The sequence below is a fragment of the Cydia pomonella genome, chromosome 4 (genome assembly GCF_033807575.1).
Source record: "Cydia pomonella isolate Wapato2018A chromosome 4, ilCydPomo1, whole genome shotgun sequence".
Classification (NCBI taxonomy): domain Eukaryota; kingdom Metazoa; phylum Arthropoda; class Insecta; order Lepidoptera; family Tortricidae; genus Cydia; species Cydia pomonella.
The window spans coordinates 7,793,446-7,865,534 of NC_084706.1; the positions used below are offsets into that span (position 1 = coordinate 7,793,446).

At 36.6% G+C, this 72,089-nt stretch overlaps 1 protein-coding gene across 6 annotated transcripts; it reads left to right on the forward strand.

Moving 5' to 3' along the window:
* Positions 1 to 8,994: 8,994 nt before the first annotated feature.
* On the forward strand, positions 8,995 to 59,320 carry LOC133516981 (delta-sarcoglycan-like). 6 transcript variants are annotated; one of them, XM_061850076.1, is made up of 7 exons: positions 8,995 to 9,229; positions 11,558 to 11,966; positions 56,136 to 56,358; positions 56,605 to 56,794; positions 57,421 to 57,613; positions 57,872 to 57,995; positions 58,493 to 59,320. In XM_061850076.1, exons 2-7 carry the CDS (start codon positions 11,884 to 11,886, stop codon positions 58,685 to 58,687), a joined length of 1,008 nt encoding a protein of 335 aa, XP_061706060.1. In that variant the 5' UTR covers positions 8,995 to 9,229; positions 11,558 to 11,883; the 3' UTR covers positions 58,688 to 59,320. The 6 variants fall into 6 exon arrangements, with proteins under 6 accessions (XP_061706060.1, XP_061706062.1, XP_061706063.1 ...); XM_061850078.1 differs by having other exon boundaries at positions 11,659 to 11,966; XM_061850079.1 differs by having other exon boundaries at positions 11,726 to 11,966.
* Positions 59,321 to 72,089: the final 12,769 nt, after the last annotated feature.

Sequence of the window (72,089 nt, forward strand, 5' to 3'; positions counted from 1 at the left end):
TTTCGCATAAAAGTACGGACGAAATGATTGTATTGTTTTCGTCTGATTTTGTGAATAGATTTTTCAGAGCGGTTCAGTAGGCGGCGTGTCGTACAACTGCACCGATGACAATAAATATCGGGCGCGGCGAGCCGTGAAATCGAATAGGCTCCGTCTGTGAGCGCTTTACAATCAGCAGCCGCCTGTCGCACGCCTCTGCCCGCGCTGCTATAACTTACTGACTTACTCTACGCATAAAAACATATCGTAAATTCTCCACAAATTAGAAGCTCTTCACAAATTAAACCTACATGAGTCGAAAAATAGATAATACTCAATTTTAAAATACTGTGTTTCGCTCTAAGTATACTTTTGAATAGCGGGCAAATAAAAATATACCTATAAAAATAAGATGTAAGTACAGTATGTATATTAACAAAAACCATTTAGTCAAACCCTAACGGGTGACATTAACATGTTGAGGTCAGGCATATGAGAATGGCACCTTTTTAGGGTTCCGTACCAAAAAGGTTGTTATGGTGCGACTCAGTCCGTCCGTCTGTCTGTCTGTCACATCGCTAAATATCTTGAGAACTACTTATGTAAGCTATCGATTTGAAATTTGGAATAGTTATGAACAACGCTAACCCAGACACATTGAAAGTATTTTTTTTTATTAATTATGGAAAATGCCCAATATGAAGTGTTTTGTTGTTTTTAGAGTAACTATAACAAAAGTTTCGTTTGAAAATTAGTGATAAAGATATTTCGGCGACGCCACCACATATCCGCGAGTTCCGCCAAAAGAGCACGGATGCCCTAATGTTGGTTAGTGAATATATTATCATAGAAAGTTTATACTATGTGTATAGATACAATAGTGTAACTCTACATAATTAGGCATGAAAACATGCGTGTAGTCCTTCGTTCGGTCCTTGATTCGACCTCTATTCTAATATCAGCCTAGATACCTTTTTGTTCGACATGAAATGTGTATAAATTGCATACAATTTTGACAAATCTCGCAATTTACTTTCTATCGAACGATACGGAAATAGGCCCCCGACTCTAGTTTGCCACTGAATAAAAAAAAAACAACGGATGCGTAACATGGCTGAAAAAGGTTTCATTTACCGCTATTTGAGGTACAGTTTATCTTTTAATTAGTTTGAAAGTAATGTGTTTATAAAATTAATGTGTTTTGATCTTTCAGGCTTCTATATTAAGCATACTCTTGTGCGGAGCTTAAACCTGGATGACGTATACAAAAATAGAACGTCGTATAAACTCTTTTTACATGCGTTGCCTTCGTAAGATTTTAGGTATATCATGGCAAGACAGGGTGACAAATGAAAGGGTTCTAGAAATTGCTGCCTAGCTTAACTGCGTTGGAAACCTCTCGACTTCCTCGTCATGTTCTTCTTGGCGTGGTTGCGAATGCAAAACGTGACGTTGGGAGGCCATTGCTTCGCTTTAAAGATTGCGCAAAGAGAGACATGATTGCCTTCCATATCGATCACCAAGACTGGGAGAGGCTCGCAGAACAGCGGACGGAGTGGCGCAAATGCGTTGTGGACAGCGAACGAAAAAGACATAGAAGACTAACGTCAAACAAAATATCAGCGTAAAAGTGGCCCCACTATTAAAACACGCAATACTCATAACGGACCAATTGTAACTCGTCAAAGTTCAGGTCTTGTTTTCTTCGACAAAACCTCATTTGACCATGATTAGTCAAATTAAATCACCCGAACTACGATTGGTCTATTATAAAATGAGGCGCTGTGATTGGCTGTAGCGTTGTCATTTAAAATACATGTCAATGGAAACCAACTCTAGGTAGACGGTTTCATGCAATATGGAACATGTTTTAAATGCAATATTTTTGTAGGATAATTTATTATTTTATTTTAAAGGCTTATTATTTGTTCGTTTATCGCACGTGTCTAAAGGAAATTAAGCCTTCGAATCAATTAATACATTGTGTTGTTCATCTTATAGAGCACCTGCGACGTTTAGTTAGGTGGCACAGAAATATATCAGATGTAAATTAATTTAAACTTGATAGGTCAATATTGGAAAATACAGCTGGCATTTGCGATTTTGGATTTTGCTCTGATCAAGATGAAAACCGATATCTGAGGCCTTTTATTATGAATTTGAGATCAAAATAAATAAAAAAATGCCGCAGGTTTGAATTTTAGAATTTTTCATCCGATCAAGATGAAAATCGATATCTGAGGATCCGAGCGGCCATACATTATGGTTCTGACGTCATATTTGGTGAAAGTCGTCAAATTTTTCTCCATTTTTGCTCTGACCAAGATGAAAATCGATATCTGAAGATCCAAGAGGACGTTTATAATGAATCTGAGGTAAAAAATGCAGAAATCCAAGATGGCGGGCGTTTGTTTCATTTTTAATCTCATATTTATTATAAAGGTCCTCTAGGATCTTCAGATATCGATTTTCATCTTGATCAGAGCAAACATGCAGAAATTCGTATTGAACACGACGTCATAGAAACAGTTTGTATGGGAAAATATCATTATAGTTTTTACAGTACATATGGTGCTACTTTACCGCACTAGTGCAAAAATTAGCATATTACGTTATTGTATCGAACATTTAAAGGGCCATATGTACTGTAAAACGTTGTACGATACATGTGCGAATAGGTAATTCGCAACTCGTGTCGATTTAAAACACTCCCTTCGATCGTGTTTTAATTTATCGCCACTCGTTTCGAATTTCCTATTTTTCGCACTTGTATCGTAATGTACTATTATTATTTTCCTCGCATTCTTTCCATATTTTTTCACCGTTCAAACCGTCCCTGGAATATATAAAATAGAAAAGTGACTGTTTGCGTTGCGGCGGATCGATGGGCGCTTGTCCGTTTCTGTGAGTCTCACACCACGGAGTTGGTTGAATTATTTTTGATTTCTTGAATCTTTAAGCTATTGGGACGATCCGACTGGTGGGCTAAAAGGTTATTAAAATTTAAGTAAGTAATAAACTACCGGCGTATTTTGGCATTTTCAGCAAACGAAAAGATCAAAACATTTCATTCACCGTTTGTGCGGAGCAAGTATATTTGAATAATTAAAATCCATTACACATTATTTTACTCTGTGTACAATAAGAACGTATCTCAATAATACATTTTAAACACGGCACGCGGCGTGGCGGAGTAATTTGCGGTTGTGACGCTTCCCCAGTCCCCGTCCCCCGACGCATGTTCGATTAGAGAACAAGTAATTCCGGAAAGGAAATTGAAATCTTAAAGCAATGCCCCACGGACTTTAGCTTTAATATATTTCTAGCAGTATTCTGATTGAGGAATAAATAACAAACAAGCTTGGACAACTTATATCTCGGCTGAACAACGTATTGTCTATCTTCCGTTGGGAAAGAAATGACAAAGATGGAACTGAATTATGCGCGAGCTATTGTATTCGGACTTCTAATTTCCAATGTTCGAGTGGGCACGCAAGTGAGCAGTGTTTTCAGCAGTGATATTTTAACGCTGCATTCGCAAACATTGCAGTGGCGTAATGAACACAAGCCCGGGGCCCAGCAGTTTAATTTTCCTCTTCCGCGCGCTGTCCCGCCGACCCGCTCATTAATGGAGCGACAATACCTCGCGCCTCCTCATTTGCACAACCGTTGCACCCGCGTAGCGCTCCCCTTACCTTCGAGACGTCATATTCACTACACAAAACAAGTCGTTCAATAGTTTCATATGTAGCGTTTGCAATATATATATATTTTTTTTTCTTAACAGGATAACCAATATATTTTATTGAATACAATACAATAAAATTAGTACAATAAGCGTTAAATACAATACAACAGATGGCAGCTTTCGTGAAAACTAGTACCTACGCAAATTTTTGGGATTAGATTGCCAAGCGGACCCTAGGCTCCCGTTAGCCGTGGCAATAAGCCGAAATAAATGTTAGGAAGAGAAAAGACAATACATTTTTTTTGTGAGTATATCGCGCTCCAATATTTGACGCCCAAACTATTATAGTGGGATGACACTTAGTTTCTCATTCTCATTGGGATTACGACATTAGTCTCATGAATGAATCATCGCGATTGTGCCCCGAGAGCCCGGCCGGGGCATTCGATTATCACGAATAATTCCGAAAGGGAAATTGAAAAGCTAAAGCGATGCCCCGAGGACTTGCTCTTTCTGTTATTTGCGGCTAGCTGCTGCCGGCCGAAGCGCCCGGAGAATACAAAACTAGCTACATTGTGTCCACTGAATTACCTTACTTTTACATGTTTCTACTTTACCTACCAATACTATAAGTATCTTGGTCAGTTTGAAAATTCTAGTTATGTAAGATATAATACTACATCTCTACCTAATAATCTCTGTATCTCTGTAGTTAATACATACATTATTAAGACTTACGAAAGCATGGCATATTATAAATGTTTCTTAGTTTTTCCTATATTGATATATTTTAGTGATATTCTGGATGATAAGAACATACAAACTCGATAACCCCTATGAAACTTAATGATGGTATATTACTGCTAATACCAAGGTGTGCTGCAACTGCTGATCTGCTTTGATCAGGGTCGGGTTTTATAAAACTACAAGTTGAAGTTCGCGGTTTACCTCTCTTTTTAACAGCCATATTGAATTAGAAATATACAGGTAACCAGTGAATTAGTAATTTATTTATAGCGTTATAAAACGCGACTGAGGTCGATAAAGGTGAGTTTAGTTTTAGTTCAGTTGTCATTAATGTAAGTAGTTTTCGTGTTATTGACGTACCGATGTGATGAAAAATAACTTGTAAGTAAATTATTTTTAAAGTTACTAAATCACATAAAACTCAAAATCAGTAAATTAATAGGTAACTTGAATACACGTAGGTATTCAAGTTACCTATTAATTACTCCTCAAACTGACCAACATTTGTTCAACAACTTTGAAAAATAACTTATGTTTTGACTTTTATTACACATTGAAGTTAATTCTAAGATGTAATGTGTTGCAAATTTTGTTATGTTTAAAGCGTGACAAGCAACGTCAAACACACTGATGTCAGGGTACATTGAAAATAATATTAAATTTGTATTTGTATTTTATAAAATAGTTAAAATCTAAAGATTTCATCATTAATAAATTGTTAATCAAAAGTTATATCGTTTTAGGAGTCCAATATATGGTTTAATTATTTGCTTGTGTTACAGGAAACACCCGGTAGATCAAATACAAATACTTATAAAATAATGGAACGTTAACTATAACAAAGTCGCATTTGCAAAAGTTTCATACAAGCTAATTCTAATTTTAACTGTAGGATATGAATTCGATCTGTATTAGATGTGGATCGGATCTGTCAGTGTCAAACAAAAGTGTCATTTCTTCATTTCTTTTAAACACTGACAGATCTGATCCATATCTAATCCAGATTGAATACGCCTGAAAAAAAATTAGAATAATTTGCCCATAATCAAGTTTCACGAAATTATTGTCAACGGATTTTAATGTAACTGATATTTACTGCCTTGACGTATCCATATCATGAAATTACAGTACAAGCAGAATCGAGTAAAACTAGATAGGTACAACTTTAATGAACTCAACTAGCAGCAGTCATCGGTAAGTCCAATTGGAAGACAAATGAAAAGTATAGTTGGCATTATCGGCTTAGTGTTCGGTTCGCGAGGGGCGGCTGCGGGCCGCGGCGGGCCGCGGTAATCCAGCGTTAATTAGCAGTCGGCGGAGCCACCACCGTGACATACGGCGCGCGAGTTGTACTAGCAATAAGCTGCGGATACACACAGACATGATACTGCCACCTACATATATAAAGGTATTTTTAAGACACTTTCGAAATTATAATTACTTACACAAATAAAAGGACGCAGAGGAAAACGTCAGTAAAACATCTTTAGCAGCTACGTCTAAAACGTCTGCAAGTTTTGTCCACATTTTCATTAAAAGTTGTCAACGATTGTACATTTTTAGGGTACCGTAAAAATGAGGTATATATAAGGGTTCCGTTTTTACCCTTATAGGATCATTTTGTTACCCGTCCATCTGTCTGTCTGTCAAGATCATTTATCTCGGTGACGCGTGGAGGTATCGAGTTGAAATTAAAACCATATACTTAGGTCTAAAATCCCATGAAGCTGTGAAAAATATCAAACTTCTATGCAATACATAGATACGGCCATTTATGCCGCAAAAAAAAAACAATATGTCTATATATATGTAGTAATATAATCTGTGTAACATTGTAAATAATGTTGTTAATGTCGAAAATTGTAATTAGTTATTCAAAATTGCTTATACATAGTTGTCATCTTTTCTGTTTTATTTTTCTCACTGCACTCAAATTCGAGAATTTCTGTTTTGCCCTAGCGTTGACTGGTAGAGAATACCTTAAGGCATCAAGTCCGCCATTTGTACTTATTTTCATTGTGCAATAAAGTTTAAATATATAAATAAAAAAACGTATATATATTTTGACACTCTCAAGGGAATCTAAATTCACAGGGTACTATGACTATGACCTATAACTATGAAATTTAGCCAGTAATATCTTCTTACGCTACAAATACAGGGAAAAAACTCAAAACTATAAATTTGTAAAAAAAGTTACAGTAGTACGGAACCCTCGGTGGACGAGTCCGACTCGTACTTGTCTGGTTTTTTCTTAGAAAGCCACTTGTGGACATGTAGAACTGCTGTAAGGCTGCACAAAATGATGGCATACTGTTTATCTGAGGCGACTTCAGGCCTTATTATAATTAGAATCAAATTAGCCACATATAAATAAAAATGAAATGTCCTTTATAAATACTATACACAAACTTTAATTTAAAATGGTAAAATTACTGCTTTGGGTGAGACTTGAACCCATCCAATCTATTCTAAGCTTAATAGCATCGTTCGCAGACGTTTCTGCTTGTTAAAAATTAATTTATACATAAATTTCTTCTTTTTATTTTTTATAGTGCCTACATATTTCAAAAAGTTTTCAAAAAAGGATGTATATTTCAATACACGATCGCTTTTCTAGAATAAGCTAATATCCGATGTTTGTCCTCGATGTGGTATACAATGAGCCGGTAAGTTGCGCGAACTCCTCGTCGGTGGGGCAGACCAGTGCTCGTTGTTGGAACGCTACGGGACGCGCGGCGCATACAACGCGCTTTTATCACGTTGTTACGGGCATGTAGTGCGAATTCATATTTACGCAGCGGGACAAATTTTATGCTTACAATGTTCATTCTCGACGGTTATGTTATTATAATTAATTCCATTCCGCTGCATTATGGTGGGATTTTCTTTGCGGCGCCTTTGTTTGATTAAGTAAGTTTGTAAAGATACTGTCTACTGTTGCCGGTGAAGCTTTGTAGGAATGGAAAGTTATATATTTCTAAACGGGACCAAGTTAATTTTCATTAATTCTTCATGTTAATACATAGGTACATATTTCTTAAAGATCATAATTATCTTTCATAATGTTACTCCCAGAACTGCGTTGCTGAACATGAATAAGCGGGTACGGCGAATACGAGCTTAAAACAATGCATTTTTTAAATCCTGTTACATTGTTTTTTTAACCTTTCTGCACCAATAAATTCTACACATTCTATATTGCTGCCTGCGAGGCTTCATATTAAATGTTAACAAGCAATCCCAAGAGTATATTATACGAGGTGATTCTAGCCCGCTGCTAATCCAACTCTAATTGGTGGTTAGAAGACTATTGGACTTGAAGCGGCAAAGCCAATGCAATTACGCGGAAAAAGGATTTCCCACACATTTATGTAATTTGTTTAGTTTGTTTTAATTCAGCCATTTTAACCTAATACAAACTTTTTAGGGAATGAATGAATTTTATGAAAGGCACCTCATAAAAGCTAAGATTTGTCATCCAAAAGACTACAAAAGAATCATCGATATAGAAACCGAACTCCAAATAATATTTCCCCTTTAGAATATAATCCGAAGTAAAGTCATCTTCGAGATGAAAGAAACACATCGAAATTCTTAAGGGGAAATATTACTTTGCAATCGCGAAATTCTTCGCTGAAACAACTCGCGGGGAGGTAACGTTCATACCGACAAAAGACGAGCAATATTCCGTGCACAAAGGAAGGCGCCCGATATATTCAATGCAGTGACACAAGAAATAGCGGCACAGCGGTAACAAAGCTCATATTGAGAGTTAGAGCGCGCGTCGCCCGCGCCCGCGCCCGCGCCCGCCTTCATGTGGCGGCCACGCTCGCCGCTTGCACGCGCTGCATCCTATTACTAATAATATTATTAACCATCGTCGCCGTCGCTGAGAAAAGTAAAAGCTTCTTACGGAAGGAACTGTAGGGTAAACAGGTTATTTCATGAAATAAAAGGAAGAAAGGAAACTTAAGTAGATGTTTCTGTTTTTCTAAGCGTAATTAGTTTAGATAAGCTTTTTTAAATCGTTTACTGGTGTATACAGTTAAGATATTAAATATAAGAAAATGAATTATAAATGTCAATTTGTATTAGAATTTGAATTACATATTGAAAACTTTTGTTCTTGAAGGAGTCATAAAATGAAATAGAGTATAAGAAATTATTAAAAGGTGCCAAAAGTTTGCTGTCATGGAGTTTGATACAGGTAGGTAGCACTCATGGTGTGTAAATTAAAGACCTGCCAATGGTTTTTGAACTGCCACTTTTGAAATGCATGTTCCTGAAACTAGATGACATAGTTGTGGCGCTAAAATTAAGGTGTCCCGAACAACTTCAGAGTTTCCGAAATGTTAAAAAGATAGACGCATGCGTGTTAACAACGCGCCACCCCTCGAGCCTTACGACCGCCTCTCTCGCTCAACATCTCCCAAAATGAGTCCTTTGCTCCTACACATAGAGCCTCTCGATTCGAAGATCTGCTAGATGAATATCGTGAGCTCCGTGTCATCGTCAGTACTAAAGACATCATTAAGTTCTCGGAGAAAGAATTAGATTTTCTTGGCACATCTTTCAATTTGTTGCTTGCTTGTTGGTGAAGACTTTTATGATACAAGTTTGTTGCCAAATAGAGCGTTATTATTTAGGAGTTAAGGTTGTTATTTGTTTGAGTTCAATGTGAGCCTCAGGATACGATAGCGTGAAGGGTTCGGAGTTCAGTTGGCCGCGAGCCTGGCAGGCAGCCGCACGACTCTTGTCTTGCGTGCTGAGTCTCACTCTTAACTTATTACGTAGGATCCTTTTGCGTAGCTGGTATCGAAATTATTGATGATTGACTGATTATTTGATACTGTGATCAATATATAAATTTGTTTATATAGTTTTAAATAATTAATGCTTGTATTTAATGTTTTCTCTTCTTGGGTTTCTTTCTATTACTGGTGCTGATCACTAAAAAAACACTTTTAAAGTGTATCTTTTACTAAATCATATACATTGAATTAGTTATTGGAGAATCAAATTAAACATAATTTATGATTGTAAGTTATAAGTGTTACCGACTGACGGCAGAATGATTTATTTATTCGTCAAAAACAAAAATAACCTGTAAAAAGTGACCATATCCACGTGAAGCACTTAATCCGGTTTATGTTTGATTTTGTTTTCTTTAACTAGTTTTTAAGTTTTGTTTTTAAAACCTAGGTTTTCGTAAATAATTCAACTAAATATTAAAAAAATTAAAAATCATTAGTGAATGGAAAACGGTCGGTAGGTAATCGCTAAGCGGAGCCGGCGCCGCCGGCGGCGGCGCGCATTCCGCCGCTTCTTCACGTTCTGACCTGCTCACCAATTATACCAGCAGCGGTATCATGGTCGTGTTTTTGTCACTTGTCATATCATGCGTTACGTTCGCACGTACGTATTTGTAAAGGTGGCGACTGACTTGTAACATTTCGGTGTAATGTAACGTGATACAACCCGAGCATTACAACAGTCAGTGCAGCGAGCCGAGCCGCTCGACGCGAGCACCGCGTGCTCCACTCGGCTGTCGGTTTTTACGCGAATCCCTTTGAGTGTTACAAAGGTGGCGACTGACTTGTAACGATCGCCGTGAACGATACATTACAAGCAAATGTTACAAGTCAGTCGCCACCTTTAGAGCGTGACAGGTAGGGTGACAAATGATAGACAGCCGACCATCTTAGCCCTGCTGTATACTCGTTCTTCCGATAAGTATTTGGGAAATGGTAAAACCTTACAACAATTACATAAACGTTTAAATTTGACTAGGAGTGATTTTAATTTATTTGTCAAACTTCGCCATTAATAAACTAAGCAATAACAACTGTCTTATAACAATTATGATTACGAGTAGAAACTTTTTCATAAGCTTATTAATACTAATACATACATGTTAGGAAAAGTGATTAAGATACCAGCGTAAGGTTTCATATAAATTGTGGTATCGATAAACAACGACTTTCACTCCACCTCCTTGTCGATGGCAAATAAGCCCGCCTCAATCTAAGCTCCGCCTACCCGCTGAAGGTAAATATGTTCTTATGTAAACAGTCTTATATACTTCGCGGTACACGGGTCCTTTTCCTGTCCCTACTTCGCTATTTCTTTACCAAATATATGACTCTATGACGTAGTTCAATCGTGCTAACTTGATACGCTACAAAATTACATTTAGATACTTATGCAATTAAATGCTGAGGAAATGTATCTGTGCGTGGCTTAAATTGTTTACAAATTTTCTCGTAAAGCAAGCATACTTGTAAAGACTAAAAATATAACGATAATTGGTTTCCGTAATAAACAATACTACCTAATTATGAAACTACCCACATTTGAAGGCAATAAAAACTGTAAACGAATAAAAATCAGTGAACTTAAATAACCTTTCACTCAGAATAAATAACTTTATTTCAAATTATATACCTGTGTAGTAGCTACAGAAATAAAGTATTGCAAGGAAGCACTTCTGTTATCTATTCTTAAGGTACTTTTAAAAAAGAAACAAGGAAATAAGTACTTAATTAAAAAAAAATATTTCAGTAGGTTCAGTCAGCATCAAAAGTAGCGGATCAAATAATGTTTCATAAGTAACTACCATTCTGTAACAGCTTAACAAAAAGTGATGTCTTTAATATATAACAAGTAAGACTGTAAAAGATATACTTTTGAGCGCGAATTTTAGAAATTTATCTATATTTGGAAAAGTTATCCGGAATATCAGATACTTTTGATGCTGACTGTACAACGAGCTGCAAAATTGCATAGACAATTGTTCAGCTGGGTGTACATTATTTTTACGAGTTATTTCCAGGAATTTTTGATATCCGAGACTTGGCCAAAGCATTATTCATGTACGAAAGATAACAGCATAAATTATCCTGCTGCATGCTTCGCCGCCATGAAGCGGAATAAGTAGGCTATTTTAAACGGATTTTCCGAGCTGAATAGATACCGGTCACTAGATAGCGGGAAGATAAAAATAAAAACAATCATAATAAGTACTTTCTTTTTTATTTACACTAATTTTAGACTTCGTTAAATCAATCTATCATCAAAACTTTTATTTACCTCTTTCTAATATATAATTTCATTGGATACACAATTACGAGTACCAAATAGTTGGCAAAGACCTTAAAATGTACATTTAAATTCTGAAGTCAAGTTAACTAACAGGACAGCATTAACAAACATATTCAACAAAGCGGGTAAAACTTTCGCAGCTAAGAAGTTGGAATTGTGTATACAATGTCTGGTAACAGTGCGCTCTAACAAGCCGGCCATCTGAAGTTGTTAAACGGGCAGGAACAGAACAGGCAGGCGGGCGAATAATTCTAGGCGAGCGGTCAGTAACTGGGGAGCTCTTGCGGACAGTTTGGAAGTGCGGCGGCGGCGACTCGGCCTGGGGCGGCGCAGGAGTCCCGAGATCTATCGCTGACAGCTTCGTCATGGAGGCGCATTCGCTCGGCCGCATTCGCCAAACCCCTACTGTGAGGAATCATATCGTCTACACCGACCAAAAAGGAAGAAAGTAAGTTTTCGTCTTGCATGTTTTAAACCCTATTAAATACTGTACGTTGTACCTAAAATTAAGCAATTATCTATTATTTTAATAAAATTAGGTAAAGGACTAACGGCCCGATTCGAAGAATGAGATACGATAACGATAAGTTCTGGTTTAGATAAGTTCTCATTTAGATATAATTTCTATGTCGTATAATTGACAGAAGCAGCTCGATTCGGGCAACCAATGTCACTTTGACGTTAGAAATATCGTAGATAAATCTTATTGGGATCACAGCGGAATCGAAATAAACGTCAATTTTGACATGTCGTTTAATTATCGATCTTTTAAAGATCTTTCCAAGATCTTAAACGTGTCTTAATTATTCTTCGAATCGGGCCGTAAATAAAGCTAAACGAGTCCAAAAAGTTAAATAGAAATAAGAAGTACGTAATAAAAGTAGTAAAGCATAAATGTCAATGTCTGTGATTAAATTAATATTACTTTTTAAGGCCGAAAATGTTAATACTTTGAGAACAACCTACTGAAACTGGAATCCATTCTAACTGCGGTATTTAGGTAATTCAGGCTACGTATCCAACATGCCAATCGTTAAGAGGCCGTTATCGATTTTAGTCGCAAAAATGTCAAATTGATAGATTTAGCGCAATAAATTGTACACCTTTTGTTAACTATTAAAAATAACAAGTACTGGTTTCTATTAGCACGTCTTGTTATCTTTCATTATAATATATCTTTTTTTTTGAAAACAGACTCACTTAATTAGTAATGATTTTTTTTCTGATAGACGTTTAGGTAAACGCGCGTAAAGCAGTGATTTTGTCGATCTTATTTGTAAATTTCGTAAAGTTTGGACTGCTAAAAATGGTAATTTTATATTACACATATCCTGTACTTCAACTTTAATAAACTACATTTTTGTTATTATAAATTTGAAGTAGGGTAAATGAAAGTTAGACGAAATCAATTTTCTCCAGAAATTACTTCTTGACAATTGACTTAATTTCAACTTAATTTTGATACTTAAACAATCTACAACATTTGCTGAAACTGTTCTTATACATCATTTTGTATAATTTACTACCATAATTTTTTGATGAATTTTTAAAAACTATCCCTTCTCGTCACCTATTACCGGGGACGCATGCTTGCGACCTCATTATTAAAAACACAAGATGAAAAAACGTGCTAATAGATACCAATACCTGTTATTTAGATATTACGTAACAAAAGGTGTACAATTCCAACGACTAAATCTATCAATTTAAATATTTTGCTCTAAAATCGTTACCGGGCTCTTAACACTCCGTATCGAACGAAACGCAATTGTCACTATCGCACTAATATGGAAGAGTGATAAAGAGATATAACTTCTTTAGTTATAAGAAAAATATTAGTATTTTATTGGTGTCTATTATTTTTATTATAACTCGTTCGATTTAATTAAATGGCTAAATAGTTGATTATTAAGAAATATATCCAGAGGGTAAAATTTAAACCTTTAAACCAAACAAATGAGTCCTATTATTTCTCTCAATTTAGTTTAACAAGCGACTTAGAGTCAAAGGTTCCTCGAAGCGCGGAACTCAATGGCCGTGAATTTTGTAATCTTCATTAATTTCGACTGGAACTTAACTGTCGTTCTTCCTATTTCACTTTTGTTTCTGTAAATTTAATATTAGGTTATTGCGTGTGGGATGAGTATACAATTATACGTCACACAGTTTTAAATTTACAGATTCGATAACACTCGTTTTATTCAAATGTGACATTAGTTCATATTTATTTATATTTACATTTGTAAATAATTGATGAAAATTATGTAATACATGCGATGAAAATAATAAGTTGATGCGGTTTTTTGCATTACCTCGGTACCTAACTAAAATACACTTGAATTCATGAGAGATGGAGTCCGGTATTTGTACTGAACTGTCAAATTTCTCATATAAAAGTTGCGCCAGCTTTCGTGAATCGACCTATTAAATTCCACCAATATGACTATTATAAACACAGCTTCTCATATTATCATATGCCAACTTTGGCTTTGACTAAGTATTTATAAGAAAATGTATACTAGTTAATTTCAGAATGCAACTGTATAAACATAATACTTATATTTCCCATTTTAACTGACGTATAATATTATCCAAGCTTGCTAATGAATAATGTGACCAACTTTTCTAAAGAAATTTTCATATAAATTAAAGGCGAAAACTTTGCACTCACAGAAAGGTGAACCTAGCGGGTGTCTGAACCAGTACGAATGTAGACATTAACTTTCACTGCAAGATTTAGTTTGTTTTTGTTTATCTTACTTAATATCTAAGGTGTGGTAGGATAAACTGCCCTAACATCGCAAACTACCTCAACAACTAGACGGAGTATATAAGACTAAGTCTGTGTAGTCTGTGTCTAACAACAACCACCTTACCCGGGTACGTCCTTAAACTACGTCCACAAGAGAGGTATGGGCATTATGAATGTCGTCTAGCTTAGTGTGGTAGGGCACAGCACTGCGGATGTCATTCTAGATCTAGAGCAGAGTCCAACTGTGGAAGTACCTTACAGAAAAACGCAGCCAAATAACACTAGACTCTACTCATAGTGTTGTGTTCCTGTCGGTGAGTAAGGTTGCCAGAGCTCAACGAGGGGAGGGAGGGTTGTTAGGGTCGGCAACGCGCATGTAACTCCTCTGGAGTTGTAGGCGTACAGAGACTGCTTACCATCAAGCGGGCCGTATGATTGTTTGCCACCGACGTAGTATAAAAAAAAAAACGACAGAAGACGCAGGCATAGGCCAATAATGTAATAAAGTAGATTAAGTTCATTTTACAAGATGCTGATTTTATCACCAAATGTTTATACCTAGCATTAACATCCTTTAAAAATACTACAGTTGAATATTGTTGGTTATTTAAAATTCCTAATACATTCTCAGTTATTTAAAAGAAAAATATTTATAGTTTATTTAAATGAATATCCTACAATCTGTCACTTCTCAAGTAATTCAAAGTAGTCATAAAGTTAAGAAGTTCAAAAAAGTTATTCATAAATTGGGCAAATTGCTTTGTTTTCATTTATTTAAGCTTGATAGGTCTCTGTTTAAATATTAAATAATATCTTTATATTATTTGTGACGAGAGTAGTTCTCTACAATAAAGAAATTTGAATAGAAATGGCTCGAGGGTTGGTTGTTCTATGGGTCTGATGTCTTTATTAAAGGCGGTAGCGGAGAAACATATTAAGTATTTGAATTATACATATCATACATTATTATCCTGATATCTGGGGGCACGGTAGTGCCCTAGCCAAGAGAAGCAAAGCGAAGCGCAAGGGCACTACCTACCTTTTCTCGAAGCGCTTCGTCGTTTTTTTTAACCCTCATAACTTGGGTTTCGATTATACCAGATAAACAAAATTCTCGGGATAAAATATCAATAGTGAACTTATTAAGCATAAAAAAAGCAATTGCTCTCATACTTTAGATTTTATTCATATCTAAAAAACCCGATCATCAGAAACCTTAGGGTACTTCCTGAAGTTCTAGGAAGCTGTATTTTGGTATGTAGGATATTAGTATTAGTATACAAACAACAATAAAATTCAAAAATTTGACATTTTTTGCCCTTAAGGGGGTGAAAAGGGGGGTGGAGTTTTGTATGGGAAATCAATAACCGATGAACCAATTTAGTTGAAATCTGGTATATAGATAGTTTTTGTTATGGGAAAGGATGTAGAATAGTTTTCAACCCCAAAATCACCCCGTAAGGGTGAAAAGCGGGAGGAAAAGGGGGTTATGGGGAAAAGGGGTTGAAATTTGTATGAAGAATCAGTACAAAAAGTAGATTGTATAAAATATGCCCCCAGTCAAGCCACATATTTTGACTAAGGTGTAGAGTTTTGTGAAGTTAGGGTTTGTAGAGTTAGAAGCTTGGCTCTACAAGAGATCTGATAACTTTTTTACAGTGCGAGCCTTATGGTCTCATCTTGGCTACATTTTACATGAAAATGTTTTTGATAGGATAACTATGTACCTACTAAATAATAAATGGACCTTACTTAAATTTAAGGGACTTTACTATTATTATATACATATATATATATATATATTATAATATCGATGAAACCAGGATTAGCTCACAACAAACACATCATCAGTCATAAGGCAGACCTATTATTTTGGGTATGCGTAGGTAACAATTGTGCATGCCTTGTAAGCGCAGTTCTGAAGTGGCTTATTATAGTTATTATACCTATGTAAGACTAGATGAAATGAAGTATATTTTTTTGAATCATTTTCATAAGTGGATAACTTCTGCGAGTTGTTAGGGTTCCGTAGCCAAATGGCAAAAAACGGAACCCTTATAGATTCGTCATGTCCGTCTGTCTGTCCGATTCTGTCACAGCCACTTTTTTCCGAAACTATAAGAGCTGTACTGTTCAAACTTGGTAAGTAGATGTATTCTATGAACCGCATTAGGATGTTTACACAAAAATAGAAAAAAAACAATAAATTTTGGGGGTTCCCCATACTTAGAACTGAAACTCAAAAAATCTTTTTTCATCAAACCCATACGTGTGGGGTATCTATGGATAGGTCTTCAAAAATGATATTGAGGTTTCTAATATCATTTTTTTCTAAAATGAATAGTTTGCGCGAGAGACACTTCCAAAGTGGTAAAATGTGTGTCCCCCCCCCCGTAACTTCTAAAATAACAGAATGAAAAATCTAAAAAAAATATATGATATACATTGCCATGTAAACTTCCACCGAAAATTGGTTTGAACGAGATCTAGTAAGTAGTTTTTTTTTAAAACGTCATGAAATTAAAAAAAAAAAATTTTTTTCATCATACCCATACGTGTGGGGTATCTATGGATAGGTCTTCAAAAATGATATTAATGTTTCTAATATCATTTTTTTCTAAACTGAATAGTTTGCGCGAGAGAACCTTCCAAAGTGAAAAAAAGTGTGTCCCCCCCCCCTGTAACTTCTAAAATAACAGAATGAAAAATCTAAAAAAAAATATATGATATACATTATCATGCAAACTTCCACCGAAAATTGTTTTGAACGAGATCTAGTGAGTAGTTTTTTTTTTAATACGTCATAAAATTAAAAAAAATTTTTTTTCATGAAACATATACGTGTAAGGTATGTATGGATAGGTCTTCAAAAATGATAGTTAGGTTCCTAATATCATTTTTTTCTAAACTGAATAGTTTGCGCGAGAGACACTTCCAAAGTGGTAAAATGTGTGTCCAAAGTGGTAAAATGTTGAACAAGATCTAGTAAGAAGATTTTTTTTTAATACGTCTTAAATTGTACGGAACCCTTCATGCGCGAGTCCGACTCGCACTTGGCCGCTTTTTTTTTTCATCTGCCTGCTCCGTCGCTGCCTCCTCCGCCTCAGTCAGCTGGCAATGTGTGTCGCGGAAGGACAGACGAGTTACTTGTACACTTTCCGGTAGTCACATTTTCGCAACACAGTATTCACATTTCGAGGACTGGAAAGTTGGCGTTATCGCGTTTAAAATAGAACGACAAACACATCTAACTTTGTGATGCAAAATGGACACGGCTCGGTTCTGACAAAACGTTATGGATGCGTATTTTTGGTACTCACAGAAATGGCTAACTCTGTTAAGTGATTGTCAAAGAGCTGACATTGTTTTTGTTGTTGGACGTTTACATTCTCAACGAGATACAATCATTTTGCGTTAACGTTAGAATTAAGGTATTACTTTGTCCCCCGTCTAGTTGTTTATGAAGTTACCTTTTTTCTGTTATTGAATTACTATTTATTTTTGGGAAGTACGAAGTTTGTTGTTTCCCAGTGTCTGGTTGAGATGACATCGATGAAATCGAATCGACAATGCAGTAACAGACAAATAGGTAAACAAACCTAGTTACATAGTTTGTTATTGCTACTAATGTTTATTGTTAGCTTGATGTTTATCTAAAGTTTGTCTATCTAAAGCTGTTACAACTGTTTTCTGCCAACAAACTGCTATGCAGTTTGGCAGATAAGTAACCATAACTGATGTAACTTCTCTTTTTATAAATAAAAAAATCAAGGATGGCCGGTACAGTTGACTTTGAGCTATCGTCTTTCAATGAATGCCCTCATTAACTAAGGCTCAAGAGTTCAAAATGTGCTGTCTCAACATGAACGCCCACGTATTTACCGTTCCGGTTCATCCATTATTTTTATACTATGTCGGTGGCAAACAAGCGTACGGCGCGCCTGATGGTAAGAAGTCTCCGTAGCCTATGTACACCTGCAACTCCAGAGGCGCCTTGCCGACCCTAACACTCCGCACCCTCGTTGAGCTTTGGCAACCTTACTCACCGGCAGGAACACGACACTGTGAGTATGGTCTAGTGTTATTTGGCTGCGGTTCGCGGTTTTCTGTAAGGTGGAAGTACTTCTCCAGTTGGGCTCTGCTCTAGATCTGGAATGACATCCGCTGTGCTGTGCTCTATCACACTAAGCGAGATGACATTCTCAATGCCCATACCTCTCTTTTGGACGTAGTTTAAGGACGTACCCGGGTCCAAACATACATACACTCTCGCGGTTATTGGTTTGCAATCATTTGCAATTGCAATCCTTTGGCGTATAGGGATTAGGGAATGTACCTACACATTCCCTATACACAAAATGATTATGGAAATCATGTAAGAGATTTCCTTTGGGCCAGACTTGATTAGATTATGCAGTAACAAAGTAGAAATTTTAACATTCAGAGCCAGAGTTGGCCCCGTCACTTTGCGAACTCGTTTCGGCGAAAACATATAGGTACGAGTAAGTGTACAAATTGATTTATTGAAGTTGAGCGGGTTTCCGAGTTGCGCCGGAGTATTCAGTCCTTTGCCTTACATAGATAAAGCGAAATAAAAAGAACTTCACAAACAAAAATCCCCTTGTCGCAAGATTTACGAGCCGACGCACCTCCGGCGCAAATAAGTTATATGTAAATTTTATGTTCTGTTGCTTAAATTTATAAACTTACAGGAGACACGTAAGTGGGGCGACCCGAAGTAATTGCAGTAAATAAAGTTTTACTGGATCCATTATCGATGGAGACAATTTGTGCATTAGGCGACAAACAAACAATACGGTATGATGATAATATAAAGTTAGAACTACATTAGCGATCAATTTCCAACGAATACGATTGGATTAAAGTTTTCGTAAAACTAATAATTTTCCTTTATGAAATTTAAATGAATAACATCCGAGTAAACGTGAGCTTTCCCGTGATAATTATACAGAGTCACGCGAACGGCATTTTAGGCATGTGAATCTCATAATGAACCACCAACTTTTTTGTAAGATTAACCTTCGCCTAAATTGTGTGAATTAACTCGCACATTAAGCTTCACGTGACCACGTGACACATTTTTGTGCTCCCTTGCAAAGGCGGAACCTCCTTATGTGCATCATATTTACGGGAACATTCTATTTTAAATAGTTTAGAATTTGACGACCGGTTTGGCCTAGTGGGTAGTGACCCTGCCTACGAAGCTGATGGTCCCGGGTTCAAATCCTGGTAAGGGCATTTATTCGTGTGATGAGCTTGGATATGTGTTCCTGAGTCATGGGTGTTTTCTATGTATTTAAGTATTTATAAATATTTATATTATATATATATATCGTTGTCTAAGTACCCTCAACACAAGCCTTATTGAGCTAACTGTGGGATTTTTTTTTTTAATTTGGATAGTAGCAAAAATTAGTTTTAAACCACACTGTGCATAACACTGTGTTTTTGAACTCCGTTAATTTCAAGCGTACATCCCTTATATACAGGCTGATTTTTTAATCGTGAATTGTAACTATGTTTTCCGATACTGCTGCTAAAGATAAACACGAAGCACTAGTGCTTATTGTAATGAATAATATAATAATATATATAATATAATTCAGCCTGTATACGTTCCACTGCTAGGCACAGGCCTCCTCTCATGTGCGAGAGGGCTTGGGCTATAGTCCCCACGCTAGCCCAATGCGGATTGGGGACTTCACATAAACCTTTGAATTTCTTCGCAGATGTATGCAGGTTTCCTCACGATGTTTCCCTTCACCGAAAAGCTAGTGGTAAATATCAAATGATATTTCGTAAATAAGTTCCGAAAAACTCATTGGTACGAGTCAGGATTTGAACCCGCGACCTCCGGATTGAAAGTCGGACGTCATATCCACTCGGCCACCACCGTGGTAATGAATACGCAACTTAATTAACTATCGTTAAAAAAGAACGGTGATCCCCACTTACCATCGTTTATGGACCCTACTTGAACCACTTAACTACAAATGATTTTATTCTTAAGTTCAAAGATTAGGTATCACTTATCAGTATCACGCATGTGCATGCCGTCTAACAAAAATTAAAAAAATAGGCAGCATTCCGGCGATGACGCAAACCGCTTTCTCAGAGACCGTGCGGAAGGCACTGGCTACTCTCAGGGCACTGAACCTATATACTAATGCGATTTTTCTTCTTGTTTCCTGTACTCCGAGGGCGTCCGTTCAAATGGATATTCCATACGTCAGCACTGACGTTACGACTGACGACAACAGTATCCTCCTGGTCTGTTTCGGGCCTCCAACATTTGGCATCAGTCGTGATAAGCTTATTGCCCTCACTACCGACGCTTTAGCACTTACATGCTAGAGCAGCTAGCAGGATGCTAGCAGGTAGACCTGCTGCTTGAAATTATAAATATAAATAAATAATAAATAATAATAAATGTAATTTCGTGTTCTCCAACTTTCAGTCTGATGGTTTCCATCTTTTTTCTACTTGTGATATGCACTGCCTCGGTTTTGTGTTCGGCTCGACGCAGGTTCACCGTTGCCATCTACTGATTTAATTTTTCAAGTGATATAAAATTGGTGATTAATCTCATCGAAATACTTCGCGACGATGACAACGGCCACATAAACGGCATACGACACGAGTTTCAGTATTATTGTTTGCAGAACATATAATTCCCTTACCGAGGGAAGATCACTATTTAGTATGATAAAGCATTCTAATTTTTAAGTACATGATTTTTTTATGATAGCTTTATTTGACATTCATAAGTGCATTGTAATATGCCTACTTGAACAAAAAAACCTTATCTTTATATAAAAAATATATCTTTTTCGTGTTTTTTGTAAATGATAGCAACAATATTGTGTGCACTGTAAGCACAATGCAAGCGGGCAATTAACAGTAATGAGCGTGCGGTGATCTACAAAACTGCATGTTCACAGTCCAGTTGAGCTTTAATCGGACAACCCGTGCAATCATTTCGTAAATACTTAAATCTTGATCATTTTCCTACACCGGTCAATAAGTTTGTTAATTGAGTTTTGTTAAATTAACGATCAATCTTCTAACCTAACCGACGGTCTGATTCATAGGGATTGGAAGGTCAAATGGTGCATCCGTTTTGCAAGAAATACTACTTGCGCCAGTTCTTAGGATTATCTTTAGATCTTGCCTTTTGTGCTGTATGCCTGTGCGGATTTCTTAGTCCCTACATTATGCGTAGGCCGACAAGCTTTTGGTAAGATTACTTACTCATGTCTCCATCATAGTTGCGCATGCTTGTATTTTTTACAATATAAAACTAACAACTTTAGATTAAAACATATTATTATTAAGGTAGGGCACTCAAGGTCTATTAACACATTGCTTATTATTACATTATTTTTTGTGAGGGTTTAAGACTGTTTGTTGCCTAAATAAATAAAAAAAAACTTTCATAAGTTTTTCATGATTATAGTACTAAAAATATTCAAATCTTTCATGAAATAAAACTATTATAAACGTAGTATATCGTAAACGTGGTAGCGGTCCGGTACGCCTATCAGTAACAACTTTTAGAACGACTAAATTAAGTAAGGTTTTGTGAAGTGTTTTACAGAAAAGAAAAAAGTATATCCATCCCTTTTCAGGGGCTGTAATACCAGCACAGCGATAAGACAGTAAGATTCTCTCCGACTGTGCACGAATGAGAAAAGATCTGACCAAACTATATATTCCATATTATCCTAATATCCCACATACATATAACGTATGGTCACCCTAATTAGAAAGAGATGCAACGACCTACTTTGACTTCTCATGTGGATGTTCTCATGTGGGGTTGATAGTACAGTTTTTCTTGGTATAACTTTAGATTCTAAACTCCAGTGAGGTCCCCATATTGCTACTCTTTCGAATAGACTGAGTTCTGCAGCTTTTGCAGTAAGCAAAATCCGTCAGTTAACTGAGGGCAAAACAGCTCGATTAGTATATTTTAGTTACTTCCATAGCATTATGTCATATGGTATTTTACTGTCGGGTGGTGCTTCAGAGATAAATACCATTTTTGTTCTGCAGAAGAGGGCTATTCGAGCAATATATAAAAAGAACCATAGAGACTCACTTAGAGATAAATATAAGGAAATTGACATAATTACAGTGCACTGTCAATACATTTATGAGAATATTCTGTATGTGCATAAAAATATTGCCGATTATAAGAAAAATTGTGACAATCATAATATTAATACTAGAAATAAACATAAGCTCGCAGTGCCCTTCACTCGGCTCCATAAAATTAAAAAATCATTCATGGGTAATTGTGTAAGATTTTATAATAAACTTCCAAACCATATTACTGAGTTATCAATTAATAAATTTAGAATCATGTAAAGCGTAAACTTATTTCTAAAGCTTATTATACCACACAAGACTACATGAATGATAAAATAACGTGGGATTCATTGTGATTCGAAATGATTAATTATTTATTATATTTGAATAATGATAATGAAATGGATAGTCCAATGTATGTACTTCCTTTGTTGTTTTTATTTTATTTGTTTGATATTTAGAATTTATTCTAGAAACATTCTAGACTAGTATGTTTTATACAATTGTTTTTTTTTGTATGACGATATTTTGTGAAATTCTTAGTATTAAATTTGATTTATGAATTATATTCATTAGTATTAAATATGGAATAATATTTACAACATCAATAAATTGCTCTGATAATTAGCGTAACATAATAAAATTAGCTGATGGTCCCGGGTTCAAATCCTGGTAAGGGCATTTATTCGTGTGATGAGCATGGATATTTGTTCCTGAGTCATGGGTGTTTTCTATGTATTTAAGTATTTATAATTATTTATATATTATATATATCGTTGTATAAGTACCCTCAACACAAGCCTTATTGAGCTTACTGTGGGACTTAGTCAATTTGTGTAATAATGTCCTATAATATTTATTTATTTATTTAATACTGTCTTACTATTCATAAGTGCTTGTTGCTAGGCCTACATGAATAAAGAATATTTGGACTGAACTGAACTGGACACACTTTTTGGCCAATATACAATATACTTTGGTCTCACAGTATATATCTTGCTTCTTCCATTATTAGATGGACTACTGGATCCTAAGCTGGTGGTAGAGAAAAGCCATCTTCTCCATTAAAGTTTGGATATTTCTTAATCTCAACGGCGTCACGCAACATTTTGGGAATATATCTCTTCTCCTTTGCGGGAACCTGAGGCTTATCAAACTTTATTGAGTGATTGGCTTTATCCATGGCATGCTTCTAGACTGCAGACTTTGGTCGACGGTGCTTAATATCAGCTATGTGTTCCATTCCTATCTAAGTAGAAATGCTTTGCTTTATCTGCCCCACATACATATGAAAAACTACATTCACAGTTCAGCTTATTGTACACTCCTGCATTCTGTAGAGGGGTATTATAATAATAATAATAAATAGGCCTCAGGAAATGTGACATATCTTCTTCATCGGCTTGAAATAGGTTTTAGTTAATCGAACCACGTTCCAGCGTTTGTACACTGTGGCTGTGATAGGAGTGTGTTGCTGTAAAGGATTCAAAACGTCGGAATGTATTTTAAGTTCAACACACACTATCTATATATTTATAGTATAATAATCCGTTTAAATAATGTTAGCTACTTATAAAGTTTCAAAACTAAAATAGGTACTAAACCGGATTTTTACTTATCTACTGTACTGTATTGTTGATTAAACACACATCGTTGAGTGCCTATTTGAATGCGAAGTTTTGTAAAGAGTAAAATTATTATGGATTTCGTTATTGTTTTGACTTGATGTTTGCTCATTGAATTAACATCCCGCAAATATGCAAGCACGATTTAATCGCTATTTTTGGAGCAAAATTTCTGTTTGTCAATTAAAATATTTGGAATCACTGAAATAATTTCAGTGGCAGTTAATTTGATTATCCGGGGAACCGGAGAAGAATACAAATTGTACAAAACACGGTCATTAGGTATTTTATTGTGCGCCTTTATAACTATTTTGCTTCTCTTTCTGCTACAAATATCAAAGTATGATTTCCTTAAATGCAAAATAAAGCGTTTAAATATAAACTTCTTCCTCTTTCGAAATATGACCTCCATCAAATCTATGGTGATTTTGCCAATTTTAAGTGTCGTTGCTCAGGCGTAGTAGCTTTAAAGTGTGCTTGTAGAGCATGAAGTTGTTCGGTAGTTGCTTTTAGTAAAGAGATAGCTGGACTTTACTAAAAGCCATGACGGATTGCCGGCTGTTGATTAACACATGGATAAACAGGTTTTAAGATTAGTTTTTCATTAGCTGCACACTTCCAAGATAATAATCTATCAATATTATTACACTTTAAACAACATCGACGAGCAAAACACAATAAAATGTAAATACTCAACTAGGAACTGCCTTCTTCCTCTCTTGTCAGTAAAATCTATGATTGTTAATAACTAATAAACATTTTGAAAGTTAAGGTATCTACTACTATTTTCGCATCGTAAAACAAAAAAATCTACAAATGCGGCGCTTGCTTGAAGCTTCCCGAAACCCGCGCTCATTCCGATACTTTTTTTTTTTTTATTCCGAAAAGGTAAGCATTTGACCACAATCTCACCTGATGGAAAGTGTCGATGTAGTACTTTGCGCGTAGTCAACTTCGCTAGCTTATTAATAGGCCGCCTTTAAGTAATTTTGAAATATTTGAAAACATAATGTAATCTTTTCTACTTAAAATATCACTTTCTAGTAAATAACTTATATGCGGCGACTATAATTTAAATATTTGGGAAAATTCAACAATAAGTTGTAGATTGTTGAATCTTTTCAAATCATGGAATCTCAACCACATGTTTATGGAGCCTACTAGAATGACTGCACTAGTGCCACCTGTATAGGCATAATGATAACATAATTATAACTTGATTTTTTTAGGGTTCCGTAGTTAACTAAGTGGGACCGTGCGAAGTGCTTGGTGAGGGTAAGTAAAGCGATCCCAGCGCATAAGGTGGTAAAAATTTGAACTAACTGCGGATAGGGTCTTTAACATTTCGTACAAGTTATATGGCTCGAAATGAAACTTAAATTTACGATTACTTCTGAAATATTCATTTAAATTGTATGGTATAATTTGATATTTATTAATACTGTATCCGTGTAAATAGCTTTGCAAATGCCACATACTATGTAATCTTTTTCTAGAAGTTAAGAATAGGTATAGTAAGTTATCCTTAAAAGATAGACATTCAACATCGCGGGGTTTTTTGTAGACCCATGAAAGACAGACAGCCTCAGCATACATTGTGTTGTGTTGTGTAGCTTAAATGGATTAGGCAGCATTTTCGATTAAAGCTCCTAGCCAGCATTATTTTTTCCGACAACATCGTCATATTTCAATCAATTTACACAAAACCTTAACAAGTTATACACCTAAACCTTCCGCAAGAATCACTCTATTGATAGATGAAAGTCGTATGAGAATCTGTTCAGTTTTTTAGTTTTGGAGCAGTTTTATAAGATGTAGTGTATTGACCTTTTCCCCTAGACTTGCGGACGCTAGGTTGCGTGACAGTCGTGCACATAGCGAATAGTTTCGCCATGTCCATCTGTCTGTCCGAGGCTTTGCTCCGTGGTCGTTAGTGCTAGAAAGCTGCTTTTTGGCATGGATATATAAATCAATAAAGCCGACAAAGTCGTACAATAAAATCTAATATTTTTTAGGGTACCCCCCTACACGTAAAGTGGGGGTGATTTTTTTTATTCAACCCTACAGTGTGGGGTATTGTTGGAAATGTCTTTTAGAACTATTAGGGGTCTTCAACAAACATTTTTTGATAAAGTGAATTTATTCGGAGATAATCGCTCCGAAAGAAAATAAATTGCGTCCCCCCCTCTAACTTTTGAACCATTAGTCCAAAAAATATGAAAAGAAATCGTAGAAGTAGAGCTTAAGAAAGATATAAAATGAAATCTATAGCGGACATTATCACTTTAGCTGTTTTAGAGTTATTGCAAAAAGTCTCCCCTTCATAGTAAAAAGACGTACATCCACAGTTAAACGTTACTACGACATTAAATAGGTTGTTTTAGTTATTTAACATTATGACATTTTGACCAAATTTAAAATAAAAATTGCTCATTTTACTCATTCTATTTTTATTTACTTTTTATTTTCTCTAAAACAGTTTAATTGGCTGTATGAGTACGAACGAAAGAGTAAAAAAAAGTAAGAGGCAATCCCGCTAATTTTATATTCAAATTCATATTCGTTTATTGCACTTATGTACGGTCTAGATCACGCGAGGCTTTTGGCGGTCGGAGCCCGCGGGACATGCCCATCCTTCCCCTAATACTGGTACTTTCTTGGATCCGACCTCCCTAAGACTGGCGACTGGTTTGCGACTCGGGGTTTCGGTATGTACGCCGTACGCCACATATATGTTCTTGTGGCATGGACGTGGACCGTCTGGGAAACGTGGTTGAGGTAACTGGTGACCGAAGAGCTGGCGGCTTCCTCGCACAACGTATCAGTATTGTGATACAACGAGGAAATGCCGCCAGCATCCTTGGTAATGCCTCAAGGGCCTATTTTAGATATAAGCTAGTTATAGTAATCATCTGTATATATCCAGTATGTATATTGTTATTGTAAACAATGCATTATGTCTAGGACTTATTGCTATACTTTACTTTTTCATGCTGAAAATCATTTTAAAATTACTGCAGTTTGCTAAAATATATGTTTTTTCATCTATATAGCAATCTAAATATTTTTCGCTATGGGATATTTATCTTTAGACATGCAAAGTCTCCGATTGCAAGTAAGCCCAAAGGAAAAAATCATGGCCATATACCTACGTCTATTACTTTAATTAGGTACTGATTATGCAAATTTGCCTATTTGCTTAACTCGGGTGAAAGGTACCATTTCATCCCTTGGTTAACAATCTACTGTACTAATAGCACAAGTTTAGCTTATTGTGACGGGAGAGTAGCTACGGAACCCTAGACTGAGCATCTGTTTTCTTAACAACTATTCTGCAAGAACCCTTCCTGTGAAGGTGTGAAGGCGTCCTCCAGTGATGACCAGTGTTCTCTGTCTTTGGCAACGTCCATCCATTTTTTGCCTCCTATTTGGGCGATGTCGTATGCCCACCTTGTGATAGGTCTTTCATGTTTCTTAAGATTTTTTTTCTTTAGATTATAAAGATATTTTTCCCAACGTGACGCCTGAAAATCGCGCTCTCTGAGAATAACCCATCTTTGACACGATTATCTCTGCTATAAAAGTTAACCAATCGTGTAATGGCAACTACAGACATGAAGTCGATGCCATAAATAACCAATTCACTAAACCATACTGTCATGAGTTTTGAATTACAAAACTCATGACAGATCAGATAGATCAAGATACCTGACGTCAAAATATAAAATATCTCGATAATTTTATTAATATCGGTTAGTCTTTGGGCTGCAAGCGCTAGTGGCCTAGCGGTAAGAGCGTGTGACTTTAAATCTGGAAATAGCGTGTTCAAACCGCGGCTCGTATCAATGAGTTTTTCGGAACTTATGTACGAAATATCATTTGATATTTACCAGACGCTTTTCGGTGAAGGAAAATATCATGAGGAAACCGGACTAATCCCAATAAGTTCAAGTTTATCCTCTTGGTTGGAAGGTCAGATGGCATTCACTTTCGTAAATACTGGAGCCTGCGCCAGTTCTAGGGATTTGTTGCCAAGGCTCGCATGAGCTGTGGCAAAAATACCGGGACAACGTGGGGAAGAAGACAGTCTTTGGGCTGCAAAAACTATTTCACTTTTGATTTGCGTCGCATCGCATTGCACGTCACGTATTGCCGGCTTTGCCTTGTTTGTGAACCGCATACTGCGCGCGCCAACCGACTATTGTGCTTTTTCTTTTGTACCTACCATACACGTACACGGTTGCATTAACAAACCAGAGGTTGCTGAAGTATAAAAAGACGACAAGTATGTCTACAGTCGACGTTGAAGATGTGTTTACATTTGCGCATCGGACTTTTTTTTTATTTATTTATAAAAAGAGAAGTTACACCAGTCACGGTTACTTAGTTATCTGCCAAACTGCATAGCAGTTTGTTGGCAAAAAACTTATTCTACCCTCCACCATTGTTAACTAAGTTATTGCTTACTTAATTTATAGCTATATTTATAGTGCGATTTCTTACAAACAGTTGTAATAGCTTTATATAGGCAGATTTTAGATAAACAATTAAGCTAACAATAATCATTACTGCTTTGTAATAAGGCGAAAAAGGTACCAAAATATAATCGTTGACGTCGACTGTGCCAATAACTTCTGTTACATCATTATAATTAATCAACCTTAGGTACCTATAAACAGAGAGTAGGGTATTACTTTGACGTCGGAAATATTTAAACGTAATAGGGATCATAGAGGTAAAAAAGTATGTTAACATTTTTAAATTCAAATATCTGTACAAAAATTGCGGTTTTCACACTTTTGCATTCATAACGTGTTGTTGAACGAGTTAATTGGACAAACATTATAAAATAGTGTTCATACATGTAGCTCTAAAAATATACGCGTAAAAATTGATATCATTCGATTCCTTACATATTTTTGAAAAATGAATTGTATATACCAACTATATACATAAATTTAAAGGTGGAAAAATTACTGCCTTGGGTGAGACTTGAATTCACGGCCTCTGGATGGAGTTCAAGTCTCACCGAAGGCAGTAATTTTTCCGCTTTTATATTTATTCTAAGCTTAATAGCATCGTTCGCAGACGTTTCTGCTTGTTAAAAATTAATTTTATATACATAAACGCAATATTTCATCGTCAAAATAGCAAATTTTTAGTTTTCCATACTTTAACACGGCTTCAACTCAAGCTTAACATAACGTCTAACGGCCTGATTCGAACTTTAAGATACGTCAAACATTTGCTACAAATACGTTAGTTAGTTATGCTGTTGCATTTTCCGCAAATCCACAACCATTGTGCCTATAGCTCCTCCACAAAACCTACGTAGCAGTTTCTTCAGGTTCCTAACTGCCTCTTTTAGTGTGCACGGTGTCCCTAGGTATTTGTCCCTGTATACTTCTACCTGTTTACAGTCTAGAAGAAAATGTTTCGCCGTTTCCTCTTCTTGCATGCACGTTCTGGAATGGGGCAGTCCGTTTTAGCCATATTATGTAGGTGTTTGTTTAATGTGTTAAGTATGTCCCGTAATTAATCCGACTATTTCGTAGTTTGTATTTGCCTGTTTTCAGTAGTATTTTGGTGAGCTTGTAGTTTTGTAGTTTGTGTCAAAAATGACCTTTCTTCAAAACAAAAACGTCACTTTTGACTCACACATATCTCTAGGATATTGTTGACGTATCCTAAAGTTCGAATCGGGACGTAAGTACCAATTTACAAGGGGCGTTACGTGCGTAGACGTAGAGTACGATTTTCACTTTCCTTATCAGTCTGTTGAAAAAAATACAAATACATACTTACGCCTTTTTGGATTTGATAAGTACTTATGTTTCTACCTACTAAATAAAAGAAAATAAAACATAAAGTTAAAAAGAACAGATTTTGATCGTAACAATCACAGATCAGATGTTGTTATTCCGTTGGAGCTGCTCGACTGAATTATTTACACGCGTCCCGGCGCAAGCTATGCGTGCGAGGAAATATAATTCTTATTTCCTTTAACACCACTCTTACGAGGGTCAATACAATTGAAATGTGTTTTCTTCACAAAAAGATGTTTGTTGACTATGTGATTGCACTCGAAAGATAGGAAATCAATTGAAGCTCTTTTTTACTTTTTACTTTTTTTTCAACTCATTTATAAGGCTTTTGTTTTTATAATAACAGTAAAATAGGTTATTAGGTAAATACTTTGTAATCTTATTATATGTATTTATGTATGTTTCGTAAGTTTATACAAGTTGTTTTTTCAAGCCTTAGCCATATTTACTGAGGTGAATAAATAGGTCATACGTAAGACCAACCCCAAAGTCACAAAAAAATGTTTGTTTCATATATTTAAAATAAAAAAAACAATCCGTATATATAATTCTCGCCTCGAGTTCCATACGGTCGGATGTGAAAAAAGTCAACTTTTCAAGAGAGCCAAAACAAAATTGGCTTTTTTTGGCCATTATTTCGAAAGTATATTTTCCGTTTTTGTCTTTTCACTAAACACAGGCAGTGATTTGGTTAAATGACTGAATTTTTTAGGGAAATGATGATATGGATTCGCCATTTTAACATCCTGAGTGATTTGATCATATCCCTTAGAGATTTGTTCAAATCTCTGTTTTCATCATTTCCCTGCCACATATATAAGGCTAAGTGTATTATATGGCATTTGATATGAGCAGGAGATAATTTGATGCCACTTCGGTACTCAACTTTTGATAAAAATCTTGCGATAACCTTGACTTACTTCCTCTAAACCGGAAAATAAAAGCAAACAAGTTGACGCTTTTGCGTTTAAAAACCACTGATTAGATGTGCTATAAAATAGTGCAAAACATGTCATGACATGTTGCGCAGAAGTGGGTCAGGCCAGGTCATTATGGAACAGCCTGGTAGTTACGTGTTTTTATTAAGATTTTCCAATAAGTCTAATACGGCTTAACCGATCATGTTTGCTATAGTTATCATGGAAAAACTTTACTTTTACTTTTTTTTCGGACCCATGGTTCAAAAGTTAGAGCGGGACATGTTTTTTCAGAGCGAATATTCCGAAAAAAATCTTTAATAAAAAAAAGTTATTGAAAACTTGTATTTCTTTCGAAATACCTATCTAACGACAATCCACACTATAGGATTGAAGCGAAAAAATATTCATGCCTATTTCACGTGTAGGGAAGGTGCCCCGAAAAATGTATTTTTCTAGTTTTTATTTTACGACTTTGTCACAATGATTAATTTATATAATATATCCATGCCAAATTGCAGCATTCTAGCACTAACGGTCACGAAGCAAAGCCGCGGATGGACAGACAGACGGACATATAAGGGTTCCTAGTTGACTACGGAACCCTAAAAAGAAAGTTGACAAAAAGCGCAGTACATTTGGTTGGAATATGTATACATACTTCAACACAAATATTGTCCTTTAAATTTGAGGCAAAGTAAAGTGACTAACTTGTCGTTGTAGAATTTATGAGTGGGACAAGCCGGGACAACTTCTTTGAACTCCAACTGCTGCGAGCAAAGTGTTTGCGGGAACTCGCCTTTGCGCGTTACTTCCAAGCCATTTCACGATCTCTGAATGACAAGCTAACTTGGCACATCTGCCATAAAAACTATGGCAGTTTTTAAAGTAATTGTGTGAGTTGAATCTTACGAAATTCCAGAAATGAATGTTTTTTTTTCCATTATATACGGATTTGCTCGGTAAAGAATAGACAATGAATTCTAAATTAAACAATAAACCGGCCAAGAGCATGTTGGACAATGCTTAAATGCTCAATTTAGGGTTCCATAGTTACTTGTCCATGAAAGTAGTCGGATTTAAAGGGTGACTATTTGTCAAGTCTAATATTATTCGTTTAAAAGTACATTTCTAGAAATACAGGTCCATTGCTAAAATTATCAATAACACCACTGACGCTGAATGACTTCATTCGGAATATTGAATGACGTGGACATTTCAGTGGCCATTCATTTATCGCATCTAATCTAAGGAGTATCTATGATGGCGAAACTCTCGTAAAAGAAAGAAAGAAAGCGAGAAAGACATATTTCGTATTCGTATTTTTGTATTAACCAACCTTTTTATTATTTAATATTCAGTGCGGTATTTGTTGCGGTTATTAACAAAGAAGGATCTAGACCTGACTGAATAATCTATGCCCAAAAAGTCTTCATGACATTGCCTCTTGGAAAAATAAAAGAGATAGCAACAATAAACGTTGCCAGCTCGCCCGTAGTGATTATATGCTCTTTGGCTCGCCCTAAGGCACTTTTACACTAGAGAATCAAACGTTATGTATTTATTCTCACGATACTTTTACCTAAATTGTTAATTAAAAGTACCCTCAAGAAACAGTATAAAAGTTTATACTTAGTCATGTTTTATTACTTATTAGATATAAACCTTAAAAAATCGACTTCATAAAGGCTAAAAGTAAAATATTTTCCCTGTTATATACGTTGATATGTTTAAAGTCGGTGCCAAGCCAAATAGTTTCAATACAAACCCATAATACCCAAACAACTAATTGACGATTAATGGTAGTAGTAGTAGTAGTAAACTATTTATTGTACAAAAGTACATATTAAAAGTAACATACAATTAGTAAGAAGTACAAAGGCGAACTTATTCTTTTGAGGGGTTTATTGTTATCGAACCGGACTAGGGTTGATATTGGGTTAGATAGTCTGATGACACTTTTAATACAATATTTGGTTTAACTTTGGCACCGACTTCAAATACATCAGTTTTGTTGCTCGCACATATCAAAAGGATAATATTTAATGTTATAGTTTTTGAAGTCGTTTATTTAAAGGTTTTTTAAAGACTTGAATTGTATATTTACCAAGTAATATCTTCATTCTTTAATAACTGTGACTACTAATTTAGCAACTTGATGCAATTTTTCACATTATATATCCATAATTATTCATATAACGGATATTAGATCTCGCGCACTGTCAACTTGCCTGCCCCGACTCATGTTGAATATTATAATAAAATTTAGCTAAATAGATAGAAAATGAGCCATCCATTATAAATAAGTGAAATTTAAAAATATTTTGAGATCATAAAAAATACAAGGCTCCAAAATCTCAAAAACATTTTTTTTTTACTTACAAAAAGAAAAACAAGTAGTATCATTCGATTCCTTACATTTATTTATAACAATAATTGTATGACAACCATATACATAAACGCATTATTTCAGGGCTAATATTATTTTGTTAGAGGCGTTTCTATTGTCAATTGCGAGCGTCACACTTCGACTCTCATTTCTGACCTTTGTGTAGCTTAAATGCTATGCGTCCTATATAGACATTTATTTTTTGGTAAATCAAGATCGATTGATATTATTTAAATAAAACTGTCAAGTAGCCAATTGTCTAATAATTCGAGTTCCTTTGGATATTCGTCAAGATACTTAGCTTATGTTCTGTTAATTTTATTTTGTATGATTCAGGCGCCACTAATGTAATGAACAGCAACGGACGCAATAAAACACAATTAAAACGGACATCGGCAATCGTTGAAATTTTGATTCATATTCACACTACTGTTTTCACGCGTGCCGCGCATCCGGAAACCTGCGGCATTACATATTTGTCATTTGCTAATTTAAAACTGCTGCTATGAGTTAAAAATGCAATTCTTCACTCACGGTATTGCAGTGTATGCGAGAGAGAGGGGAAGTAAAACATAAGCTAATTTAGAAATCGCAATTTGAAATGTTAGTTTTTATCTAAACACGCATAAGCACTCCACGGCTCTTATCTGTACAAACAGCTGCAGTTGACTCGAAACGAGCAAGCAAATGGACCGACTTGAACAACTTGGAACTTGATGTGAACAAATTAATTGCTCTCAGTATGCATTTGGTTGGATTTTTCGTAATTGAAAGATCGCAGGCGAGACAGCGTCGCGGGTCCCCTCGGAGACGTAAGCGTTGTTTTATGGCCGTCGTGCCGCCAACAAAGTTCGGCAACTGCTTTATGATCCTAATTTATAAGTGAGCGGCGTCGAGACTATTTACGACTCTTTCTGGAGCCTTCCCACGAGTGCGTTACAGCCACACTTCTAATACATTTACACATGCTCTTGCTACGAGTTTCAACTGTTAAGAGCCCTTAATCCTTGGAGCGTTCTCCGATTTCACGAAATAACGCTCGATAGATGGCGTTGGCGCTCGGTACGCGAGCGCCGGCAACGCGACGCGCGTTTCAATGCAGACTAGAATAATCTTGATAGTTTTCAATATAATTTCAAGCAACATTAATTTTAGTGTCATATGATATCATATGGGCACTCTTTATTTTATTGTATATGCACAGTAGTTTTTTTTTTATGTACACTACTACTAAGTGTACAGACTACAGAGTGTACTATAACCCTTGCTCTTTATTCTGTCTCTTTCACACCAATGGAAAATGAAGAAGTTACTAAATGACTGCAGGTATAAATAAAGTATATTAGTGCGATAGAGAGACAGATAGTGTTTCGTTGTCGTATCGTAAACGATTGGCATGTTGGCCACACACTTGCTTAGTGCCTAGCCAAAATACCAATCGTTTGCGTATATTAGTGCGATAGAGAGAGAGTAGTGTTTCGTTGTCGTATCGTAAACGATTGGCATGTTGGCTACGCACCCATGATACCTAGCCAAGAAGCCAATCGATTGCGCATATTAGTGCGATAGAGAGACAAATAGTGTTTCCTTGTCGTATCGTAAACGTTTGGCATGTTGGCTACGCACCCATGCTGCCCAGCCAAGATGCCAATCGTTTGTGCATATTAGTACGAGAGAGAGACAGATAGTGTTTCGTTGTCGTATCGATTGGCATGGTGGCTACGCACCCATGCTGCGTAGTCAAGATGCTAATCGTTTGCGCACATTAGTGCTATAGAGTTTCAGTGTTATTTGAAATCACGTTAGGGTTTGTATTATTATTTTTGACCCGAATGAAGTCCATCCAGGTTCTTATGATGGAGTCAGGAGTTGGTCACCAGAACTCCTAATCTACTCATTATAATTCCATCGTGCTTGGGCTCAAAAGATTTGCCCTGACGAACACCATCGATCTAGATGAGGTCCAGGGTCTCATGACGGAGTCAGGAGTTGGTCACCAGAACTCCTAATCTACTCATTATAATTCCATCGTGTTTGGGCTCAAAAGATTTGCCCTGACGAGTACCATCGATCTAGATGAAGTCCAGGGTCTCATGATGGAGTCAGGAGTTGGTCACCATAATTCCTAATCTACTCATCATAACTCCATCGTGTTTGGGCTCAATAGATTTGCCCTCACGAGCACCGTCAATCTAGATGATGTTCAGGGTCTCATGATGGAGTCAGGAGTTGGTCACTAGAACTCCTAATCTACTCATTATAATTCCATCGTGTTTGGGCTCAAAAGATTTGCCCTGACGAGTACCATCGATCTAGATGAAGTCCAGGGTCTCATGATGGAGTCAGGAGTTGGTCACCAGAACTCCTAATCTACTCATTATAATTCCATCGTGTTTGGGCTCAAAAGATTTGCCCTGACGAGTACCATCGATCTAGATGAAGTCCAGGGTCTCATGATGGAGTCAGGAGTTGGTCACCATAATTCCTAATCTACTCATCATAACTCCATCGTGTTTGGGCTCAATAGATTTGCCCTCACGAGCACCATCAATCTAGATGATGTTCAGGGTCTCATGATGGAGTCAGGAGTTGGTCACTAGAACTCCTCATCTACTCATTATAATTCCATCGTGTTTGGGCTCAAAAGATTTGCCCTGACGAGTACCATCGATCTAGATGAAGTCCAGGGTCTCATGATGGAGTCAGGAGTTGGTCACCAGAACTCGTAATCTATTTATCATAACTCCATCGTGTTTGGGCTCAATAGATTTACTCCGACAAGCACCATCAAATTACCATTATGATGAATAGATTAGGAGTTCTGGTGACCAACTACTGAGTCCATCATGAGACCCTCGACTTAATCTAGATCGATGGTACTCGTCAGGGCAAATCTTTTGAGCCCAAACACGATGGAGTTATGATGAATAGACTAGGAGTTCTGGTGATCAACCCCTGAGTCCATCATGAGACCCTGGACCTGATCTAGATTGATGGTGCTCGTCAGGGCAACTCTATTGAGCCCATACACGATGGAGTTATGATGAGTAGATTAGGAGTTCTGGTGACCAACTCCTGACTCCATCATGAGACCCTGGACCTCATCTAGATCGATGGTGCTCGTCAGGGCAAATCTTTTGAGCCCAAACACGTTGGAATTATAATGAGTAGATTAGGAGTTCTAGTGACCAACTCCTGACTCCATCATGAGACCCTGGACTTTATCTAGATTGATGATGCTCGTCAGGGCAAATCTATTAAGCCCAAACACGACGAGGTTATGATGAGTAGTTTAGGAGTTCTGGTGACCAACTCCTGACTCCATCATGAGACCCTGGACCTCATCTAGATCGATGGTGTTCATCAGGGCAAATCTATTGAGCCCAAACACGATCGAGTTATGATGAGTAGATTAGGAGTTCTGGTGACCAACTCCTGACTCCATCATGAGACCCTGGACTTTATCTAGATTGATGATGCTCGTCAGGGCAAATCTATTAAGCCCAAACACGACGAGGTTATGATGAGTAGTTTATGAGTTCTGGTGACCAACTCCTGACTCCATCATGAGACCCTGGACCTCATCTAGATCGATGGTGCTCGTCAGGGCAAATCTATTGAGCCCAAACACGATGGAGTTATGATGAGTAGATTAGGAGTTCACCATGATCAACTCCTGACTCCATCATGAGACCCTGGACCTCATCTAGATCGATGGTGCTCATCAGGGCAAATCTTTTGAGCCCAAACACGTTGGAATTATAATGAGCAGATTAGGAGTTCTAGTGACCAACTCCTGACTCCATCATGAGACCCTGGACTTTATCTAGATTGATGATGCTCGTCAGGGCAAATCTATTGAGCCCGAACACGATGAGGTTATGATGAGTAGTTTAGGAGTTCTGGTGACCAACTCCTGACTCCATCATGAGACCCTGGGCCTCATCTAGATCGATGGTGTTCATCAGGGCAAATCTATTGAGCCCAAACACGATGGAGTTATGATGAGTAGATTAGGAGTTCTGGTGACCAGCTCCTGACTCCATCATGAGACCCTGGACCTCATCTAGATTGATGGTGCTCGTCAGGGCAACTCTATTGAACCCAAACACGATGGAGTTATGATGAGTAGATTAGGAGTTCTGGTGACCAGCTCCTGACTCCATCATGAGACCCTGGACCTCATCTAGATTGAAGGTGCTCATCAGGGCAACTCTGTTGAGCCCAAACACGATGGAATTATAATGAGTAGATTAGGAGTTCTAGTGACCAACTCCTGACTCCATCATGAGACCCTGGACCTCATCTAGGTCGATGGTGTTCGTCAGGGCAAATCTTTTGAGCCCAAACACGATGGGATTATAATTAGTAGATTAGGAGTTCTGGTGACCAACTCCTGACTCCATCATGAGAACTTGGACTTCATCCGGGTCAAAAATAATAATGCAAACCCTAACGTAATTTCAAGTGAAAATGCGTTTTTCAGAAAATCGCAGCCAAATAACACTAGACCTTACTCATAGTGTTGTGTTCCTGCCGGTGAGTAAGGTTGCCAGAGCTCAACGAGGGGTGGGAGGGGGTTAGGGTCGGCAACGCGCATGTAACTCCTCTGGAGTTGCAGGCGTACATATGCGGGCCGTATGCTTGTTTGCCACCGACTTAGTATTAAAAAAAAGTAACACTGAAAATCCATCAATAAGCGAGTCTGTTAGGCATACTGTAAAAAATGAACTTTTATTAAGATTTTCTAATCGCAGTATATAGCACTTCTCGGAACTCCGTAGCTGATTACGATCGCAACGAATGCCTGACAATCGAGCACAGGTCCGTCCTCTAAGCGCGCTCCGCGCGGACTGAGAGCGGGGCGTCGCTGCTGCGTGATTTATACGTGTTTTAAAAAAATATAAATTTACGGCAATGTAGGTCCCATAGTTACGATTTTTTTTTTATAGGTTAACATAAAGTTACAGTTTGCTATAATATTATTTTTAAAGCAAAATATGCGTACAATTTGCGGAAATAAAATATAATAAAACCCTGTTTTCGCCAAAAAAATGAAGAAAACTCGGAAGGTATTTTATCAGTTTTTTCAAATGAATCTTCGATTGTTAATCATTCCAGCCCCTCGTACGAGATATGTTGAATCAAATTGTAGTCATTCATGTACCAAATGATTCTTGTTTATAGCAAAATTGAGAACCGAAACGCCACATCACACTGCAAAATTTGGAAAAGACTCCCAAAAAACCTCATTAAAAAAGAGGTTTAAAAGAGAAAATGAAAATTTGAACTGTTGGAGCCCCTAGTTTAGGAAACGATTATTTAAGTACGTTATCAGTTTTTGAATAAATACTAATAGTTACGTCGTAATCTTGAATGAAAAAGGAAGCATTTTACAAAATACGCTCGTCTGTAGGAATAAGGACTCTTAAACTTTCAATTCGTTTTATGTCTTTATTATGAAGATTTTTATAAGTTTACAAATCGCAAAATAAAAATCTATTTATTTAAAAATAATTACATCATGAAGCTTTAATTAAATATAATATGTTATATATACCTCATTAAAAGGGGTATTATTAATAAAAAATTGTGGTATCACCATTTTATGAAAAATTGAATTAAAAAATTGAAAAACATTCACACATGTATTTTTATCTTTTTATATGGACCTGTTATAAAGACATATTGCGGGTCTCAACTAAGTGTACCACTCGTGTAGGTACCTAAGCGCGAAAGAATTCGTTCCATTGAAACAGAAATATTAATGAAAAATATTTTTTCTTCATTCATTTTATTATGCAAAAATAAGAAGTAGCGAAAGCTGGAATTGAGTATAGCACTTACTAATGACGTGGCACATCATCAGAAAAAAAAACAGGTCGAAAAGCTAGTAAGGCATAAGACGTCCCTTATTCTGCCACGGCCTTTTAGTATTGTGAGTTTATTATTCACTTTGTTGTCCGGGAAACAATGTGTTCTCAATGTGCGAGAGAAATTTAATCTCTATCTCTAGTGGCTATATGAAATTGCAAAAGCATAAATTAATTTTCAATTTCCCTTTGACATTTTGCTGAGCTGGGCGATCATGTCTCTCAGGCAAGGTATTAATCCGAACATGACACCGCGAGCCTACTGTGCGCCACACACCCGCCCACATCACTGGGTTCCACGTAGTGCTCTATTAATGTAAAAGGATTTCGCATATTACGTGATTCCTTGAGCCCAAATGCCATGTAATGCATATTAGATATATTTATTGCACCTTTCGCCAAGTATCTAACAGTCTAATTAACGCTTTTGCAAAAAGAAAATGTGTAGTTATCTCATTGACAATGGTATTCATATTCTATATCTTTCCCAGCAGCATATGGAGATGTCAGTGTCAAAAGTGACACTGACATATCCGATCCATATCTTATCTAGACCTAATATTTTATTTTATATTCTTTTGTATAACAATAAACCCTATCATTCAAAATTTGTCTTCTGATTTCAACGTCTGGTACTTGGACGATGACACCTTAGAAGGCAACTTGGAAACAGTTCTATCAGATCTTTCCGTCCTCAAGTCCAATTTCGAGTCTATGGGCCTAGATCTGAATTGTAATAAATGTGAACTATTCATTCACAATTCTGACTCGTACGTAACTAGGAAATTCAATACTATAACACCTAACGTAACCACTGTTACGAGAGACTCCTCAGCCTCTTGGGGACTCCAATTTTTGAGAGTTATTTTTCCACTTTTATCAGCAATACCGTTTCCAAATCTCAAAATTACGCCGATCGTCTTTTAGAAATCAGCCCCCATTCGGCCTAAGTTTTGCCTTTTTGTTCCAAAGTTGACGTATTACGACAACAATACGTATTTTATTTTGGAAACAACCAAATTTGCTGCTACCTGTAGGCTCCTTGATCAAGACTAACATAGAGCGAATTCTTAATTTAAAGCTTTCGGATCAATCGTGGGTACAAGCGGCTCTACCCGTTCGGTACGGCGGATTGGGGTTGCGCAGAATTTCTATCGTATCGCTGCCGGCATTTCTATCGTCTGTGTACAGCTCCGCTGATCTCATAGGAAAAATCTTAAGGGCTTTACCCATAAACTTTGATAATGATAACTTTGATATAATCCAAAATCACAGAGAAGCTGGGACGATGCTTTTCGAAATTAACATATACCACATGTCTACGTAACAGCGAATGAGCTGAACGCGCTCCTTTGATCGCCGTTGGTTGTAGGGAGGCTGACCACTGGCTCAACGTATATCCCACTCCCAATACTGGCACTCATCTAGATAGAAACACCCTCCGTGTGGCAGTTGGGCTGCGACACCAATCTGTGCACCGCATAAATAAATGCCACTGTGGGAGTGACGTGGATGAGCGGGGGCATCATGGTCTGTCTTGCCAGCAAAGCGTGGGGCGATTGTCACGTCACACCGCGCTCAATGACATTATCCGCAGGTCTCTTGTCACCGTCAATGTGCCTGCGATACTCGAGCCGGCCGGTATAGCCCGGGACGATGGCAATGGGACGAGTGTTTGTGTCGGACGCGATCTGTGTGGACACACTGGCACCGTCTGACCTTCGCGGTCAAAGAAAGCGGGTGCGGCTGTCAAGGCAAAAGGCGGAGCCAATCCCAATTTACCCCAACCCAATACGCCAATTGATTGGATTTTAAAAAAGCTTATGACATCATTAACCGGGGGGGATTCTGAGGAATTTTGGTGTCCCAGATGGGCTGGTTGACTTGATTGAAATGGCAACCAAAGAAAGCAAAATGAGGGTCAGAGTCGACAACGAATTAACAGAAGAGTTCGCTGTAATAACAGGACTAAAGCAAGGTGATGCCCTGTCACCTATGCTTTTCAATTTAGTTTTAGAATATGCGGTTCGAAAGGTGCTTGCACTAGATATCGGGCTAGATCTGAATGGGAAGCATGCGGTGATAGGGTATGCAGACGATCTAGCTTTACTTGGAGAAACGAAACAAGATGTTGCCGAGTCCGCCGCAGTCCTGGAAACCGAGGCCAATAAGGTGGGCCTAAGTGTCAGCCATGAAAAGTCAGAGTATCTTCACATGAAACGCTATAAAAACACGCGCGTCAAAAGAGAAGATCTTCATGTTGGAGATACCATATATAAAGGGGTGGCCAAATTTAGATACTTAGGCTGCACCGTCACCGACACAAATACTCGTGAGGAGGAAATTGACATCCGGGTTCAGAACGCCTTGCGATGTAGTGCCGCCCTTCATAAAGTGTTAGTGTCCAAACTCCTGAGTAAGAACATAAAAATACGCATGTGTAAGAATAATAAGTTAAAATGGATGTCCGAGTGGATAAAAGCAAACACTGCTGCTATATAAACAAGCAATTGAAACAGAATTAATAGTAAATATTACCTTAAATTCACAATACAGCTTGATAACACTAAGTTAACTGTATAAATTTGGCATAACTTGTCATCAAGTTATTTATTTACCTTGATTCAGAATTATTCGAAACTGCTAAAACTATCACTAGATGCTATTTGGATTACTAGTATGATAAATTAAATAATGAACAAATATAATTAAAAACAAAACCTTTTTATTATAGTTAATAAACCAATTTATTAACCTTATCATCAACAACTAATAAATACAATCACTAATACTTTATAATTCACCAATATATTATTTAATAATTAATTCATCAAATTAATCAAGTAAGTACAAAAACATTAACATAATGATCAACATAGTATTTACTTAACTTTCAATATTCCTGTGGCGACGATTAACTCAGTGCTGCCGCGCAACGAAGAATCACAATGAAAAATGATCCAAAATGAAACAGGTCGGGCCCTTTTATATCCACTGCTAACCAGCCACTCACAACTGGTTAATCATGCCATTTGTCGTTCGAGAAGTGACGTCACAAACGTATCTTCTCATTTATCGAATAATGCAGAATAAAATGATCACAACATCTTTTCAATAAACTCCGTTATACATAATTACTAATAAGTAATGTTAATACATAATATAATCACTTTAAAATAGTTAACGAATCTTATTAGTAGGTTAACTACCGTCTCAAAGTTACCACTATCCATGTTTCTCTAAACAACCGTGGTTTCGTATCGTACCCACATAAATCACAAATTGTGTAAACTTCGCGTGATATTGATTTAAGTGTTTAAATAATGAATATTTATCAACATTGGAAGTCAGAGAAACAGGTCAGTTTCATACATAATACAATTTATAAATAATAATCTAACACATGTATAAGACGGTCATTCGGCCCATACTCATGTACGGATGCGAGACTTGGACACTAACACTTAAAGAAGAAAATAAACTCCTGGTGACAGAAAGGAGAATACTTCGAAAGATCCTGGGCCCTGTGAGAAGAGAGGATGGCAGCCTTAGACTCCGCAAAAACGTCGAGATTGAAGATCTTGTGGCTACACCCAATATTATCGGCGAAACAAAAGCTCACCGTCTCCGCTGGCTTGGCCACGTTTTGAGAATGGAGGAGGATCGCGGCGCTAAAAGGGCATACTTGGGACGCCCGGTAGGGCGGAGGCCTATCGGACGTCCCAGATATCGTTGGGGCGATGCTGTTGAAGCGGACTTGCGCGATCTCCAGGCCGATAACTGGCGGGAGATGGCACAGGATCGAGACAACTGGCGTGTACTCGTGTCGGAGGCCAAGACTCATTTTGGGTCGCTGCGCCATTAAGTAGTAGTAGTAGTAGCAATACGCCAATTACAACCTTGTTCCTTTCGGTGTCAGGACCCTCGGTACGTGGGGCCCAGGAGCTCAGAGCTTCTTTACGGATTTGGCTAAACGGCTGGTGGATGTTACTGGAGACAAAAGAGCTGGCAGCTTCCTCACTCAACGAATAAGCATTGCGATTCAGCGAGGAAATGCTGCCAGTATCTTTGGCACTATGCCCCAGGGGTCTTTAGGTATAGAGTTTTAGTTTTTAATTAGTTTAAGTTTATATTGTACCTATATTAATATGTAAGTCTGTTTAAGTTAGTATGTTAATTAAAGAAAAAAACCTTATCAAAAAGTAAAATATAGGTACCTATCTGACGTGTCTTAAAATTCGAATCGGGCCGATAGTCGTATTTAAACGCTGAATTATACCTATCTTTAAAATAGCACCTCCTATCTATATGCACTCGTATTATTGACTTTTTTGATACGTTAATGTACCTATTCAGGTGCCTGGTCATGAAAAAATTGCATACCTATTATCTAATCAATATAATTAAAAATGTGGGTTAAGTGCGAGTTATTGATTTGTGAATTAATTGTATATTATTCTTCTATCGATCATATCACATTATTTCACAGTTGTGGTGAAAATGTGGATAGTGTTCAAATAATAATTATTTGTATATTTGTTATGAAATTTCTGACATGATTTACAATTGGTATCTGCCCTTGTTTTGTATAATATGCATAATTTATTTGAAATATTATAACGTAGGTTAACAATATAAGCCTTATCCCATATGTGTGTACATTTCTTATGGGTTTTTATGATTATGACAATGTACGTAATTTTATTCAAAATTATGCAATTTTACCGTGATAATGTATATATATAGTAATATTAGTAATATAGTCCTCTATGTCGTATCCGACAAAGGCGACCTCTACAATTTACTCTGATAAGCACGTCCATGGCTCGCACAGGATAACATAGGATAAATATATTATGATTAAATAAATGTTATTATTATCAAAGGGAAAAATTACGCGGCTGCATAGTACATCCCAAAACGCGTTGATCCTAGAGCCTTAGCCAAGAGCATGTCGGGTCATACTCAGTGTAGGGTTACGCGACGTTAAAAGGAAGTTTTTGTAAATGGGCAGATCAACTATTTCTTGTATCTAATCAACTTTAAAACAAATGGATATTGATTTTTGATAACAATTTCATTCAATTTGGATAGGAGCATCCTATAAATAGCATCGCTTGTTTTCACATTTTACTGGCTTATAAACGTTAATTTGATAACAAACTCACCAAAAACGTCTACTGGGTAACGGACCCGAGTTTCAAAGTTATGTACTTATAGGAAACAACTTTTGATTCAAGAAAAAAAATTTTATCTATGAAATTAATTCAAAATTAACATAATGGCGTTAGAAAAGGTAACAAAATCAGCCTCAATTTTGTAATACGCATGTGGATATTGTCTCCTGAGTCATATGAGCAGTTTATAGAAAAACATTCCATTTTTCGGTATATAATCGGCTTAATATTAGGGAATGAGAACAGTAATGGTACGTGTCAGAGATAAAAGTGAAAAAGTATTTGTTTTAATATAAATCTACTTTCCTTATAACATATTTTAAAGTCGGTAAACTGTTTCAAATGAAGGGGACAACATTGTCAGCCAGGACACGAAACGTGTGACCTAAGAGACAAACTACCCTGCAAAATTTGTATTAAAAATTTAATTTTTAGAGATATTTGCATATGTATTTCTAAATACATTTTGCTTAGTAGAAATACAATTTGTTAGTATATTTAATAGTATGTAGGCGTTAAACGGGGTATAAAGCTTGAACCGGGAATTATTATTTTTAATAAATAAGTGAGAGACTTCGTAACAAGGTGTTTTACCAGAACACAGGAGAAAATAGTTCATCGTTTTTAAAACTCACCCCTTAATGGGGTTCATAGATCGGTTCAATAACGTACGAAAGAAATATGTGACCTTTTGTGTATAGATTCTTTATATCTAGTGGATACGCACCTATTCCGTTATTTCTTTGTTTTCGGCGCATGGCACGCTGGATCCGATTAGCACGTCACACCGAAGTTTGAGCGAGACAACGTTATGCGCGTAGTATAACGGTGTCCTAAATGCAAAAGTTACCATAACAATGCTGCCGAAAACCTATTTAAAAAAAAATATATATAACTTTGGCGTCTATGTCAATGAGAGCCGAATTTCAGCCCACAGGTAAACTTGTTTTTTTAGACTTACTTTAAAGGTTTCTAAGCTGTAAGTACATTATTGTAGCTACTAAGCTGCAGTAGTGTACAGCTTAGGCACATATAATATATCACAAAAATCACAAATTGCATATTTATAAACAACCGTCAAAGCTCTATATTCCGTCCATGCTAAGTTTGCATCCACTTGACAGTGGTATTGTACTGCAGCGACATATCTACTTTACATCCAATTTTATTACGCGAACGAAGTCGCGGGCAAGTAGGTACCAAATATGTATATTGAAACCTATATAATATTGTTTAAGTAAATGTGTGATTTCGTCATTATAATGTCATTCAGTGGGACAATTACCTAAATAACGCTGCGCTGCAGTATCAAATTGTACTGTAATAACAAATACACGATGCGCGTCAGTGTAGTTGGTCTGTACTCTGTAGTCGGTTCGGCAGTGCATTGGTTCAAATATCCGCCGCTCGGCGATGGCTCACCGACACGAAGGAGGAAGGCGATTTCAATGCACTTGATTTATGGGCCACATAATGGAGCGCTGCGTTGCATTTACTACATGCAACCAGCCCGAACTTGGGACCCAAACATTAACTAACCAAATATTATGGACGGAGCCGACCCGCTACAAAGTAGATTCGAATTTACACAGCCCTCTTTCCCCCACCATCTTTGCGATACGTCATTGGCAAATTGAAAACTTAATTTATGGCTCTCCCATCGCATGAGCTTATGCAGCTTATTTCAGGTTGACATTTGGAATACTCTGGATTTTCTTGTTTCCACCGTCTGCGTTTGTTACACTTTTCCATCGATAAATTGAAAATATTTCGTGACAATCTTTGTTTAGTTAAAATAATAACATTAATTTCAAACCATTATCGGCTTGATTTTGAACAATGAACACCTGCCTCATTGTTGTCGAGCAGGTTGTTATCTATGCAGTGATTAGAAATTCGGAGCTACTTTTGTTCCTTCCAAAAAATTTACTATATAATGTCTAGTAGGTAAACACGTCCTTTCAACTCTTGCTGTTTTAATTTGTATATTTGTTTTGTTCCGAAAATTCGATTTTTATCCATATATGTTAGCATATTATTTGTATATAGGTTTTTGTGTAAATAAACTTGTATTGCCTTTATATAAACCCTTATCTTGACAAGGCTCAAAATATTTTAAATTTGACGATTTTTAGGGTTTCGTACCAAAAAGGTACAATAGGAACCGTCATGGTGCGACTCTATACGTCCGTCCGTCTGTCTGTCACATTGCCAAATATCTCGAGAACTAAGTACTTGAGCCATCGATACAAATTTGGAATAGTTATGAACAACGCTAACCCATGCACATTGAAAGTGTTATTCTTTTATTGAGTATAGAAAACGCTCAATATAAAGAGAAGGCAAAATTTGAATGTTTACTTACTAGGTCATGTGGGGTATCATTTGTTTGTGGGGTTGTTGGGGTTTGGGCTCAAATTGTTTTTTTTTTTTTTTTACAATACGAGACGAGATCTGTTGTTTCCGCGGATCCATGCTGATTATTAGGTACTAATTAATTTCCAATAACAATTCTCTCGAAATAGGTCGATTCTTTATAGCAGAATTATTTTGTTAGGTAATAAAGTGAACCTGCTAGATTTTTGTACGTTCTGTGCATCACGGATGTTATAACGCCAATATAAGGGTAAAAATATATTGGTACGTTTTAAAATACCTAAACAAAACTTAGTCAGTTGTTCATATTGCTTTTTAATGTTTCATACTCAAAGGGTAAAAATGGGACCTTATTACTAAGACTTTGTCTGTTCGTCTGTCTGTCTGTTTGTTTGTCACCAGGCTGTCTCATGTCTCATGAACCGTGATAGCTAGACAGTTGAACTTTTTATAGATGATGTATTTCTGTTGCCGCTATAACAAAAAATACTAAAAACAGTATAAAATAAATATTTCAGTGGGGCTTCCATACAACAAACATGATTATTTACCGTTTTTTTTTGCGTAATGGTACGGAACCCTTCCAGCGCGAGTCCTACTCGCAATTGGCCGGTTTTTCACTCACTTTATTCTAACTAATAAAAAATCTTACTTGTGAATTATCAAACTTTAATTTCGGTCGCTTATTATACTGGAGCTTTTATTGCAATATTCTGATTTGAATCATGATACCTAGAGTTTCCGACACGACCGACGAGTAAATAGGTATTCAAATTCATTTTATTGCACTTAGGGTAACCTTGGATCTTTGGAAGCTTGGTTGCCAGCCGTCTAACACGGAATTGAAGGTTTTGATTGATATAGTGCGCGCGAAATGCACTGAGTCGTGTCATTAGGCTTCATGGTCGCAATAGGTAAAAGGTGCAGGTAAGATGTGCTGCAAGTGTCGAGGGCATATCTTTAATACTAAAGTTCAGAATACCTACCGTACCTTGTCTATAAATTCAGAGAATTCTGCAAAATTTTTTTTTTACTGAAATCAAAATTTTTCAATTATTTCTAGCTTTTATGTTTTTTATTATCAAAAACATATCTCTTTTATATTTATTTTTATCTCACACTCTTTTATACAATTATATATGGGATTTGAATCATCAGGGTTTCATTATTTGTCTGTATCTACAGAAAGCAATTAAGAGTTCGATCTGATTTACTTATCGTTTGTTGACTAGATAAAAACCTTATTGTATTTATTTATTTATTGTATTATTTTGTGTCTTCTCTTTTTTCTCTTTTTTGTACATGAAATATATGATGAGTGGACGGGTTTAGATATTTTTTAATGAGTACTTTTAAAATACTACACAAAATAAAAGAAAAAAAACACACTGTTCGGATGGGTCTAAATTTCATACTTCTGCATACTTATGCAAAAAAAAAAAACTCTAAACGGGTTTCATCTTAAGCTGAGCAGAATTATGTATGATGCGAGTGCGTATGGTATTCGAAACGCAAAGTGCTACGTTATTCAACTTAATAGCCATTAATTTGGTTCGTTAGCGGAATATTGCTAACGAATGTGCGGCGAGCGCATTCCGGCAGCCGGCGCGTGGTGAAACGCTCAATTAGCACACACACAGTTAAACTATTCTGCCTAGGCTTTCCTAGAAAAGGCAGCAAATTCCCAAAAAGTGTACAAATAATAATTATCTCACCGTATATTATAATAATACTTACATATTTGCTCGTAACTAAATTTGATAAAAATGTGTTTTATAACCATGATATATTAAAAAGGGATCGAGGTCCTATAGTAGCAAGATTTACTTATAAAATTCCTTCATGTCAAACGAGGAAAAGACTGCTTTATTAATGAGAATCTGGGAACAGAGGAAGCTCAGAAGTCAGGGCACGATGATGGGGATGATTAATAAGCCTCATTTGCGGCGCGCGCTGGCAGCCGACGCGCGGGCACGGCGGGCGCGAGCGCCGCGCCTCCGCCGGTAGGTACGTGCCCGTCTCCACGTACATCGTTTGCGCTTCCGCACCGACAATTTATTAGATTCCACCCCATTTCTACCTTTTATCTCTATTATGTATTTAATGTTATGGTCTCGCATTCCTGATACGTAACGTTTACTTAATGCGATATGTAACGTAAATTTTAAACAGTAAATTGCGACACTACGTTCGAGTCGCAACCTGTCTAAAGCGTTCCCCGAAGAGGAAGAACGCCGGGACCCAGCATTATTGATGTAATTGGTTTGTAATGCCACATAAACCCCCTAAACGTGTCGAGAGGCTGGACTGGGAGATAAGGCACCGAACGCTCTCCCACAGATTTTATTTCATTTAATGTTCTAGTATACTTTATTTTTCACCTCTATGGCCCGGTGATTTAGCGTCCTGTTTTTTTTATAATACCTAGTTATTGTATAAATAAGAAGATTTAGACACCTGGAGACAAGAAAAAGCGATTTATTTATAAGATTTCTGCCATACATTGTTATACTGCCATTCAAAGTTTATAAAGAAAAATAAGAACTCAACATTCCTAACTGAAACAGAAACATGTAATTGTATGTACCTAGAAGTACTTTGAATCGGATTCGAGTCCCTCTTATTGTATCAGCATTAGCCAAATCCTACGCGATCCACGCCGCGACTGCTCTTGTAATGTTTGCATTTAAACAAGCATCCGAGTTGGAATAACAACGAACTGAACTCTATAAAACAGCAAGGATAGTCGTGACTGTTATAGAAAATACTAATATCAGACATATAATTATTGGGAAGTCGGATAGGTAAGACGTTACACTCGATACGAACTAAGTAAGTAAGGTAAGTTAATTTTATTTTACAAGAATTGCGTATTTTATACAGGAGCCATGACTACTCATGTTAGAATGTAGGTATACGTACAATATAACGAGCAACATTACTAATAGTAAATAATTTTAATTAACATTTATTTTTACCACTTATTTTTATGCTTCTATTATTTAATTATTTTTCAAGAAAAAATATATTAAAAACTCAATGGTATTTTATTGCCTCTTTGCCTAGTTGGTACTGACCCTGCTTACGAAGGAGGAGGTCCCGGTTTCGAATCCCGGTAAGGCATTTATTTGTGTGTTCATCATGGATATTTGTTCCCGAGTATGAATGTTATCGATACATCTATGTATATGAGTATGTGTATCATCACCTAGTAGGTACCCATAGTATAAACTTTACTTAGTTTGGGATTTTACGAGCCTTTACGAACTTTTATTTTATTCTTCATGCGAAAATTAATAGAAGTAAGCGTAAATATATTCCAGTCTATAGCGGTGGGTGACACAGGTAGCGAAAGCCAAATTGATGTACCCGCCGAGCGATTGGTGGATTTACACCACCGGCGGGCCAGCCGGGCACCGGGCCGTATAAAATGCAGGAATACTGCTTACGCTCCGCGGTCGCAACGCAACCTAGTATTTTTCATAGAGCAATGCTCGTGTCGTACAGAATCCTTGTAAATTTATTACCCTCGTCCGTCGGGGGTGCTGGCCAGTTTCACGAATACTAGATAGGACGCTTTTGTACACGTCTTGTTGAAACATGTATTCTGGCGAGAATATTGAGACCGACATGCAAGCTCGCTACAATGGAGTTTTCGTTCTAAAGTCCGACAATAACAAACATGCTAAGTATTTAATGCCCGTTGCATAAAATTATATATATATATATATATATATATATATATATATAGATGTAGCTGTATTCATATCTACCACGAGCTCAACAAAAGTAAGATTTAGTTTTCCGTACTCCACACAAATCAAAACAGGCGAACTTGAAGGAATTTAGTAGTATTAAACTCTTTATTGTACAAAAACACATACTAAAATTTACAATTAGGAAAAGGCGAACTTATCCGTTAAGGGATGTCTTCAAATTAACCTTTGAGTAGGATGAGAATTTAATAAATCCTAACAATAAGTTTAAACTACAAGGTCTAGAGATCTAATAATCCCTAAATATTCAATAAATAAATAACTTGAGTTAAGTAGTATGAGAGCTTAACAATAACGTTAAAGGCTATAAACCGAGTTTTATCGGAAAGGTAGTATAAAATTCATGAATATAAAAATGCAATTTTATTTGTACTCGAGTAAAAACCAGGCTATTTTAAATGTCGAAAATACAGGCGGGTCACCACGACCGCCGTCGAGCGCGCCGCTAGTGTGTGAAATCAACTGGAAATGTAAAACAGATGTTATTTTCGATGGGTTTTATTCGGGAAGTGACACTTAGAAATGTTGTCAACATTAGTAAAGATGGCGGCGATTTCTATTAATGGGATCCGATAACCTACTTTTGCGTAAACTTGACTTCCGATTGTGCAAACTACATCACCAGATGTCACTATAATATTGGTACAATTTAAAGGCATTAATACAACATTAAGAAGGTTGTATATACCTCGTATGTCAAGACCAATCTTTATTCATAATGTTGTTACATAGCAATTGTTGTTTAGTGTCCAAAAAAATGTAAACAGAGTTATGATTCATAATAACTTATTATTTCTCTAGTTATTCATTTTGTAGTGCAGAGCAAAGCAGAGTAAAATCGGAGCAAGCATTAAACACGAGTCAAATTCAAATAGGGAAATTAGAATCCCAATAGTTTCAAGGTTACAAAGCCTGCAGGTTTGAAATTTTAACAAAGTTCTAGGCAATGCTGCCGGTAGGATTTGATATTTTCGAAGGTAAGAAAAAATACCATCCTTAGCGCTATTGCAGCGACGAAAACAAGCGATCATTATTTTAATTTTGTTTACAACAAACATATCAGATGAGCGATGACACTCTGCCAAGATTTGTGCAATTTGGTTCCGCTATAAGTAAGACGAGATAGAGTGCATCTATGAAGGTACGTGCGTTGACAAGACATACGTTATATGCCTGAAATCCATTAGTACAAGAAGGACCCGAACCACGACATCATTACTCATGTGTTTATTTGAAATAATATCTGGAGCGAATTGTGTACGGAGCTAGAGAGCGAGATGAAATAATCAAGAATTCTCCGAATGTGCACTTTACCTGTCCGCCCTTACCTTACCTCCGGAATATCTTTAATTCAAGTCCAGTTGGATGTTAAGTTCAAAGAAGAAACGCTCAGTTGAGAACTAGGCAAGAAGTTTTGCACACATGAGAGTTCGTAGACAAGACATACGTCCTATGCCTGAAATCCATTAGTACAAGAAGGACCCGAACCACGACATCATTACTCTTGTGTGGTTATTTTAAATAATATCTGGAGCGAATTGTGTACGGAGCTGGAGAGCGAGATGAAATAATCAAGAATTCTCCAAATGTGCACTTTACCAGTCCTTACCTTACCTCCGGTATATATTTGATTCAAGTCCAGTTGGATATTAAGCTCAAAGAAGAAACGCTCAGTTGAGAACTAGGCAAGAAGTTTTGCGCACATGAAAGAGTTTTAGGTCAGACTGAGACACAAGTCACAGAAGACGAAGCTAATGCAGCTTTGTACACAAAGATGAACAAATACATAATTATGTATTAGGTAAAAAGAAGAACAATTCCAAACAAAATCAAAAGCTGCACGTACTTACAACATCTAGTCTTACTACGAGTATAGACTTGCTGTACTATAAAGTATGTTTTTTTTATTCCATTCTTTTAAAACTACATAATATTAGGTGTACTTGGGCGGCTTACAAGTTAATATTTTGTTTGATATCTTGTAAGTGAAAAAACTATTAAAATTACAAGTAAATAATCATCGAACAAAAAATTTACTTACTTGTAAACCGCCTATGTAGACCTACAATTATGTAGTAAGAAAGTACCTAACTACAGTAACTACCTACCTACGTATACGGAGGCATATGTAGATGCGCACTCACACATACATAGCTAGTTTCGGATATAAAGTAGAGATAGCGCTTAGAAATTAGTTTACTTAAAACGTTTCAAGAGGGCTCTCTTTTCCTATATACTTAGTTTACTATTTGGTTTTATTACATGAATACGTAGGTAGTTCATTTTCTTTGCATTATTATGCAAAAATTAAATTATTTAGAGGTATTTTACTAATTTAGTATATCATCAGGTCATCGCTGCTATCTTTCTAAAGCAATTAAATCGCTTAAAAAGCCGAATAAAAAATAGCAATAGCAGTGCAAGAAAAAATAAAATAGTGATATATATGTACATATGTAAGTGAAATGACGATGTCCAAAATGTCTGGCTATTGTAAGCTCTCGTTTGAACTCTATCAAAAGCTATTCAATGCGCCTGGCTCGCTATATGATACTCGTAGTTTGTTAAATATAAATTCTCGGATATGAAATAATTGTAACAAAGGATACCTTTGTAAACAGTTGTGGCTGTCTGTTATATTAATATTTTGTTTTAATTCCTTTTTTCAATAAATGTCTGTACAAATCAATTCAATCAGCAATATTAAATACTGTATAGGAATAACTAAACATATTACTAAGAACATTTTACAGGTGTACATAGGTACAGTCCTAGACTTTAATTTTGACCGCGGCTGGCAAAACGTGCAACTTTGTCTCTTGCCATAAGGACGAGATTTGCTTGATCATTATATGAATAACCTGACAAGGCGTTCTTATGGCAAGCGACAAAGTGGGACGAAGCAGTCGTGATATTTCGGCATTTTGGCGGCCAACTCCACTATTTTGATTTCTATAATAATTTTAACATAGCCTAAGTCTTTAACTACGACAAATCTAATGACTGCTCATACGTTGAAACCCATCAAACTATAAAGGCTATAGAGCGTGACAAAAAATTGGATACACATCATACATGTATACACGCGAAAAGGGACAATAATAAATTTTATACAAATGATCTATAGCTAATAAAAATCCATTTCTAAAGAGTATATATATACCCCTCTAAATTAATCAAACGAATTAAGAATATCACGACCACGTGTCTATATGTCACGAACGGGAACTCAAAAGTCCGTGGCGGCGATAGAATTTTAAGGCCACGGTGGTGACCATTTGGAACATGTTCGGAATTTACCGTGAAATTACTTTTGACTTTACAAATGTAAAATAATTAGCTTAATACTGAATGTCTGAGGTACATCTTATGTTACAAAGAATAACGTGAAACTAGTACTGACTTTCACAACTCAAACACGGCGGTTACGCCTTTAGATTGACCGTTTTTCAAATTAATACATAGAAATAATTTTGAACAAAACTCCCTTCAGTAATTTGCAAATCTAAAGTTGGTGTTCTAAAATAGTTATTTACGATACAAGTGCGAAAAATAGGAAATTCGTAACGAGTGGCGATAAATTAAAACACGACCGAAGGGATTGTTTTAAATCGACACGAGTTGCGAATTACCTATTCGCACATATATCGTACAACGTTTTACAGTACATATGACACTTTAAATTTTCGACATAGTTACATAATGTGCTAATTTACGCACTAGTGTGGAAAAGTAGCACCATATGTACTGTAAAAGCTTTAAAAAGGCTGCCAGTCGTAAAGATAATTTTCTACCGAGTACCGCATGTTTATATTACCACGCGCGGCGGTGACACGAAAACTGATCGCAACATGTATGTTGTTTAAAATTATATAAAGTCGATATATCCATACAAATTTTAAACAGTGTTTTAATACGGACAAGTATTTTATATTTGATAAAAATTCTTGGAAAATCACTTCATATTAAAAAAATATCACAAAATCCGGGGAAGTCACACTACACATTCCGTGACACTTAGAACTTCTAACTTTTTTTTTGCATTTTCTAATACTTTTAGGACAATACATTTAGGTTATCATAAAACTAGAGGTAAACTGATAAGTATATTGATATAGACTTTACTTATTTTCTTAAAAATGTATGCTATTTTTACAGGTAACACAAAAAAACATAAGAATAAGATTTACCCAGGTACTTACGCGTAGTTCCACTGAGCATCGTATATCGTATTGGAGTTGAAAAATGTTCACAATCACAATAAATAGACATACACACAAAGTAACACTCAATAAAAGGAACACAACATAATCAGAGTAATTTAATAAACTTTTGTATATTGTTGGTACACTGACACTTTAGACAGTCAACAAACAGAATGGTCTTAGTTGCTAGGTAACTTTTTCCCTTCCTTTTTCGAGTTCCGTACCCAGAGGGTAAAACGTTTCCCTATTACTAAGACTTCGCTGTCCGTCCATCTGTCTGTCTGTCTGTCCGTCCGTCAGTCACCAGGCTGTATCTTATGAACCATGATTGTTAGACAATTGAAATTTTCACAGATGATGTATTTCTGTAATTTAATGATAAAAAAGTACGGAACCCTCAGTAGGAGTCCGACTCTCACTTGTCCGGGTTTTCAAAAGTAATAAAACTCGAAATTGGAAAAAGAAGCCTTGATATCATATAATAGGTATAAAGGATGACTCACGCTAGACCGGCCCGAGCCCGGGCCGAGGCGTCCGACGCGTCATTTTCTATGACGGCTGATCGGTAAAGGTATTAAAGATTTTTGATTTGATGAGACATTCATCGTCATAACAGTTTTTTTTTACAAGGGGGCATAGTTGCTGTTTAACTCCTTATATTGAAACCCGAGCAAGCAAAGATCCCAAAATTGTTACGTAGCAAGTGGTCAAGAAGTGGAATCATGAACGTTGCGAGGGTTTCAGGGCAAGAAGGTTAAAGAAACTTTGCTACTGAAATGAAACAAAAAACGCATTTCTAATTCGTAATCCCACATCTCTGGGTACGCAGATACCTATAGTCTAGGTATACCTACGTAAGCCCGTCTATCGTCAAGTCACACTTGTCACACACTCGAAAACGGCTCTAACGATTTCGCTGAAATTTGGTATATGGGAGTTTTTGGGGGTATACAATCGATCTCTTAGTCTTATGACAATGTTTTCCCAAACATAAGACTAATATATCAATAGATTAGTCTTATGTTTGGGAAAACGCGTGTTTTCGAGTTTTCATGCGTTTTTCTTTCGACGCAGAATATGGTCGCTAATTTCGTGTTGTCGGCCAATGTCCGTCTGGCCCAGCGGGTTAAGACGCGGACTGCTAGAAACGAGTGTTACGGGTTCGAATCTCGCCCGGTGAATAACTTTTGTGTTTTTTTTTATATATGTTCAAGTTTATATATATATTTTTTAATTTTTATTGTTTTAGACAAGTTTAATTTAGTAAAAAAATTTAGTTAAGATTATCACCTATACACCACCAATTATTACAATAAATAGTTATAACCGAGCAACGCTCGGTCGCCCAGGTACTGATACTACTGACCTATATAAATGCTGCCCGGAAATTATTGCAGGTGACTAAATAAACACCCTGTATTGCTAAACAATTAAATTAATGTTATACCCTTGTTAATATAATCCAACATTGAAAGCTGCATGTTACCATAATGGCTCTATGAATTTAAAGACCACAACTTTTATCACACAGATCATTCGGAGTTTCGTTTGTGTTTGAGTTCTTTGTTTGAAAAAATAATTTTCTTTTAGAATCCCGTATGCTGACAAGACCACGCCGGAGCCAATCCTGAGCAACAATGGGCGAGACACAAAGGTCGAATCGATCAGAAACAGCTACAACAGCCAGTTGAAAGTGGGCATCTACGGATGGCGGAAGAAATGCCTTTATATTCTCGTAATGGCGCTCATGCTTATGATGATTATCAACCTCGCACTGACGCTTTGGGTTTTAAAAGTGTTGGATTTCAATTTGGTGAGTTATTTTACAGTAAGATTCTCTCATTCTTATTTTATTCACACTTAACATACTACCCACTTTTACAAGGTTTCTTTGTTTGATCCATTACCTTATTAATGAACTAGTCATTAGTAAAAACCTGCATTAACCACTTTACAAATGGTAAGTTTATCACTTAGGCAAATTTAAAAATAAAAACATGCTTATTTGAAAGAGATGAGTTAATAATAACCGATTGATTTATGGTTTGTTTTATTTTAGGGAGGGATGGGCCAGCTAAGAATAGTACCAGGAGGCCTACAGTTACAGGGGCAGGCTTTAGTGCTGGACTCGCTATTCGCTTCGAGCATCAAGTCGAGGAGAGGCCAGCCCATTGCCATCGAATCATCTAGAAACTTTACGGTTTCTACAAGAGACACAGAGGGATTGTTGCAGAGTCGGTTATTTTTAAGTAAGTTACGAGTATATTTACGTCAGGTTGGTATGTTCGTTTTCATAAATAATTGTTCTCGATAACAAACCGGTGGTAACACATATCCACTCTCTTTAATAATTCTATTTCGTAGAATATATATTTTTGCCATTAAAGCTCGCAATCTAGTGCACTGAGTCAATGTGATCACCCCAGTTGAAGCGGTTGGCAATTATAACACCTAAATATTTTTGTTTAGAAACTTGTTCCGACTATGCCGTACACTTGCAATTTTGGTCACAATTTGGTAGAGAGTGGAGACACTGGTGGTCGTGCCATATAATTATAACTGCTCTTACCGATCTTGATCGACTAGAATGTATATGAAGCAAATTAGTTTTATTTGAATTTAAGTCCAGCCCTACGTCATGGGAAAAATTGCAATTGCCTCTCTGCAACAGTTACGTTTTTATCTGCAGCAATACACTTACCAAAAGACAACTTTTAAAGATACCTACAACAACATATCGTATGCTGATCTTGCTACCCGATTTAGTAGGGTTATAAGTATTTGGAATTAACCCTAATGATACAAGGAGCTTATGCTGATATCAAATGATGTCACTAAGTACCGAAGAGTTAATTTATTTTTCTTTGTAATACAGGTCACGATCGTTTAGAAGTAAACACACCCAGGCTGGAGGTGCGCGACGCGCGGGGCGCGCTGTTGTTCGGCGCCGGGCAGAACTCGGTGACCGTGGGTGCGGAGACGCTCACCATCACCAGCCCCGCTGGCGTCGCGCTGCACACCTCCGCGCAAACCCCACTGGTGCGCGCGCCACCATCCAAAAGACTAACGTGGGTACATTTTAAAACTGAAAAGAAAATTCAGACGTGAGCAATTATTGATGACGTGATTAACTGACAACCAATTAGTTCCAGAATATGATATTTGACCCGTTAAACCAAAAAAATCTAATCTAAATACCCGGTTGTCTTCGAAACATCGGAGAACATACTTACATTTAAAAAAAGTTCCAACGAGTTGAATAACAGTTCTTCTTTCTTCACAGATTACATTAGATTTTTAGATTTAGATTAGATTATTTTTTACAGATTAGAATCTCCGACGCGCTCACTGGAAGTGCACGCGCCGCAGGGCATCGAGCTGGAGTCTCGCGCCGGCGGTATCAGTGCCAGCTGTCTCACCACCTTTCACCTCAAATCTGTTGCGGGCGCTGTAAGTTTTCCACTGGATATAGGTTTGAGTATATCTTCGACGCGCTCACTGGAGATGCATAGCGCTGAAGTCTCGCGTCGTCGGCGCGTTCACCACTTTCTATCTCAAATCCGAGGCGGGTGGTTTAAGTGTATATTGTAGTTTATAATAACATATTGTATATTGTATTTATTGTAGTTTAGAGACTGATGCGAAACCTAGTAAAGTTTACAATCCCTAAGGCATCAAGTAGAGTCATGTGTAGCGCATCATTAAAAAGCTTGAAGGGATAGCCCTAAGAGGAAATCCACTGGTTCTCCAGAACAAGCCGGTCACGGTTATCGTAAGTTCTGAATCTGATTCTTTATTTTAAATAACGTACGTAAGTAATACTTACCTAAATATATACCTACGTAAAGAAGTATAGTCAGTTGCAGAGAAATCTGGCACCCCGGCACTCAAGTTTAACGTTGTAATCTTGATTCAGCACTAATGAAATACTACATATCTTTTTACAGATACGTTTAGACGCACCCAGTATATACATGCCCAAGCTGAAGTCGGCCTTACCGTTACCGCCTTCATCGCCGCACTCGCGCGACCCCCACCACCAGAACATCTACCAGCTGTGCGCGTGCGCCAACGGCAAGCTGTTCCTCGCGCCGCCTCACGGCCCCTGTGCGGCTAGGGAAGAAAGTCTCATATGCCGATAATAATATGTACTTAGGCTTATCTGATATGACGATTTCGGAAGCTGCCGGGTGTATTCAAAAATTATTTAATCAGTAAAGCAGCCATTGTTAGGTAGGTATGACCAATTGACCATAAATATTTTGTCTTCAACTTTACATTTGTGATTAAGAGTTAAAGCCAGTGTTGTATTGTACCTATCGTATTGTAAGGTTTTGGCTTGAGTCTGAATATTATTCCGATGATTTATGTTTTACTGAGCAAAATCACGATATATATTTATATATTTTTTTATTATCGATATATTTTAAGCTAAAGTCACACATTTAACCTAGTTTTTTATTATTATTAACTGATCAGCGATAGGCTCTAGTCGCACCTGATGGAAAGTGAAGACAGGGCCTAAGATGGTTTTTACCGGTTCAGTAGTAGCCTATTCACTCTTGCTTTAAAGAGACCGAGGTCATATTTATCAGAGAATACAAGTAACGGGAGCGCATTCCATTCCTTAGCCGTCCGTACCAAAATCCGTCGTGCGAACAAATAGAACGTTTACCACGAACAGGTGCATTCGCTCCCCACGCCTGGATGTCCGATGATGGAAAGGGGAAGGTGTTATCAGGTCTTTGGCACAAATTTTGCAAAAATTTGGCACAAATATATAAATCAGTATCGCCGACTAAGTCGTAAAATAAGAACTAGAATCATTTTTTTAGGGTGGTTCCCCTACACGAAAAGTGGGGATTTTTTCGCTTCAACCGATAGTGTCATTGAAACGAATATAGGTCTTTAAGAACCATTTTTTGATAAACGTAAAAATTTTGGGAAATAATCACTCTGAAAGAAAAGAAATGTGCTCCTCCCCTCTAACTTTCGAAACATGAACCAAAAAAAAGAAAAAAAAGTCGTGAAAATAAAGTATAGTAAAGTCTTTCAAAAAACCATAGCGAACCTGATCAGTTCAGCTGTTTTCGAGTTTTTGCAAAAAGTCTATTTTGACGGAAAGGAACTCTACAAGTCTACACTGAGCATGGTCTGACATGTTCGTGGCCGGTTTTTATGACGTTATATTCGTTTTTTATATTCAGGTAGGTACCTACTATACTAGTAGGTAGTGAGAAAAGATACATCTCATCAAAAACATAATCATGTGAAATGAGAATGATGATGATGATGATGATGTTGACTTCTCCGGCAAAAGTAGTATTTGTTCACTTAGTATGTAATTTTATTAAAGGTCAGGATTTGTCTTGGCTAGTTTGTATATCAACAGACTAATTAAAAAAAATAGACAAATACATATAATTTATAATATACTGTACATAAAACTCGTCAAATCCTGAATTTTAGTTACACCCCAAGTGAACTAGAACTTGGCACCTATATAATATGTATATATCTGAATTATTTTGCATATTCTTAGTATTAAACTTGGTTCTCATTTCCATATATTTATGTTTTTGTTGGGATTACATTATTTACAAATTTTTATTCAGAAATTATTAGTATTCATCGTAGTTGATTTCGAAACTAAAATTTATTTTTGCTACTTAAATTCAGGTAGGTAGAAAAGGTACATCTTAAATCACTGTTTCTTTATCTTAGGTTTGTAATCACACAATTGCCCAGCTGGATACCAAATTTCAACTTGCTAGGTCATCCGGAAGTGGGTTAAATTTTGATGTTCGGTCAGTTAGTCAGTCAGTGAGAAAAATCTCGATTTATTTTAATGCTTATATCTTAATAACCGGTTGAGCTATATTTATGAAATTTGGGGTTCTAGTTAGCTTTAAGGGTCTTAATAAATATACCGAATTTTATTTGTTTACGTTTAATAGATTGCGTAAGGGTCAAAAGTGGTTCCAAATGGTTCGTGCAATATACATATATAACACCCGGCCGCTTCTTCGCCAGTTCTCTTCTTTGAATTTGGCTTGACACGCTGCCGCGTATCTAGATGTCGATTTGCTTTGTATTCTTGTAACATTTCGGTACATAGTTTTCTTTTATATATGTATTTACTTTTGACTTGCTTTGGTTATCGGTAACAGGTTTGTTGATTTTGCTGGCACTCATTTTTACCACAAAAAGTTCTGTGTTTAATTAATTTTTGTGCAGCTTCCAATATCGAAAAATATATTTCAATATTTAAAGCCTGTGCATACCGAATGCGTGTGTGTACACGTGCATGTGCAAAATAACCATAAATATCTTTATGAAAGACAGTACATCGCTTGCGTGACGTGTGCGTGTATGGCTCCAACATTTTAGCGCTCGCGCATGCGCAAGTCTACGCAGACGCAGCCGTTGTGCTCTGGCTATTAGGTAGTATGATTGAGTGTTTTGTGTGTGGTAATAGTACAATGCGACACAAGTGCGAAAAGTAGGAAAATCGCAATGAGTGGCGATAAATTAAAACACGACCGAAAAGACACGATTAGCATATACCTTTTCGCGCGTGTATTATACAACGTTTTACAGTACATATGGACCTTTAAATTTTCGACCTACGCACGTATAGTGCTATGAGTAGATACCGCACTAGAGCGGTATAGTAGCACCATAATTATGTACTGTAAAGTAAATGACTGTCTTTGTTAGAGTTTAAACAAATTGGTTGTTATTTTTACTTTTTGAATTGATGTAAAAATATATATTTATGTTGAATGTTTACTCATATTGTGGTGGGATTCGTATTTATGTTGAAATTCTATTTCACAATGTGGTGGGTTTAAAAAATTTAGGTTAAAATTGTGACAACAGTTTTTAAGAAATTGTAGCTATTTGATATATAATATATGCTAATTAGCATATATTAATGTTATTCACGAATGTCATTGTATACGTAATTTTCTAAATTGTATAAAATAATAAAGCTACAACGTAAATGATTTTATTTCGCTATAAGATGGCAACGACATAAAAAACGTATCAAGTAATATTTATATCGATTAGTGCCTTTGAATGCATTTTAATGTTGGTACTGAAAACATGAAATTACTTGCCGGCTTTAATATATTGTTTTAAATTACTGAAATGAAAAAACTATTTAATATTTTTCGTATATTAAAAAACAAAATCTAGGAGTTACATTTCTTTATAACGCATGAAATAAAATAATTAATACCTATGTGTCCTAAGTGGCATTAGATTTGCAATTGAGCTACAAAGTGTTACTATAAACACTTTTAATTATACTCTGACACAGCGACCTTGTCAGTAGAAAAGGTTGGCAAATTTAAAATATGTAGGCGCAAAGAGTTGACTTCCCATAGAAAATTTAAATTTCGTGTCTTTTTCTACTAACCTGTGTTTCCACATAGATTTCAAGCCCATTCAATAATAATACTCGTACTACAAGGGAATCCTGACTATCATTCTCCATGAGAGAAAAGTTGACAATCGCTTTTCCATACAAAGGGAGTCCCCACTATTTTCTCTGTATATTTACATTATAGATTTATTTAAACAATTTGATGTACATACCTATGCTACTTGATTTTTTAGTTTTTATGGTTTCATAAATATTTTCGCAATTAGAAGTTAAAAATCTAAAAAAGCGAACATTACGAGTATACTACTCGTAATAGTACGTACATCTTATTGTGTAAAAATATTTTTCACAATGTCAATATCCAGAGTGGAAAATGGAGACTACGTTTAGTATAGAGAAGAGGTCATCCACTTTCCTCTTAAAGTATAGGTCGAATTTCATTGTTACAAAAAAATCGATATCATTTACCTACAGAATTTACAAGTTTACTACGAATGTAATGGTACGATAATAGGGTAATCATTTTATTTGAATTCGTGGTGGCTTTTGATTTTAAACATGTATGTTTAACTACGAGTATATAAATGTATGTGTATGGTATACATATATGTACGGGAGTAAATGTTAGCAAATGATATATGTAATAAAAAGAAAAATATCTATTTAATATTGTATGTTATGTATAGAACTCCCCTAGATTGTAATAGTATCTACGTTGTTATTAACTAATATAAACGGGATTTAATCGCGTATTAAGTTTTAAATTTACCTCCGACGTTTCGAGGACGGCGTTGTCCCCGTGGTCTCGGAGAAGACTGGCTAAAGTTGACATCAACACCTTCTAGCCGCGCAAGTTTTTTGAACTACCCGCACTTGTCTTGTTTATTGACTTGAACATTTTGCGCACTAGGGATGTTACTCTGTCGACACGCAACACTAACGATATTCGATTCTTGACTGCCGATATTCGTTCTCGCTTACATATACTAATGACTGGATTCCATGTGGATGAGATCCCCAAACCCTTGTCCTGGAACGTCGAAACTTCGAAGGTAAATTTAAAACTTAATACGCGATTAAGTCCCGTTTACATTATGTTAAACAGTCGCGTTAATACTTCGCCGTGGACGTCCATCTCATACATTTAGGCCCCCTATTTTATCGTGACGTGAAGGTAAAACGTGCCGTTGCTGTGGACGTCAACGGTAAATATTAAAAGAACCCAATCAATAGCTATTTTCCTGCTAAACAATGTATGGATAATCGTAAACAACTGGATATCATAATTTATTTACAATAACATTTTACATAATGGATATATACAGTGGTGTTACTATAACTAGCTTAAATCTAAAATAGGTCCTTGAGGTATTGTACCAAGGATGCTTGCGGCATTTCCTCGTAGTATCGCAATGCTTATACGTTGTGCGAGGAAGTCGCTACCTCTTCGGTTACCAATTACGTCAGCCAGACGCTTTGCGATTTCTGCAAAAAACTTGTGCGCGATGGGACCCCATAAACCAAGAGTTTCAACGCCACATGGTACAAAATGGTACTCTCTACCGAGGTTCTTAATTTATTTTGTTTCGAAATTTCGGCGCTTTCCGCCGCTCCACCCACTTTTACTTTGGTCTGTTGGAGGTGGGACGGTAAACAATTTGTTGACATTGTTGTAAATACCTACACTTTATAGACAATTATAATTATATGACTATGCATTCATGTATTTTTATTTTGTCATTTCTTCACTATCCTTGAATTATTAAGAATCCATTCAGTGGGAATCTTTGCGAAGTAAGGTTTATGACAAAATCTTTTTTGTTTTCAAAATATTACACAGGAACAGTTTATTTACAAACTCACAAAAAGGGGGAGATATTCAATTAGACCGCGGGCCAGGAGCATATATCGTCAGTCATCTCCTCCCGGCTGCTACTTTGCCAGATGATAGTTTAGATGCTGTTTTAAATAAAAAAATTACCGTCAGCCGGTTGTATCGCGGTGGAAAGACCATCAGCTATTTACATGAACATGTAAAAAATACGCGCCTTACCTCTTTATGTCCGCAAAGTATGCGTAATGTGTAAATTTGCGTAACCCGTTTATTTGAAACGCCTGATGGAATGCTACATGCAAAGTTTCATTATTTCGTTTTACTATCAGTACCTGGGCGACCGAGCTTTGCTCGGTTATAACTATTTATTGTAATATGGTGGTCTATAGGTGATAATCTTAACTAAATTTTTTTACTTAATTAAACTTGTCTAAAACAATAAAAATTAAAAAATTATATATAAACTTGAACATATATAAAAAAAAGTCAGTCACCGGACGAGATTCGAACCCGTAACACTCGTTTAGCAGTCCGCGTCTTAACCCGCTGGACCAGACGGATAGTGGCCGGCAACACGAAATTAGCGACCAATTTTGCGACGAAAGAAAAACGCATGAAAACTCGAAAACACGCGTTTTCCCAAACATAAGACTAATCTAGATCGATTGTTTACCCCCAAAAACCTCCATATACCAAATTTCAGCAAAATCGTTAGAGCCGTTTCCGAGATCCCGGAAATATATATATATACAAGAATTGCTCGTTTAAAGGTATAAGATAAAAAGGTACAACGCTTATTTTTTACATGTTCATGCCACCAGCTAACGTTCTTACCACCGCGATACAACCGGCTGACGATTTTTTAAAGTAACAATAGCATCTGAACTATCATCTGACAAAATATCAAACGGGAGGCGATGACAATTTTTTTTTCGCGTGTTTTGGTGGCTGCCATTCCTCAACCCACCAACGTAGCGGCAGCTGACGTCCACGAAGGTTCATCATACATAGCCGTTAACCACTTTACGAGTTTTCGCCCGGGAGGCGATTCGTCACGGAAATCTGTGCCAGGGTCGCGGTCTAAATGGTTTCACCTATGTACGATATCGCTTTTTCTCGTAGCAAATATTGGCAGATCAACTTTTGAAAGCAAAATTCATTTTTTAGGACACAATTTAAAGCTTTTACAATTTTTTATTTATAGCTTTAGCGCAGGCATTCGGTGTTAATACCTTTGATGTCACTCTGGCTCTGCTTTCCTCTAGTAAAACGTTTGGTGATATAATATTCCAGTCATATAAAATAAAAGCCATAATACTACAGCAACCTCAGAACTCGCAAAATTGTTTATCTTTGGTAATTTTCAACCTTTGCTAGCCATTCCGACCTACACTGAATGATAGCAACCGTATTCGTGGATCATGTAATAATTAAAATGAATATAGCAAACTAACTAAAGCGGCTTCTTTGCCCTCATTAACATATAACATTTTCAGGGGCTAGCTCTCAGTCTATTGCATTATTGAAAATAAATTACCTATGTCGTACATTTTTATACCTAATCAACCTGCAATAATTTACGGGGTGTATACTGAGCCACTTTTACTATGGGCCCAAGCCCGAAACCTTGATTTTTTTTACTTTTTCATACTTTTGGTTGTCTGACCTTGACATTTTCTATTGGAAAGTACCTATTTTTGTGGCTATTTCGGAATTGGTCCCAATAGTAAAAGTTGCTCACTGCGACCTATATATTCAGCCCGTAAATTATTCCAGGTCACTAAATAAACACCCTGTATTTGGCTACCATTTTTCATCCGTACCCTGAACCATATTTATGTTTATGTGTTTTGTACCATAAAGAGTTTATACTCGTACATACATATATAAATCCTTATACACATAGAAAACATCCAAAACTCAGGAATAAAATAAATGTCCTTACCAGGATTCGAACCCGGGGCCTCCTTCTTCGTAGGCAGGGCCACTACCGACTAGGCTAGGAGGCATACATAGGTTGTCATACTTAGAACGTGAATGCCACAATGGCAGACAATAAAGCACGACCATCTTAGCAAACAAACATCAATACAGTAATAATTGCAGCAATAAAGTAACACCAAAAATCGATTTTCGGGAGTTATTGTGAGACACAATGAGTCTCTTCGTTGTGAGCAGTCAGCTAAAGTTTAATTAAAGATTCATGATAAATTGTCGCAGGAAGCTGCATTCTGCGCCGCGTCTCGCACGTGAATAACGCCCGTTCCGCCAACACTTAAATAACTTTAGCCAGTAACCTAACAATAAATTCATGGAGCTCCCTCCTTTTGTTTAGCAAGCTATGTTTTCATAACGCTAATTGCCAGGATACGCGGCTAAAATGATATTTAATGAGGCCTTATGTTACCTGTAAGAGCTGAGTTTTAATGGGTCGATACAAGCTACTATAGCGGGATTCTATTATAGCACCAAATTGCAAAAGGAAGCCGTAGAAAGTGCAGCATAAGTTAAGTAAATACTTATTGCATTAAATTAAATATGTGGAAGTAATATTAACGTCACGTAGTTCCTAATTGAATTTCTGGATTCTTCGTTGCGGTGTGGTGTCGCTGGGAACTCAAAGCCATTTCAAAGACATCTTCTTAGAACGCTAGCAGGCATTCCGAAGCGAGAGGAAATAAAGTTATGATTTATGTAGTGAGATTTTACGGAGCCGGTGGACTGGCGATGTGAGCGCAGATACCTACTTACTAATGTAATATTGTAAGAATCCGGTCCGTATACAGTTTAAATGCGAAATTCGCTAAAAAAATAAGCCGGTCAAGTGCATGTCACGAAGTAGCGCACGAAGGGTAAATATATTATCGCATGCAAATATAAAATAACTGATATCATAAATAAATAACCGGCTAAGATCACGTCGGGCTATGCTGAGTGTAGGGTTCTGTTGCCCGTCCGTCACAATCGGCTAACCTAAATCCTACAAGGAGGCTTTTTTGGGCTACGTACCAAAAAGGTACAAAAGGAACTCTTATGGTTCGACTCTTTCCGTCCGTGCGTCTGTCCGTTTGTTTGTCTGTCATATCAAGAACCACTTAAGCTATCGATTAAAAATTTAAATAGCTATGAACGCTATCTCAGACACATTAAAAGTATTAATAACAATGGGAAATTCCCAATATGAAGAGGGGTAGAAATTTCAAAGTCTAGTGGCGTGTAAGCTCAAATTGGTCATTCCAAAACAATTTTTTACTATTTGTTAGTAGTGTAAAAAATGATTTATGAAGGAAAATGTGAAAATAATCTCCGAAAGTTTAGCGAAGAAAATTATGATTTTTTTACATGATATTACCATTACTATAAATTTTACAGGAAAACTATAATCAAACCTTTATCTTGATACCTTTTTATTATTAACAAAAAACATTTCTGAATTTAATCTCCAATTTAACCAACTTTACGTGTGTTTTTTACACTTAAATTGTCTATGGGATTACATAAAAAAAAAAACTTTTTTTTCAAATAAAGAACAATTTTTGAGATCGGTTCACATGATAGAGAATTATCCTCGAAAAACCAACATACGTGCATTACATCGCGAAAATTAGTTAGACATTTTGCCGACAGATGGCGCTTATAATAATTATACTCAGTATAGGTACTTCTGATCAAAAGTCTTTTGCCTTTTTAGTTCATTAAGAGACACACGAGATATTTCTAAGTTGGTACGGAACCCTTAGTGCACGAGTAAGACGAACTTGCGTTTCATTAATTTTTTTTAGTTAGTTACAGCGGACAAGATAAACAAAAGGCACGCAGCACTTACGTTCTTTTACTAAGGAGGACTAACTTTTGTGAAAACTCTAAAACGGCTTAACCAATCATGCTTAAACTTATTTTTATTGAAAGGTTTAATAAGTTCAGCTTACGATTTTTTTTCCATATATTTTAACCCACAGGGGATAGAGGAATATAAAAATTTGTAATTTATTGAGATATTACCGAACACCAATAAAGTAGAGACTCTTGCAAAAATACTTTTGAAATTTACTTTTAAAAATACTTTTTGACGTAGAATGTTTTTTTTTACAAATAAACAAAACCGACCAAGAACATCTCGGACCATGCTTAGTGTAGGGTTCCGTAGTTATCCTTCCGCCACAATAACACTGCCTTGAACGGAGGTTACTGCGATGATAAGTAAGGAGGATTTTAGCACACTGTATAAGCGTATTGTACAGTCAGCAAAAGGAGGTACCTTCGCGGCGCTTTGTACGAAATTGTACTAAGAAGGTAGACTTTTTGCGATCACTCCAAAACGGTTTAATAGCTCACGTTCGTTATCGTTTTTTTGAAAGTATTTTCACTACGTATGTAAGTAGTAACTTTAATATTTATGGACCCATTTCGAGCGCATTTTTTTTTCGGGACGATTTTTTCCGAAAATATTCACTTTATTGAATACACTCAGGCGTTACTTTGCGGAAATCCGTACTAATTAAAACTTATTCCATGCCATTAACACTTATTATTCACTTTGTTGGAGACCCATATTCTTGTTTAAAGACCTAAAACAACGATACCCCACACCGTACGATAGAAAAAAAAATAGTAAATTATTATATTAAGGGCTTGTTTCACAATGACCAAGTAAAGTCCTGAAGAAGCTACTTTTTTTATACTACGTCGGTGGCAAACAAGCATACCCGCCGGCCCGGCTGATGGTAAACAGTCTACGTAGCCTATGTACGCCTGCAACATGCAGGAGTTACATGCTCGTTGGCAATACCAATACACATGAATTATGTATTTTAAGAAAGATAAAAGATCCAGCTTTAATTTTATGTAGGTAAGATTCAACCATGTAAACAAGATAAATAAATAACTAGGGATCAAAATCACTTCGAACAGGTCGCGTATTTTTTGCATGTTTGTTTATAACATTTTTCTAAATATTACATAGAATTGTGCAAAACTGAGATAGCAAATTAAGTTTAATTATAATGTAAGTTATTCAGCATTAAATAAGCATTCAACCCATATATATGAATAATAAGAGATCTTAACCGATAGCTTTTTTATCAGTCAAAACCTTTTTGACAGAAGTTATGACCCAACTAAGTGTACTTCCTATCGGAAATATTCTTAGCCAAATATAATTTTAACAGAAATAATAACATTTAGTAAAATAATTATGCAATATTGAATTTGTCTAAAAAAGAATGAGTTATAGTATATTCTCATCCATAGCAAAGAATAAATAATAGTATTATCTCCGGTTTATGAGCGAGACATTGCTAAATGTACGTGCATAGTATAGCTTTGCAACTTGCGACCAATATGAGGACCGCCCAATCGCAAAACATGACAATCGTCACGCAAGCCTGACAGTGCTCTTATCTCATGTCAAGAATTACCGACATTTCTACAAATATGTCAACTTAGAAAATGAACTCTGTTTCACCAAACATTTGTCAGCGCCATATGTCACAAGTTTTCTATGAACTTGTCACCTATCACTTGACATATGTCGAATTGTCGGCCGACATATGTCGCCGACACTTGTCAGTTTGGTGAAATAGGGGCGTGGTCGTCTTCGCTGTTCATAACTGTCTACCTAGACATATGATGGTTGGGAGTTGGCATCGATTGTTAAGTTCGTTCACGTGGCGGCTTGTGAAAGTTTCCATCGGCAACTTTATGATACTAACGATCACTTTATTTAATTACACCACATTGCTTGGGCTAATGAAAAGCTTGCAGCTTGGAAATTGTTTTGAACGAGATCTGAATTTTTGATTACTTTGTGGTAAATCAAAGTGTTTATTTTTTGCTTTGGAAATGGGTGCTCAGTACAATATTTAGGTACCTACTTCACTGATAAAAGAATTAAGATCTAAATGGGTGCCTAGTCTGCAGTTATTCAGATAAGCAAATTACTTAAGCCGAAAGTGGAGGACCCGCGCGAAATCACTTTTTCATACAAATGTCCTCATTTTGCTCTCTGGATACTAACATTATTAAAAATATTTTGACACAATTTGTTGTATATCAACAAATTGTGTCAAAATCACAGCTATGCCACTACGTACGTTTGATTTTTTTCAAGTTTTTCATTTGTTTAGGAGTTAGAATCATTAAACATTTTGTATGAAATCAATTTCTCTTCTAATGTTTTATAATAATACAAAAATCGAAAAAAGTCAAAGGTAGGGTCATAGCAATGGTTAATATACATCAATTTATCTAAAAATATTTTCCAAAATGTCAATATCCAGAGAGAAAATAAGGACTACGTTTGTATGGAATATCGGCCGTCCTCTTTCCTCTTAATTCTAGATTTAACTTACGCTAATAAGCATACGCCAGTGTATTCGGTGCGGGAATCTTTTACACATTTATAAGCATATTTGGTGATGAATAAGTATTTTTAATTTATAGTTTGGTAACTATTTTATAATAAGCAAAGTTATGAAATTCAATTCATTTATTTATTTAATCAAGTAACATGACTCATACAATTTGTTAGTATACAATACAATATTAATTCTTATATCAAATGTTAGTATATAATTAATAAATTAAACATAATATGGGCTGCAAGACACATGCATCTCACAGCAACGCCTCAAGTATGGACAGTCGAACCTGTCCGCAATTGAGCGCAGGATGGGGTTGGGGCTGATGAGCATCGATTCGCTTGCGTATAGTCGCAAGAAAGTAATCTATACGCGCCTCTGCAAACGACATCCCAGATGCGCTACAGAAGCGGGACAGCCCCACCAACAAATATTGTATTCGGAGGGCTCCATAGGCTCTCTGCGTATAATACCTCCATAAGCTGCATGAGTATAAAGATGTACAAAAGGCTCTAAACAATGTGACTTTTACTTCTTTTGCACATCTAGCGAACTTACGGGCGATCATGTTAGCCCTCACAGATAGGGCCCTCCGTTCCCGCTCTATATCCATATTATCCTTCATATCAGATGTCACAATATGGCCTAAGTATTTAAAACTATTCACCCTCTCCAGTGATGAGCCATTTAATTGTATTGGAGGTACCTCCCCTATCCTGTATCCTCTCGGCTCAAACACCATGTATTGAGTTTTGGTGATATTATACCTCATGCCATGCGCAGTCGCATACTTCTCACATACGAGAAGTAATTTACGTAGTCCACAGGCCGACGCGCTGAGCAGAACCATGTCGTCTGCATAGCTTATATTATTAGCACACACTGAGTCAATATGGCAGCCGACATGCATTCCGCACAGCGCCTCGAGAAGCCCATTTATATACAAGTTAAAGAGTGTGGGCGAGGATAACCCTCCCTGCTTCACACCACGCTCCAACCTGTATGGACTCGAGAGAGTACCTGACCACCTTACGCAGTTGACCTGGTTTCCATACCAATACCTTAGAATACGCACTGTTTCCGGTGGTATGTTAGTGGCTCCTAATTTTTCCCACAAGATATTGTAGGAAACCAGGTCAAAAGCCTTATATAAATCTAAGAAGCAAGTGTAAACCGGGGTTCTTCTATCTACATAGTACTTGAAAGTGTGCTTAAGGCACAGTATAGCGCTTTCAGTGGATAAACTGGGTCTAAAACCAAACTGGTTATGATGAATACACACATACCTATTCAACTGCGAAATACATGAAAGCTTTCCCGCACCCAAAACCCTGTGGTAACACGCTAATAAGGTTATTTTGCATCACACTTGCTGTTATTGTATGCCCACGGGCGGTAATGTTTTTTAGTTTTATAAAAAAGTTTTTACTTTTAAAATATTGACGTTTATAATTTAATGTTTTAAAATATTTAATTAGATTAATTTAAAAAAAAATCACAATTTTCAATCGTGGCTGAATGTCTAGCTGTGCCTTTGATGCCTAAGCTGTCAAAAATGTCAATACGGTGGACGAATGTTTGAAATGTCACCGTATTTAAGAATTATTTCGAATTAATTACTGACAAGTCTGATGAACAACATTGGGTGTGCCACGGGCGGTACTAGAATTAAACATTTATTTTATTATATTTTTCAGTATTTGTTGTTATGGCGGCTACAGAAATATATCATCTGTGAAAATTTCAACTGTCTAACTATCACGGTTCATGAGATACAGCCTGGTGACAGACGGACGGACGGACGGACGGACAGCGGAGTCTTAGTAATAGGGTCCCGTTTAACCCGTTTAACGTTTTAAAAGTTCTCTTAATGATTCACGTGCTCTTAAGTTATATATATAACGAATGGCTCTCTTTTGTAAGACAAATATAGTCTGTATGTCAGCTGCTTTGCCCCA

What these genes read in the sequence shown, in the direction of transcription:
- LOC133516981 (XM_061850076.1), top strand. Translation starts at nt 11,884, where the DNA reads ATGGAGGCGCATTCGCTCGGCCGCATTCGCCAAACCCCTACTGTGAGG. An exon ending in ACCGACCAAAAAGGAAGAAA is followed by an intron (nt 11,967 to 56,135) that starts GTAAGTTTTCGT and finishes ATTTTCTTTTAG; the next exon opens with AATCCCGTATGCTGACAAGA. An exon ending in AAGTGTTGGATTTCAATTTG is followed by an intron (nt 56,359 to 56,604) that starts GTGAGTTATTTT and finishes GTTTTATTTTAG; the next exon opens with GGAGGGATGGGCCAGCTAAG.